Here is a 72,089-nt window from a genome sequence, read left to right on the forward strand (position 1 = left end):
GGAGGTCTCTTGGGGTCCAGTGGGTTAAGGACCCAGCACTGTCACTGAAGCAGCTCGGGTCATTGCAGAGGCTCGGGTTTGACCCCTGGCCTAGATACTTCCACATGCCACAGATGTGGCGAAAAGTAGATAATGAGTATTTCCATAAAACCTAACATTTCCCCATTCTTCTTTGCAGTCCACCTCTTCCCCCTTCAAGCCCGCCAACCACTGATCTGTCTTCTCTCCTTATGGATGCATCTTTTCTAGAATGTTAAATAATTAGTTACATGGCATCTAGCTTTTGCATTGTGACTTCTTTCTTGTAACACAACACATTTCTTCCATGTTGTTGCAGTAGTTTGCTCCTGCAAGAGTAGTCCACTTAATGGATTTATCAGAGCTGTTTTTGTTTTTAACCAGGTTTTTTGTGTTAACATAAATTTTCGTTAATCTTAGATCCCACCTAAGAATGGGATTGCTGGGTCATATGGGAAGGGAACATTTACTTTTACAAAAAGTTACAAAAGTGTTGACCATAATAGCTGTATCAGTTTGTATTCCCACCAGCAATGAACATGAGTTCTAGTTGCTCCACCCCCTCATGAGCACTTGAAATTGTCAGTTTTCCCCTCTTTTTGTATTTCAATTATTTCTATACTTCTGGAGTGATATCTCAACTGTGCTTGTAATTTTCCTTTTCCCTAACGACTAATAATGTTCAGCATCTTATTTGCTTATTTGCTATTTGTGTAGCTTGCTGGCAAACTCTATTTTTGAAATCTTTTGCCCATTTTTTTTTTTTAATCCGGTAGTTTGTTTTCTTATTACTGAGTTGGAAAGCTCTTATGGATTCTGGATTCAAAGATTTTGAGATTTGCAAGTAGTTTCTCCTATCCTTGGCTTATCTTTTCATTCTTTTAGAGTGTCTGTTGAAGAACAGAAGTTTTCAATTTTTATGAGGTCCAGTTTATCAACGTTTTCTTTCCTAGATCATGCTTTTGATGCCAATATTATCTAAGGAAACTTTGTTTAACCCAAGGTCACAGAGATTTTTCTCATGTGTTTTCTCTCGAAGTTTTATACTTTAAAATTATATATTTAAGCCTATGGTCTATTTTCAGTTTCATGTTTCTTTTTAAATTGCTTGTATTTTAAGGCCAGAGAAACCCAGGCAGGAGGAGAGATTTGACCTAAGCCCTGTCAAAAGTTGGTCTTATGATAGTCAGGGCATCACTACATAGGCAACCGCTGTCAAGATGTAGTAGTTAAACCTTAGGCTCTGACATCTGATGCCTGGAGTCTGAGTCCGTTTTTCATGTGCTAAGTTTTAGCATAGGGTGATGACTTATACTTTCTGGTGCTCAGTTGAATGAATTATTAATCAGCAAAGTTAAATTAGAAGTAGGGCTCTAGCATTTGACCTCTGTCACGAAGATTGGTTCTGAGGGAGAAAGACAAGAACTTTTAACTGGGGAACCATTCTAAACAGTCTAAGAAAGGTGCTTTGCCGTTGACTATTAGAAAAACCAATGAGGTTATAAGATCAGGATTCTTACGTGTCTCATGCTGCATGTGGCCGTCTTTTGGCCCAGGCTCTTTGTTCTTCCCTTGGGTCTGAGTTAATCTGGACCCCTGGGCCCCTTGGGTTCTTCTCACTGCTCTAATCTACTCTCTTACTTAAATGTGCCACTGCTTTATCAGATCTCCATCTTCCCAGATAATCTTGCCACTTTTTGTTTTCGAGGAGCAGCTATCTGCTTTTGCCTGGATATTTTCTTCCAACAAAGAAACTCATGTCATTATCTAAGAGGAGAGACTTACAAAGTCAGATGTTGATATGATCCAAAATATTTACCCTTTGTGTTCCCAGGCTCCAGGCAGGCCTAGCCTAAAACTTCTGGAAAGCAGACACCCAAGTATGTAGTTGAGAGGCAAAGGGACTTGGCAGGTGGGGGTGGAAGCACGTAGGTTTTGGACTTGGATTTGGGTTCAAAGCACAATCCTGGCCCTGACTGTGCTCCTCCTGGGGAAAGGACCTCCCTGCCTCACCTCAGGTTCCCAACCTCAGAGTGAAAAATATTTAAAGCTTTCCTTGGTTTTATGAACTTTAAATGGTGTAATAACTACACGAACTACCTGGTACATGGTGGCAATTTTCATGATTATGCTGATGAAGTTAACTCTGCCTTCCTCAACCACCGTTTCCAGAATTCACAACCCTCATTCGGAGGAACTCTCTCCATTCTAATCAAAATGCCCCCTGCTGCTGGCCCAGCTCATTTATGACGGTCATAGCCAGTCAATGGCCCTCGGAATATCAAATAGGAGCAAGAACATCCTAATGGCTTTTGAATTCTTTGAAAAGTACATGTGTATATAAAGTGCCGTCTGCTTGTGAAGAACTCGTAGCACATCAATTACTGTAAATGCCCTAAACAGCCTCCATTGATTGCCATGTGTGATCTGAAGTTCTGATTAACAGAGGCTTTGTTTAAAAAAGAAAGCATTTCTAGGAAGGAGAAGGAGAACGGCTCCATCCACGGTTGCTGAATTATGAGGCTGCAAAATGTCCTCCACCAGCAGCTCCCCACGTCTGGCTAGATGCCTCTCCCGGAGCACGTCTCTGCTTGGGTGAATGTAGCCCATCTGTGTGTTGGGATGCTTGGAGAGAATCAGCTGGGAACATCTTGGTTCAGCTTAAATTTTTCCCCGTTTGCCGAGGCTGGAAGTGTTATTTTGCATTCCTGGGTGAGGGGCTCTCTCATGTATCTGAATCCTGTGGAGCCCTGGTGACTCACCACAGCTCTTGGGGGCTTAGCTTTGAGTTCCCTTGACTTCGAGGTTACATACAGCCATTCTTCTGGGCAGCTTTACCTTCGTTTCTGGAGCACTCATGTGCATATCTAACCCCTGCATGCACATGAGTATTCATTTGCCTGTAAGTCTTAAAAATGCTAATGCAAAGCTGGGTTGGAATTCTACGGCCAGATTCTGACCTCAAATATTAATCATGCCGGGGTAGCCAAGGGGAGCTTTGGCCATCGTAGGGAGAAGGCGTAAGCTCACCCTGAAGCACCGCAAGGCAAACCTATCGAAATGAAACTCCCACTTCAAAACATTTCACTCACCAGCAGGCTGTTCATTTTTCTCAGGTGTACATCTTGTTTCTGATGAGACAGAAGCAGTGATCTGATCAACTTTTCAATTGAACAAGAAGCAAAACAAGACAGAGCCAATTCACATCATGTTTCTTGAATGGTTCTGGATAGAAATTTACTTCTCTGAATTTCGTTCTTGCTTAGCCAGTATGATCTCAAAGATGTATTTCCTGGCTCCCCCTCTTCGCCTTGACCTCGCTTCCTCTGCCAGTTGTTTCTTCCCAGCACATTTTCGTATGTGCTGAAGAATTTTGAAAGATCGAATTGAAAGTTCAACCCTCTAGAGTTGAAGAGCCCTTTGCCAGGGGTCTCAAAGGAGTTTCTCTGGAGGGCACCTCCTCTGCCATGCTATGCCAGGTGGGTGCCCTGAATCCAGCCAACACAGCCAGGCCCTTGGCTAGTCAGAGCATGGTCACTCTGCCAAGGGGGCCTGTGCAGACACAGCCCCCCAGCTCCTTGATGGCCCTCATCTATTCATTAAACCCCTTCATTATGTTGATGCTTGTACTAGGTATTTCCTTTGGTGATGGTGCGTTTGACCTCAGTTGGCCTTTATAGCTATTATGTGACTTTGTAATATTGCCAGCTACATTTTAGGGATAAAGATGACCCAGCTAGAAAGAGGAAGAATCAGAATTTCAATCCAGCTCTTAGGACTCCACGGCTGACCTCTTTTCCTCTGAGACTTACTGCCTTCAAATTACCATCCAATTTCCTTCCAGGAAAATGCATAAGAAACATTTCCCTTTACTAGGGACAGAGATGAGCGTCCGGGCCAAGTGGAGCAAAACCTGAAGTTAACAAATGAAAAAACGGAAGTGCAGAGAGCCTTTGTGACTTCCCTGAGGTCACAGCTATTGAGCGGGCTGAGTTGGAAATTGGCTTTGTGCCTTGCTGATTCTAAGTCTCGCACTTCCATTGCATGCATCATCCTGGGTACCCTGTCCAGCTAAGGGGATGAGAAGATTAAGGCTCAAAGGCAAAGAAAGAAAGCCAGGCCCACACCACTGCCTCCTGGAGGAAACTGCTCCTTCGATACAGGCAGATTGCCAGGTCCTAATACCTTTCATGCCCATACTATGATCCTGTACCATTTCCTAAGCTCTTGATGGTTTATTTTGCCTCTTTATATCCTGATTTGAGACAGTTTTTATCAGCAATATGGAGAAGAAAAAACCGAAAAAGTACCCATGACTGACATGCAAAATACAAACAACTCTGCGCTTTTCTTTAGGTTCTCTTAGATTTCTGTTAAATATGCCTCCTGCCATTTGTGAAAGATCTTTTTCCATTTTATCAAGAGTGACCTGGTCTAGTCATCACAAAATAAAATTGGGGTTATCTCAGAAACACCATATTCCAGACACTAGCTATGATTGCTGTTATTTTAGGGTAAGATGGAGGGAAAGTAGGAGTGAACTATAATGGATGGAGATATTTCCATCTCCTCAACAATATATTTTTTTAGAACAAATTCCCTATTAGCACAATGAATTTTAGACCAGCAAATCAGATAAGATTTTAGTTTGGATCTTTCTAAGTCGTGTCCCCATAACCATCTAATGACTTGTCTTTAAACAGAATCTATCCCCAAGGGCACTTATGCATCAAAAGACCCAAAAGAAAAAGAAGGATTTCTTGACATTAAACTGAATTTTCATTTGAGAGAAATACCTTCAAGAAGGAGAATAAGCAGCATGGAAGTGCTGGTCTAATTCCCCAGACCCACCTCTATGCAATTCTCATCTTAATTTGTAAAAAAAAAAAAAAATGGACCGAATTCATACCACAACTGTATTGATAGAACTCAGTTGGCAAGGATTTTGTAACTCGTAGATCAGCTTCCACCCTAGCTGAGCTATGGAAATCGCCAGTCCGTGCAATATACGTATATATTCATGTATTCATTCAACAAATGCCAAGCACCATTCTTCAAGGTGTTGGGGACAGAACAGTAAACAAAATTGACAAAAAAAGGCCTGCCCCCTTTGTGAGATAAATAAGGAGATAAAATAACAGGTTATAAAAAGCACCATGGTGAAATGAAAGTGATAAAGCAACGTTCACAGTGTAGTCAACAGAGGAAGAAGGCACACAGTCACTGGCATCTGGTCCAATGTCTTTCTGCCGCTTTGTGCTCCTGCTCACTGGTTGTCATCTTCTCCAGCATGCTCTTTGTCTTGGCTGGCTGCATCTCAGTCCAGAAATTTCCATCTCTAAGGGGACTCCCCTGGACTCAGCTGTGTCCCTACTCCTGGATCCAGGTATCCAACTGCTGCCCAGCTTCCTTCCTTCTTTCTGGTGTCCATTTCCTTGCTTTTGCTTCTGCTGTCTCTCACTCTGCTCCAATCCGCCAGCCTCCTACCCCATCCTACACATGAGTCTTTCTGGTTCCCAGCTTTCGTGGCTTTGTCTTCTATTTCCTGCCCCAAGCCTACCCTTTGAGTTTGGTGGTCCCCAAGCTCCCCAGGGAAGGGTTCACTTTACTCTGTTTTTGTCCATGTCGCAGTAGTTTAACTCCCGCAGAAGTCTGGAGTGCCATTCACACCAAGCTTGCTCTAACATCTGTATCCAGGATCTAAATAGAAAGGAACGGATTAGTTACAAATATCTTAAAGAAACGAAATAGCCATTTCCTATTCAAACACCTATAGATGGTCTTTTTATTACGTCATTGTCTGAAGGACCCACCCACCTGCCTGGAACATTTGCCTCCACGGGCTTTGTTGCTCCACGAGTTGAAATTCACTTACCGAAAAATAATCCCATGGAGATAAGGCTGCCTTGTTTCTTCAGCCGTATGCCTAACGTGCTCTGATTTTAAGTCCATTCCTCAAAAATACCTTGCCACAGCCAGGGTGCTTAGATCAATTATCCTTTCTTATGTTTAACATAATTTCCTTTCTCAACCCACTTCAAATATGTACCCTTTAGAATCAGAAGGATCACCTCCTCCATCTGAAGATGTCATATAACTATAGATGCCTAAATGGCTTTTCAGATGCACTCATTACTTAGAGCTATTTGGCCAGGGCTGTCTCCTGCATCGTCTCATCACAGCCACGGCTGTGGTTGCTCACTGATACCACTGCCCCATGACCAAGCCATGCCTGTCCCTTTTGCCTGCGGAACTGCCCTTTTCGGACAACTCCTGTTATCAGAGTTTTGAGCATCAGGTCTGGATTGCTTCCAATGAACCGCAAAAATCTATCCAACTTCTCCAAAACTATCTTGTGACGGTTATTGTTGAAATTTAATAATGTTATGTAAACTTCACATGAGCACATTTTTATTCCCTGTCTTTTAATAAATACATTTACATGAAAGTTAAATTGAAGCACTCCCAGTTATACAGTTAGTTCTGAAGGCACATGCGTTCAGCTACCGTCTTCATTTCAAGCGTAGGCTTATAACGGCCTGGATGTTTGCTCTGGCTTCTGCACAAACCATATCTCCAACCCCTGTGGCACTACGTAGTCTCATGTTTAAATAGTAGATTTGAAGTAAACAAGGATAGCGCAGTGACTGAAAGAGCAGAGAAAGAGAATTTGAGTCATGTCCGTTTTATTATTCTGTGTAACCACTTGAAATATTTGTTTGTGTTTAATATTTAAAACAATGAAACAATGTAAACAGCAAGGTCTAATATTTTTCTTTTTTTTCAGATTTTTTTTTTTTTTTTTGCCATTTCTTGGGCTGCTCCTGCGGCATATGGAGGTTCCCAGGCTAGGGGTCGAATCAGAGCTGTAGCTGCCAGCCTACACCACAGCCACAGCAACGCGGGATCCGAGCAGCATCTGTGACCTACACCACAGCTCACGGCAACGCCGGATCCTTAACCCACTGAGCAAGGTCAGGGATCGAACCCGCAAGCGCATGGTTCCTAGTCGGATTCGTTAACCACTGCGCCACGACGGGAACTCCAGGTCTAATATTTTTCCTTGGTAAGTGTAAATCTTAGTTCATACGTGAAATATCTTACTGAATTTGAACAATAGCTTTAAAATCAAAATTTATTCATTTTAATTCTTAACAATTTTAACACCCAAATGTGAATGAAGATAAAAATTCCATTTTATTAAAATTAATTTATTAGACAGTCATGTACATTAAATATCATTATATCAGACTTTAATCAAAAGACCATAGTTCAAACTATTAGGTGGATATAAAAGTGTAGAATAAATAGTTGTATTCTCTTTTGTCCAGCAGGAACAGTGATGACAATATTTGTTCATAATTACTCTGAATTTGAAAAAAAAAAATTGACGTGGAGAATCAACATAAAATGGCATTGACCTAGTGAAGCTCCACAAAGAACAATTTAAAAAAAGCCCCCAAAGATAGAGCAAATCAGCCTCTACGTCTATGTTGAAACATGCAGTGCCCTCCACTTCACATACGGCTCCATCACGGAAAGGACTTTCGCCGTATACAGTAAAGGAGAGCTAAAATATGCTAAATACGCTGAATACGCTATCGAATCACAGTTGCTCTAATTAATGTGAATCTGAGCATATCTTCACATTTATTGCTCATTCAGTTTTCTTTTACGAAATGTCTGCTAAGTCTTGTGCCTATTTTCCTAGATGGTTAAAATGTCAGTTCATACAAATTCTTTACATGTCCTTAATATTAATTCCATCCTTAAGCGTATAGCTCTATCCCTGATCGTCTAGATCATGTACCACTATATGGAGGGATTCTGTGAGGCTATCTTTCTGTTAATCATTATTAAGTTTATGGCATTGTGGAATTAAATCCTGTGACACCAATTACTTAATATAAATTGTACATTTATTGGTGAATTGCTTTTTTAAAATGTTTAATTATTGAACTTATTGTAAATAATATTTTTCTTTGATTTTATTTTTATTAATAAAGCAAAAATTTTCAAACTACTAAATAGCAGATAGCATAGAATAGTGTTCTCTGGTAGATGGGGAGTAAAACGAAGTGAGAAATTGGTCTAGCTTCCTAATTTCAGAGCTCCTAGGGTGTGGTGTGTGTGTATGAGGGGAAACCTCAGGTAGAGTTTGGCAGACTTTCTGAGTAGAAGAAACAGGTCAGGGGAGAATAAGGTGGCTTGAGTTCACAAGACAAAATACTGAAGAGAAGGGAAATTCACAAAAAGAGAACTCTATCAGTCTTAGAGATTCCTCTTTCTTGAATATTCAGCTAAGCACTTACAAGTACAGGCAGGGGGAAAAAGTACCCGAGCCTAGAAAAAGATCCACCAAAAAAGGATTTGAAAGAGCAATGATCAGAACTCACACTAAGAAGGGAATAATAATCAACCACACTGGAAAACCACACTGGAAAACTTGATAATTCATGGATCTTTGGGTAAAGTACTGTTAAGGATTTTCCTCGCTGGTAGAGAAAAATTAGTGTTTTAGACCAAGCACTGCCCTTGTCCCTCCTAAAAAAAAAAAGTTAACACTCAAAGGACTAAACCATTTCCAGGTCACTTAAGTGTATTTAAGATGAAGTTCGGGACTGCTTCAGGAAAGCAAAGACATTCAGGACCCAAGGTAAAACCTGTAATACCTGGCTTCCAGGTAAAAAGGAATTCTAAGGCATGAGGAGCAGGAAAATATGCATGAAAAGAAATGAACAAGTCAGTGAAAACCCACTGATAACAAGACACAATGTTAGAATTAGCAGTCAGGCATGAAGACAATTATAACTGTATTCCACATGTTCAAAAAAAATAGAGTCATGGAAGATGGAAAAATGATACCTGTGGAACGTCTATAGATTAAAACTAAAGTTTGTGAAATGAAAACTGCATTGTATAAGATTAATGGCAGCTTTGACATTGCAGAAATAATGCGTCAATTTGACAAGACAGTAATAGAAACTATTCAAAACAAGAGGAGAGGATAAGATAAAATAATGAACAGAGCATCAGAAAACTAATATAAGCATTAGCCAACTGGAGTTCCCGTCGTGGCGCAGTGGTTAACGAATCCGACTAGGAACCATGCGCTTGCGGGTTCGATCCCTGACCTTGCTCAGTGGGTTAAGGATCCGGCGTTGCCGTGAGCTGTGGTGTAGGTCGCAGATGCTGCTCGGATCCCGCGTTGCTGTGGCTGTGGTGTAGGCTGGTGGCTACAGCTCTGATTCGACCCCTAGCCTGGGAACCTCCATATGCCGTGGGAGCGGCCTTAGAAAAGGCAAAAAAAAAAAAAAGCATTTGCCGACTAATACACATTACTGGAGTCCCTAAAGGAGAAGCAAGAGATGGGGGGATTTCAAATATTAGCTGGTAGCCCCAAATTTTCCAAATTTGGTGAAAATTATAAAACAATAGATCTAAGAAAATCAACAAACCCTAAGCGCAAAACACATAAAGAAAACTATACTATAGCATATTATAACCAAATTTCTCCAAAACAGTACTAATGACAATGATTTAAAAAGTAGCCAGGGGAGTTCCCGTCGTGGTGCAGTGGTTAACAAATCCGACTAGGAACCATGAGGTTGTGGGTTCGGTCCCTGCCCTTGCTCAGTGGGTTAACGATCCGGCGTTGCGGTGAGCTGTGGTGTAGGTTGCACACGTGGCTCAGATCCCACATTGCTGTGGCTCTGGCATAGGCCTGTGGCTACAGCTCCGATTCAACTCCTAGCCTGGGAACCTCCATATGCCGCGGGAGCTGCCCAAGAAATAGCAACAACAACAACAGACAAAAGACAAAAAAAAAAAAATAAAAAATAAAAAGTAGCCAGGAGTTCCCATCATGGCTCAGTGGTAATGAACCCAAATAGTATCCATGAGGACACAGGTTCAATCCCTGGCCTCACTTAGTGTGTTAAGGAGCTGGTGTTCCTGTGAGCTGTGGTGTAGTTTGCAGACACAGCTTGGATCCCGCATTGCTGTGGCTGTGGTGTAAGCTGGCAGCTGTAGCTCCAATTCAACCCCTAGCCTGGGAACCTCCATATGCTGTGGGTATGGCCCTAAAGAGACCAAAAAAAAAAAAAAAATGAATGAATGAATGAACAAATGTGATAATTCACAGACATGAGCATGTATGTAGAAAATTCAAATGAAATCTACATAAAATCTATTAGAATTAATAAGTGAATCTAAGTTTCAGGGTATATAATCAATATAAAAAAGTAAATTAGGAGCTCCCCTTGTTGCGCAGTGGAAACAAATCCGACTAGGAACCATGAGGTTTGATCCCTGATTTCCCAGCGGGTTGAGAATCTGGCGTTGCTGTGAGCTGTGGTGTAGGTCGCAGACGTGGCTTGGATCCCCAGTTGCTGTGGCTGTGGTATTGCTATCAAAATAGAGTAATCAGTGAAACAGAATAGAGTCCAGAGTCCAGAATAGATCCACACATAAATAAACAACGGGTTTTTGACAAGGATGCAAAAGCAATTCAGTGGTCAGAGAACAGTTTTTCCAAGAACTGGTGTTGGGTATCTGCAGGCAAAATAAAAACAAAAAACCTTTGACTGATGCCTTGCAAAAGTACAAAAATTAGGCATAAATGTAAAATCTAAAACCGTAAAACTTCTAGAAGAAAAGGTAGGGAAAATGAATTAGGTAAATATGCATTAAATATGACACCAAAAGCAAGATCGAGGAAAGAAAACAACGTTTATAAATTTCTTCAACAAATGTTTAAAAAAATCTGCTCTGAAAAAGACACTGAGAGAACAACAACAAAAAGTCACAGAGAGGGAGAAAATATTTGCAGAACACAAAGGACTTGTATCCAAAATGTATAAGAACTCTCAAAACTCAATAATAATAAAACAAACATTTTAAATATAGCAAAACTAAATTTTTAAAATATAACAAACTAATTTTTTAAAATGTAGCAAAATATCTGAACAGATAATTTACCAGAGAAAATCTACAGGTACCAAAAACGCCCATAAAGTGATGCTCAACAGCATTAGTTCTTAAGAAAATGCAAATTAAAACCACAATAGGCTATCACTATCCACATATTAAAATGACAAAAATAAAATCCTTGACCATACAAAGTGTTGCCCAGGGTATGGAGGAACTGGAACTTTCGTATACACCACTTTTGGAATGTAGCAGTGCAAGCCTTTTGGAAAAGTTTTTCAGCTTTGTAAAATGTTACGCATTCGCCTATCCATTTTCCTAGGCAATTACTCAAAAGAATTGAAAATTTAAGACCCAAACAAAAACTTGTATGTAAGGCTTCTTGCAGCTTTATTCGTAACAGCTCAAAACTGGGAACACCCAAAGGTGAAAGACAAATTGTGCTACAGCTTATCCTGAATACTATTTGGCAATAAAAAAATAAAATGGACTATTGATGGCAACAATAGTGGATGAATCTCAAAAATAACTAGGCTTAGTGAAAGAAACCAGAAAAGAAAAAGAGAGCACATATTATTTACTTATATTTTATAGAAAATTTTTGGGGAAAAAAGACTAAACTCCAGGGACAAAAAGTAGATGGATAGTTGCAAGGGTGTGGTGGGGCTGGAAGAAGACCATGCAGTGGGGTACGAGTCAGTTTGGGGAGTTCGCTACTATGGCGATCATTTAATAAGTGTGTACAAATGTCAAAATGTATGAAGTTATACACATGTGTGCTCGATTGTATGGCAGGTACATCTCAGGGAAATTTCAAACCATTGTTACACTTGTTTTGCTCCGGTCAGGTTTTTGCCTAATATTTCTTGTTTTCCCTTTTACTGGCAGTCTTTCTATCTCATGAGTCTTAGGTATGAATTATAAATAGCATATACCTGGATTTATTTTTACTTCTGGAAATCTGTCTTTCATGGGGGCATGTCATCCACTTTTGTTTGTTCTTCTTCTTCTCACTGATGTGGTATATTTCTATTATTATCTTGGGCTCTCGAATTACCACAGGTTTTGATTGGTTCTTTTCTATTCTTTTCCTGTCTTTTACAAAGTGTTCTTTCATCACTTTAATTTATTCTATCCCTACTTTATTCCATCTTTTTTTTTTTTTGATTTATGAACTCTGTTCCTCTTTATATGGTTGCTATACTTATTCGAGAGCGTTTAATAGCCTGGTGCGAAAAAGCCGAGGTAATAGCACATCTTGTTTTCCGGCACGTTATCACCATTTGTCCATACTGAAGAATCTCTAGGCTCCTTAATGCATGTACCTGCATGGTGTGCACACGCGCGCATTCATTATCCCCATCCCCACTCGTTTGTCTGATGGGTATTGTTTTAAGGTAACTGTTGTGCCTGTATGTTCAACTCACATGAGTGATTTGGTGCTAACTTCCTTCTGTAGCCACCTTTTTCCCCGGGACTGTGCTTTTAAGGTCTATACCCATGTGGCTATGAGTGCCTTTGGTCTGTTCTCACATTGCTCCCAACCCTTAGAATTACCCCGTTGTGTAATATTTGCCTATCTGATGTATACAGAGTGATATATTATTATATGAATGTTCACTTGTCTGATTAGTAATGATTATGTCTTCTTTAAATTACCTGTTCATATCTTTTATGCAATGTTTCTTGAGTTTCAGTACTTTTTTGGTGGATTTCTTATATATTTTTAATATTAGTTCCTTGACTTTTCTTCACAATCATCTACTAAATTTACACAGGACAGCCTTCCTTAAACAGAAATTCTAAAAGATTTATGTAATCAAATTCATCAAGTTTTGGCTACATAAGTTTTTTTGTTTTTGTTTTTGTTTTTTGTTTGTTGCAGAAAATGCTTTGTAATTTTATTTCTTGAAGAAAAATATACTACCTGTGATATTCACGTCTTTAGTTTTTGACCTCATATGATCAAGTTTTCCACATAAGGATCCCAGGTCATGACTGAATTTATTATAATCAAGTTAATCAGCAGAAATAGTTGCCAAATGGATGGATTTAATAATCCGTCACGTATGGTTCCATCTTAGATAATACCTCTTTCTAGAAGAGAAGATGCTTATACGTAGCTTCTATGTCTCTGCCACAACAAAGATGGGCTTCTTGAGCATCTTGCTCTATCTGTATGTCGTCTCTGCTCAGTGTCTCTCCAGCATGGTAGCGTGAGGAGCTGGACTCTTACATGACAGCTCAGGGTTACAAACCTTCATGTCCATGTGGCGCAGGAGCCAAGGTTATCTACATCCAGGAAGCAGATGGCATTCCAATTCAACAATGTAAACCCGTGGACTCTGTGAAATTTTGCTGTGAGATCGTCTAAATTAGTACTTCCTTCCCAAAGTTTTCTAATATTCCTTCTTCTGATCCCCTTTGGCTTCTTCCCATTGTTGCTCTTTCTACCCAAGTCCGGTCTAGCTCATAGGCTTGTTTAGAACATGAATATCTTGTCTTCCATTTCCTCATCTTCTCTCTACAGGAGTGAGAGTTCCGAGCCCCACATCAAACCCTCACATGAGGGGATCTGGCCCTGGGAGAAAGAGCCCCTGGAGCAGCTGGCATTGAAGGCCAGTGGGGCCTACGCGCAGGAGATCCACAGGACTGGGGGAACCAGAGACTCCATTCTTAAAAGGTGCACACAGACTTTCACGTGCTCTGGGTCCCAGGGCAGAGCGAGGTCTCCAGAGGAATCTGGGTCAAACCTGACGGCAGTTCCTGGAGGACATCCTGGGAAAACAGGGGTGAATGTGGCCTGCCGTGAGGGAGGGACACTGAAGGCAAAGCTCCCGGGAATACTCAGCAACTGCCCTTCCTGGCTTCACACGTTTTACCAGTAACATTTTAATAGTTTTTAACAGCTCCTAAGTCAGAAAGAAAATTGTAATTACATTAATTGTTTTACCTGTCATGTGTAAATCTTTAATGGAGCCCAAAGTCCTCCTTGTATAGGCTTTTAAGTAGGTATCAGTTTTGTTTTCTCCATATGTAAGGCAGATGTGCCAACAACTTTATCCTCATGGTCTGTCAAATTTCCATGTGAATGTGGATCCCTAAGGCTCTGTTCTGTGTACACTCTGTTCTGCGCTCCACTTTTCCTGCAGTAGCGTCATACTGACTTTATCAGTGTAGCTTCGTTAGATGCTTCCAAGATGTCTTGTAAGGTAAATCTCTTTGCTGGTCTTGAAAATTGGCTTAGCTATTTTTTGAAACCGTAATTCACATAAATTTCCAAATAAATCGTATCCAGTTTCTTTAAAAATGTCATGACATTTTTATTGGAATTTAGTTGAATTTGTAAATTAAGTTAGAATCAGTATCCTTATAATATTGCCATTGCAACATATTCACGAGTCTGGAAGATTTCTGCTTTTTTTGGGTCCTCCTTTATGTTCTTTGATACAGTTCTATTTTCTACAGCAGGATTTGTGAACTCTTTGTTAATTCCTTGATATGTCATTTTTTTTGTCCCTCTTGTGAATGGCATTTTATTTTTAATATTATCTAGACATACTTTTACGAGCTGATCTTTCATCTACTGATCTTGCACAATATTCTCTTTAATGACAAAATTTTATCTGTTACTTTTGTGCATGTTCTGCGTAGACAGTCAACTTATTTGTGAGTAACGGCAATTTACCCAGGCCTTTCTAGTTCTGTAAGTCCTATTTCTTTTCTTTCCATGCAGCATCAGCCAGCACCACTGGTAACAGCAGTCATCTAAGAATCTCACATCTCAAAGGGAATGTGTGGTCTAAAAATTCTCCACTAAATATAATCTTTACTCACGATACCTTTTTTCAAGAGAACTTCTTAGTTCTCTTTTATCCCTAGTTGGCTAGAATTTGTATTATACATGTGGATGATTTTCTGTATCAGATAAGATAATCAGCATTTTAAAAATTTCATTTTATTTTATTTCTTGTTTAGAGCCACACTTGCAGCAAATGGAAGTTCCTAGGCTAGGGGTTGAATCCAAGCTGCAGCTGCCAGCCTACACCACAGCTCACAGAAACACCAGATCCATAACCCACTGAGCAAGACCAGGGATCAAACCCGCATCCTCATGGATACTAGCTGGGTTTGTAACTCACCGAGCCACAACGGGAACTCCCTCGTTGGTTTTAAGAGATTTTTCTTTGTGTTCTGAAATTCCCCTTCAATGTTCCTAGATTTTGGACATTTAATATATTCACTTGGGTTCCTGAATTTCTCTTCAATTTGCAGACTGCCATATTTATCCAGGTCTGGAAATTTCTCTCTGATTATTACATCTCCACCATTCTTTCCTTCTGGAAATTTTCGTTGCACAGATTTTGAACTGTCTCAGGTTTTCCTCCTTCGATCTCTTGTTCATATGTTTCATCTCTTTATCTCTCTATTAATCATGGTTGCCGATTTCTTTAGCTGCGTCTTCAGGCATATTAGTGCAAAACTGTTCTAATGCAAGAAGACTAATTTCCATGGCCAACTCCTATGATCACTGCTGAAAGTTCCTTGAGAGTCCCCACTTTTGGTTTCCTGTGCACAGAAAGAGGAGACTGTGGAAGGTTGACTCATCTGTGCACAGCCACGGGGGACCTGCTAAACCTGGAAAATGCTCCAGGGGAAAGTGAGAATCAATTGAAAGAGCAACACAATGAAATAGAGCTTTAAGTAAAACAAATGCCAAGTTCCCTCTGATTTGTGACAAGTAGGACACAAATGACCCCATTAAAATGTACTTGGCCCTGCGGATTTGTACACTTGCTTGAGAAATCCATCCAAAAATATATGTCTTGGAAAAGTTTTTTGTTGTTGTTGTTTTCCTTTTTAATCTTAACCCAGATGCAACAGGTCACAAGACTTTATAACGTTTAGTCTAGGTCCATCTGACAAAAATCTTGCAAATGGACCGGCACACATGACCCTCGGTTTGTTTCTCTTTATAAAGGTCTGCACATAACACATGGCAAAGTGGACACTTAGTAACATAAACTGGACAGAGAGGAAAATAGAGCACCTGGAGGAAATTATACTCTTCCCCTAAAACGAAGGCAAGATGGAGAGGGGTGAGTTCTTTACCAGCTGCTGACTGGTAACAAAATATTATGTAAATTAAGTTTTGTGCAGATTTGGTAAATATTTATTGAGTGAAGGAACTTTGAAAAATAAGGTCTTTACCAAACTACAATTCAAAAAGATACATGCACTCGTGTGTTCATAGCAGCACTATTCACAATGACCAAAATATGGAAACAACCTAAATGTCCTCTGGCAGATGAATGCATGGAGAAGATGTGGTATATACACACAATGGAATGCTACTCAGCCATAAAAAAGAACAAAGTAAAGCCATTTGTAGCAACATGGATGCAACAAGAGATTCTCATACTAAGTGAAGCGAGTCAGAAAGAGAAAGACAAATACCATATGATATCATTTATATGTGGAATCTAAAATATGGCACAAATGAACCTATCTAAGGCATAGAAACATAGCAACATGCATGCAACAAGAGATTCTCATACTAAGTGAAGCGAGTCAGAAAGAGACAAATACCATATGGTATCATTTATATGTGGAATCTAAAATATGGCACAAATGAACCTAAGGCATAGAAACAGACTCACAGATATGGAGAACAGACTTGTGGTTGCCAAGGGGGAGAGGTAGGGTGTGGGGTGAACTGGGAGTTTGGGGTTGGTAGATGAAAACTATCACATTTAGAAGGGATAAGCAGTGAAGCCCTGCTGTACAGCACAGGGAACTATATCCAATCTCTTTTGATAGACATGATGTAAGATAATATGAGAAAAAAAAAAGTATATATATGTATGACCGGGTCACTTTGCTATGTAGCAGAAATTGACACAATATTGTAAATTAACTGTACTTTAATTAAAAAATAAGAAAATCTGGCTAAAAATCATTTAACAAATTTTGCTAGCATATAATTGACTTACAAAGTTCTGTTAGTTTCAAGTGTATAGCAAAGTAAATCCGTTATACGTAGATACATTCCTGCCCTATTGTTTAGCACAGGGAAATCTACTCAATACTGTGTAATAACCTATATGGGAAAAGAATCTCAAAAAGAGCCTAATAATCCTTCTGATATCAAAAAATAAAATCAGTATAAAAAGCTACTTGAGGATTCAAAATAATTCTACCATTCATAAAATTATGCAAATATGATGCATAGTTATCAAAAACATGAAATTAAGCAGGATATAACTTTTTTGGAAAATCGGTTAAAATTACCTCAAAAACTACTATATGTGGCAGAAATATTTTTATAGAATGAAATCCTTACAGAGTTCTAAAGAGGCTTTTTCAGTGAGTTGAATTTTAGGCAAACTCAACAAATTGATTAACAAGAGAAGTGATTTCAGCCAAATTTGCTTTTAGACAAATTGATCATCGCATCATTTCCATAAGTTACTATCTTCTTAAGCTGTAAATATTGGGCTTTAGTCTTTTGAATGTGCCACGGAGGTCAGTATATGGTGTATATGAGTAATATGTATAGAGATATGCTACTAAACCACTAAGCCAGAAGGAAGGGTCCTTCTGATGAACTTGATAAAGGCATAATTGGGAAGATTTTTTTTTTTTTTGTCTTTTTGCTATTTCTTGGGCCGCTCCCACGGCATATGGAGGTTCCCAGGCTAGGGGTCGAATCGGAGCTGTAGCCGTTGGCCTACGCCAGAGCCACAGCAACGCGGATCCGAGCTGCGTCTGCAACCTACACCACAGCTCACGGCAATGCCGTGTCCTTACCCCACTGAGCAAGGGCAGGGATCGAACCCGCAACCTCATGGTTCCTAGTCGGATTCGTTAACCACTGCGCCACTGCGAAACTCCAGAATTGGGAAGATTTTTAAAAAATATTTCATTGATTGATAGAGGAGAAAAATCCAGTTCAGGATAAAGCATCCAAGAACCTAGGATGCATATCTAATGGGAGAGCAGGAAAGCTAAACGGATCTAAGGTAGAAAATTCCATCTGTAGAGGTGGAGCCTATCCGAATACCCTGGGCCTCAGACAAGAGTCAGAGGTAGGAAAGAAGACCTCATTGATAAGGGATGCAAAAAACAGATACGAGAGAGGAGAGGCAGAGGAAGCCCAGAGGTCTTAGAGATAAAACCATCTACTGTTGGCTATTTGGGTAGCAATGTGCCTGCAAATTCAGGGTGGCTTTACCAAAAGTCAAAAATGGTGGCTCAGAGCCCAAATAGAAAAGGTTCTTTTCCCTCTCTCAGACCGGAGGAGAGATCTTAAGTGGGACCACCTGATGTTTGATGTGATGAAAAGGCCGGTTCAGGGTGTGAGGATCAGATGCCCCAAATGCCTTCCAAGACACCATTTGAGCTAATGAGCAACGGTAAAAGAGAGCAACTGGGGAAAACGGGCATGATCTTTTGAACGTTGACATTATCATTAATAATAAAATTATTGTGATTATTTTGATTTGCTGGAGAAGCAGACTTCCAGGTGGCAAGAGACAGGAGAAGTTTCTACTCAAGAAGCAAGGGGCCACTAGCATGATCTGAGTTGGAAAAACCTCCCCATTTGTACTCTTGGCTGATGGCTGCAGATTCAGGATGCAAGCTCTTAGATGCTATGAGTAGCTGGGGTATAATCTGTGCTCCTCATGGGAACTTTTCCTCTCTCCATCTCTTTTCTCTCCTCTGCTCTGCTCTCCCCAGCCTGGCCTTTAAGAGCCTTCATCTGAGCCCCATAACACCCCGCCCTTCTCTGTATTTTAGCCCCTGTATGTGGAATGTCACTTGGGTTTTTGTTGTTGCTGTTGTTCCTTCATGGCCCTAGGAGCTTCTGGAGGGAGAGACCTCTGTTTTTCACCTTTGAATCCTCAAAACCAGTGCCCAGCATATGGAAGGCAATGGTGAACGAACGAGAAGCTAGCAATAGCTGGTTGGATAAATGAACGGGTAGGGGAGTGGCTCACACATGCACCCACAGACACACAAATACACAAACAGCCAGGCGCACAGACACCTTGTGTTCCTCTGACGCTCATCCTCGGTCCAGCCCTCGCCGTGCTGTCAAACAGCTTCCTCGGAGAGGCTGCCTTCCGCTGTGCACAGTTCCAGCGCACCCTCTCCCGGGTGTTGTATTTAATGCCAGCCCCGTACACTCCGAGTGGGGTCCGAGATGCCAACTCCATCTCTGGGGACGGTCTTCATCCTTCCAGCCTCTTCTCTTTGGTGGGGGTTCAGCATTTCCTCTCCTTGAAGAGAAGGGCAGCCGCGATGTACTTTCCTGCCATGCTTACTTATGTCTTAGCCTCATATCTATTTGTCATTTTTATTGTATGTTTTCCTCTCTCTGTATTCATTTTGGATGAGGCCTTGTCCTTAGCCCTTGCTTTCAGAAAAGAGAACGCGATGCCTCCTGGAGCTAGGAATTTATGTCACTGGTTCCTGCTGCACCCAGCTGCAGGGGAAATAGAACATCCGCACGGCCATCAGAGTCTGCAGGAACTTAAAACTCTACGGTGAGTTTTCATTCTTCAAAGCGTCTTCGAAAGCATTATTTTAGTTGAGTCTTACCAAGGTAATTTAGGTCAGGTATTACCCTCGAAAAGTACATCAGGGTTTTGAGACGAGCACTTGGGTCTGATGTGTGCTTAAGCTCTTCCTGTCTGCTGGTGTGACAATGAGCAAGTCGCATATTTACCCCGAGCCTCTTTTTTCCCACCTCTTACATCGCAATAAGTAATACCTATCACTTTCCTATCGTTTAAGTTAGAACACCTCTCTGTAATAGTATGTGCCTAGCCACTCCACAAGTTTTGATAAGCCTCAAATAAGATAGTGAAGATAAAAGTTATTGAAGCCACGAAGCATTATAAAATCAAAAGGACAGTGACTGTCATTACTGACGTACCACTATTGCATGTAAGATCTCACCAAATTCTAGGAATGGAGACAATTCTGGATGAGCAGAACTCAGCGTCTCCCAGCTCCCATTGCCGGGCTTCTTCCTCCCCAGCAGCTGCCTTTACTAGTCCTAATAGAGGGCCCTGAGGTGCCTCTTCCCGTCAGGGCACGTGCAGTAAAAATGAAATTCTTCACCCCATCCAGCCTTCCTGGTTCCGGGGGAGAGCTGGGCTTCCTTCACCAAGGAGGGCAGCAAACTAAGTTTCTTTCCATCTCGATGACTCCTGGAAGACGAATTGGGCTTGAGCCAGAGAAAAGAAAGCCTCTGACCTCTCCGAACCCCTCTCTGCACACCTGTGGCATCCTCGACCACGGCCAGCCCAGAGATGGGTTAAAGGGGCAGAGAAGAAATGCACATTTGCTGCTTTTGTTTTCCTTTGGCTCCTCTATGGTTCCTCAGTCATGACTCTAAGACCTGGACAATTTTCTGATTCACTGAATGATTCAAGTCTCTTAAAAGCACTTTAACTTACTAACGGATTCCCTTTCTGGCAAGTACTTCAGGGGCTGCCATCTGGGAGCTTTCTCTTATCCTGCATTTGTGATTTTTTTTTCCCCCACTGGGGCTGTTTTTTAAGTGCATTTATGTATTAGGCCACAATTGGCCTGAGATCCACCGTAAGAAGCAAGCTGTGGCCATGTCAATGGATCATAAAAGGAAAATGACCTCAGAGTGTAGCCCTGAGGTTAAAGACACTCCCGAACAAACAAAACGAAATTATATTTTCTCAATTCAAAAATAACTGGATGGAAACATCTTAGTCTCAAATCCAATTGCTTTCACCAGGATAGTGATGAAATTGGCTCTGTTGATAAAAGCCAGCCCATCTCCCTCCCTAATTGCATCGGCTTGACCCTCTTTCTGATTAAATGCTTATAATTTTTCTCCCAGCATGTAATTTTTTAATTATAATATGTTTGAAGAGCATCGAAATTATTTGGCTGTTTGCAGGGTGACTGTTGACAGCAGAGTCAACTCGTTTTTTCTCTGATGTGCTGAGCACCCAGTGGGTGCCTGCGAAATAATAATTGGTGATAGAGGCAGAGCTGTCCCTGCGGATGGGTGATGGGCCCCCAGGCGGTTGTGGGTGGGGAGGAGAAGGCTCTGGACTCCCTGAGGGTGGTGCTCCTGCTTCCCAGTGCCTTTGGGATGGTCGCAAAGAGAGGAAGAGGCATTACTGGTGCCTGGGCTCTTATTACTCTAGAGAAATTTCGCTCAAAGGCCTCCAGTTAGCTCAGGTGGTTTTCCCTGTATGGAGGGATGGGATGCAGCAGTCCTTTCTGTTTTGCTTTATTCCTTTTTTATTAGAGGACAGGCGATGTACACTGAGGTGTCCATTTCTGCTGTGCGGCACAGTGACCCAGTCACACATGTACATACAGCCTTTTTCTCGTACTGCTTTCCACCGTGTTCTACCCCAAGAGAATGAACATAGTTCCCTGTGCCAGCTCAGGAACTTCCATATGCTGTAGGTACGGCCATAAAAAGAAAACGAATTTTTTTTTAATTTGTTTTTCTATTTATGGCCATACCTGTGGCTTGGACGTTCCCAGGCTGGGGGTCCAATCAGAGCTGCAGCTGCCAGCCTATACCACAGCCATAGCAACGCCAGATCCGAGCCACATCTGCCGCAGTTTGCAGGCAATGTGGGATCCTTAACCCAAGGAGCAAGGCCAGGGATCAAACCCGCATCCTCACGGGACACTGTGTTGGGTTCTTAACCCACTGAGCCACCGTAGGAACTCCCAGCAATCCTTTAAAAGAACATTCTGTTTAGGAAATATCTACCTGTCATTGTTAATCCTAAACCAACTAAAATATACTGTAGTCTGGACCCCAGACCAACCGAATGAATAGAAACCACCCAGCTATCTGCAATGATGGGATGAGAAAAGAGAAGATAGATTTAGGAACAAAGATCTCTACAAGGTTACAAAAGCAGATCAGGCTTCCGTCTCACATTTCACTGGAAAGTAGATAAATGGTTGGCCTTAAAAACGTTATTCTCAAACTCTGCTTCACCCTCACCAGCTGGGCCAGCTTGAGTTATGAGCGCATTCTCTCTAACCCTGCTTTCCTGTCTGGGTCGGTATTCGCACCACGCACGGTGATGCCTCCGTAAAGCAGGGTCTCCACAGTTCAAGAGCTTGGGAAGGGTTGATTATAGCTATTACATCAATAAGGTTCTGCATCAGCATCAAAGGACAGCCCCCTTCCTATGAAAACACAGTTTAAGTCACGGCAGCCTGGGCCTCTCTGAGTCTGTCCTTTCTGGAAGCAGGTGGCAGGACGAGACGGCCTCTGAGGACTTCACCGAAGGAGCTCCCTGTCTGCACCTCTGAAGGCACAGCCCTCTGGCTCCATTACCTAATGGTCTGATCTGTGTGCTTTTTTGTTTGTGTTTTTTGTTTTTCCTGGAGTCAGCGGCGTGACCCTCGGACCTGAAAAGGATACTGAATTGCCAATTCAATTTACCTAAAACTGGTGGAGCCTGAAAGCCTGGCCTGCATTGACATACAGCTAATCTAATACAAATTGATTTTGGTTTTAAATCCGAGCAAGTCAAGAAATTGCTGTGGATTTTTCCCAAACACAAAGGCTTCTGCTCTGCTGTAACTGCAAAGCCTCCGACTTTGGCTTCCTGGGTCCTGGTGTTTAAACCCCACAGCTGAGGTTGCTCTCACCATTCCTTCAAACCCCACCCCCACCCCACAACCCTGCAGATGCCGACCTTAGAGATGAAAGGAGCCAGAGACCCTCAGGCTGCAGCTGCCCATTCGCTGCGCTTGGTGCCAGTTTGGCTCTATTCTTGAACCTGAAGTCTGTTCGCTTGGACATACTTCTGAAGCTCCATGTACAGCCGTTCTGGAAGCTCTGCTCCTGGGTGTGAGCTCTTATCCAGAGGAATCTGTGACTAAGTTCCTCTAAACCTGAGCATCTACCCTGCTTGGAGCCTCTCTTTTCATCAAGGACTGACTCAAAGTCCTACAGCCCTGGACCCTTCCCCGTCGCCTGCTGATCTGCGTGTTTGGGTTACTTCCACATCCTGACATGGGATCCTCATTGTCCATGACTCATTTCAGATTTCGCAGATGCCAGCCTCTTGCCCAGACCAGCACTGGTTATCGATCTACAAATACAAAAAAAACCAAAAAACAAAAAAAAACCTTCAAAAACATTTTTATTGAGTTAGCCACAAATCAATTTCAAGCTGAATGTCTGGATAGGAAGGAATGGGTGGAATTGAGATGTGACCACATAGGGGAATTTGGCAAGAAAGAAATGACTGTGTCACATCTTTGGAGTAAGTTCGAAATCATGCCAGTTCTTCTGAGGATACATCCAAGTGCCTTGAAATAATCATATCTACTTAGTGGGGTTGGGATGATGACATACGATAAAGACACATAATAATCACTTAACACATTTGAGTGTAGGATTGTGTTTTTTCCAAGTCCTTATTCAGCAGGATTGGAAATGGGCCAACGAAACAAAAGTCAGAAGCTAGAAGAACCAGCTAACCATGGTGTTGGCCCCAGGGGGAGGGCACATTCAGTTTCAGGTCTCAGGAGAAAGTCCAGCCCAGTACCTGGAAACCATGGCAACAGGCAGCGAGCACTAGGCTGCGTATGGAGATCTAGATAGGCAGACAGGTAGACTGGAAGCCCACAAAAGGATGACTGAAAGGTTTGGGGTTTGAGATAGAGATAAGGATTGCAGTCCCTAAGTATATGGAATGGTTGTTCTTAAAGTGTCACGTGTATAAGAATAATGTGATATGCCAATTAAAAATGGAGATTCCCCGTCATTATCCGTTTTTGAATCGTGAAGTCTGGGACAGGGTATTTCTCACAAGTTCTTTAGATACTTCTAATGTGACGGCTTGAGGACCACTCTGGAGGAAATTTGAATGGAGAGAGACAGACAATAGCAAAGCAGTCCCAAGGACTAGAGACACCGAGTCACCCAGAAAATGAATTTGAGGAAGATTCAGGGTCAAGTGTTCAGTCAACACAACTGTAGAGCCAGGAGTCAGAGCTTTGGGAAGCAAGGCAAATCTCCCCATCTTTTTGATCATTAGGGAACACGAGCCATTCAGGAGGAGGTAAGGAATGTTTTAGGAAAAAGATGAGGTAAATTTAAAATGTTTTTCTAGGAGTTCCCACAGTGGCTCAGTGGGTTAAGAACCCGACTAGCATCCATGAGGATGAGGGTTCCATTCCTGGCCTTGCTCAGTGGGTTAAGGATCCAGTGTTGCCATGAGCTGTGGTGTAGGTCACAGATGCAGCTGGGATCCTGAGTTGCTCTGGCTATGATGTAGGCTGGCAGCTGCAGCTCCAGTTCAACCCCTACCCTCATAACTTCCATATGCCTTACTGTGGCCTTAAAAAAAATGTTTTTCTAAGCTCAAGAAAAACAGTGATTATTTTGATCGGATGCTCCTTGCCTCTTGTTCTCTTCACTGATTTCTTCGTTTATGTACTGAGTGCATCATGATTCCTGCTTCTCTTTCCCCAGCTATGCTCTTGCTCCTGAATCTAAGAACAACACCTGAAGATCCTCTTAAGAACTTGATACACACAAAGTTGAATTCATCATCTTTTTGTCTCCAAATTTACTCTCTCCACTAAATTCCTGTTATTCAAAGGATCAAGAAAGAAAACGAGAATTCCTTTTTAAAGCTGTACACCATGGGCTAGAAAACCAAGATGTTTCATCTCTATTTGCTGCAATGATGGTAGAGGGGCAAGGATTTTCTGGCCATTTCACACACCTGGAAACAGAGGTGTGCAGAGGATGGATGAAGAGGTGAAGGTATGAGGCCTGCAGGCCCGATTCCCCATTTGGGGTTCTTTCCATTTGGTCGCCCACTGGGGAACGGAGTGTGGTTTGGAAATGGAAGCGGAGAATTATCTGGGCCAATCTGTCTAGCAGATAATTTGATTCAAGGAACACATAGGGAAAGGCTCCATCACTCACAATCACCTGCAGCAATAGCTTGATGTATGACCTCACTTTCTACCATTAGCCATTCGTCCTTCAGAAAACCTATTTTTAAATGTAAATAAATGCCATGGCCAAAGTCAATAATTACAGCAAAGTTGTTCAACCTGGGTTCCCAGGACACCTCAAAGTTCCCCAGCACATTTCCCAGGACCCACCAGAGGGGCCAAGACTCACCAAACCCTCCAGCCTACCAGTCCCACCAGCTTTACTCAGAGGAATTATTATTATTATTATTATTATTATTATTATTATTAACCTGAGGGGTTTAGGAGCTTCCATGAAAGAGCATTTACAGAAAAATGTTCATCAGCTTCAGAATGGTAAAAATCAGGAGTTCCCGTCGTGGCGCAGTGGTTAACGAATCCGACTAGGGACCCTGAGGTTGCGGGTTCGGTCCCTGCCCTTGCTCAGTGGGTTAACGATCCGGCATTGCCGTGAGCTGTGGTGTAGGTTGCAGACGCGGCTCGGATCCCGCGTTGCTGTGGCTCTGGCGTAGGCCGGTGGCTGCAGCTCTGATTAGACCCCTAGCCTGGGAACCTCCATATGCCGCGGGAGCAGCCCAAAAAAATAGCAAAAAGACCAAAAAAAAAAAAATCACTTGTAGGAGAGGAAGACAAAAATACCTGGAAACAGCCTAAACAGCCATCCTCCCAAATGATCCTCCTCACAGCAATGAAAGGTAGGCAGTTAAAAGGACGAGATCCCCCTCTAGGTTCTGATACGGCAACACTTGGACACATCATTAAAAGAGAAAGTCAAGTAGCAAGAGCGCGTACCTGTGGGTTAGTCTGAAATGTGTTTAAACTGTACAGGTAGGTGCTCGCACAGACACAAACTCGTTTAGGGAACGTTCCCAATTTTCCACCTGAACGTTTGGGCTGAGGGTTTGGGGTTTCCATCGGAGAGTTCACTCTGCTCTCTTCTGAACTGTTTAGGTCTTTGAATAAAAGCGAGCTTAACGGGTTTTGAATGTCAGTGCAATATTTTAATAATTATTGTTAATTATTTGCATCTTGGCAGGTCCTGGGTATTATCGCTTTCTTCCCACAGGGACGATTAGCTCCAAGGAAAGGGACCCTGAACAGTTAAGTGCTCGCATGAACGTTTTCCAAGAAGGACGGAGCTCACCCGTGGGGTGTTTTCTGGCAAGGAAGTGGGATGCGGTGGTGTTTCTACCTGCTTGGAGCCCCGCAGTTTGACTGGGAAATTCCTCCTAGAGAGCAGAAACTAAGCACGAGTGACCGAGAGAAAGGACTCCTTTTCCACATTCTTGCTTTGTCCTCTGATTACAAATATCATCTGCATAACTCCCAGCAGAAAAACTTGGTTCCGAGGGCAGGGCAGTGAGAGTCAGCTGTGAAAGGGAAATGATTTTCTTTGAGGGATCGGAAGGCTGTTACTGGGGTGGGACAATGATTTTGAAAAACATCAACTCGCCAATTCCTGCATCTGGGGAAGAGGCAGAATCCCTGTAGTCTCAGGGCACTGGCGTCAGAAATCCTGGGTTTGTGTGCTCGAGCCTTCCGTTAATCACTTGTGACCTTTGCGAAATGAAGGCATTAGCCTAGATTTTTGCTAAGCTCCCTTCCAACTCCGGGCTCTGTTATAATGCAGACACAGGCATAAAAACTTCCAAGGGCTCCCCAGTCTCTCCTCTATTTCCGATCCTCTCTCCCAAACAGGCTCCAAGAAGAAAACACCGGCCCTCCTCCGATGGTTCGTGTGGGCATCCAGTCTGTTCACAGGTGTCTGCCTGTGGGCTTGAGCCCCTGTCCCGGCGCTTCCCCGTGAAAGATGAAAGCTCAGCTCCTTCGCCAGAGTCCTGTGGAGCTGTGCTGTCCAGGCGGTCAGCCTTGCTCCCTCAGATGGACAGCAATTTGAAGATGACAGTGAGAGGAAGTCCATTCTCCAGCAGTAGCCTCTGCAGGTCCACTTGGGAGTGCAGTTTGGGTGGCTCTGGTCAGGCCAGCGTTGCTGTACGAAATCACTCTCGCTCTTGTGGGTGAGGGTCGTCACCCCCACCCCCCGCCTGGTCTGGGAGGAAAGGTCGGTGGGGACTCGGAGATGACATCAGCGTGCAGCTGGGCCACAGGGCAAATGGAAGCGGCACCTTAGATCAAGCCCGGGGCACGGCTGGACTATAAACAGGCTGCCGCCTGGGGCTTCTGCATCCTGTTAACCTGGACTCCCTCCTCGCCTCCTCGGCTCTCCCGTGGGTGGTCTTGCTAAACCCCGCGGTTTGGAGAGTGTCAAGAGCTCTTATGTGTAAACACGACATTCCAGCCAGCAGAGGCCGTGCACACAGGGAGAGGGGCAGGGGTTCCTGGCTCCCGTTTCCCCTGCTTCCTCAGGCAAAGCTCTCTCCTGGAACCAGACAGTTTGTCCTCTGCATCTCAAATCACGGGAGCCCCAACTTTTGAAGAGCTGTGTCCTTGACTTCTTCTCTCTTTTACCGGCTATCCAATCAGTCATGGGGTTTTATTAACTCAGTTTCCTAAGGCGTGCTCAAATCTGCCCACTCCTCTCCAGGCCCTCTACTTCTCAGCCCTTGTTGCCCCTTTCTGAAGAACTGGCACAGCCTCTCAACTGGCCTTCTTATGCCAGTCTTGCTCTTGAAAAGCCATTCTTGGCTTTGCTGCCCAAGAATCCAAATAAGCAAATGTAATCATGAAACTCCCTAAGTGCAATTGTGAAACCCATGGAAAAACATTCAATGACCCTTAACTTTTCTCCAAGAAAAAGGTGGAGAGGGGCTTGAAAGGGCCAGTCTCCATATGGCCTCCAGGGCCTCTGGCAGCCTGGCTCCAAGTCTGTCCCATAAAAACAGCAATAGGAGTAGCTGCTGGGTGTTCAACAACTAGCATGTCCAAGATATGTCCACGTGCAAAATATTTTAACGTCGGATGCACCTTACCTCTTGCTGTCCTCAAACACATCCTGCTCCCCTGAATCTTACCCTCTGCCATTCAAGACCCAGCTGGTGGCATCCTCCCTCCCCCGAGCATGTGTGTGCCTGGCCCATCGCTCCATCCTGAGTCCCTGTGAAGCCCCATAGCATCATGGTGTTAGGACGTCACCTGCAACTACGTACACACCTCTTTTCCTCCTTCTGTTGGAGGCAGGGGCTATATTTTTCATCCACCCCCAGGTTGGGTCTTCCTCTGGGCCTGGGGCTTACTGGACCGGGTTTTCTGGTAAAAGAGGAACGGAGGAGCACTGGTGGTTGGAAGGCGGGAGTGCAAGTAGCCAAACGCCAGCCTGAGAGGGCAGGTGAGGACCCTCCACGGGGATCTTAGGTTAACGCAGAAGAAGAGGCCTGTCCTTCTGTCCCTGCACCCCCGCCCCGGTCCCTCCCCGTCCTCCTCCCGGTGAGGTGTGGCTGAGTTGGGAGCAGAAGTCAAAGGCCCCTGAGGATGGGGGACAGTGCTGAAAATAGACCTCACTCCTAAAGGGCCCAGGACGTTGCCGTTTTAGGCCACCCTGTGCAGTTTCAAGTCTGTCCTCTTCTCTCGGCGCCTGGCAGGCTCGACCTGGCAGGATGCAAAAAACTGTTTCCTTACAACAGTGATGAAACCAGGGCGCTTCTTTTGCACAAGCAGGGACGTTCAGGACCCACAGCCTTGAGAGGACCCCAGCTCATGTCCTGGACTTTGCACTCACCTCCAGTTGCATCGCATGGCCTTGCCTTGGCCTCTGCCATCCCAGGCGTGCATCGCAGCAGGACATTCGACCTCTGACCAGGCTTGGCGGATGAGGCCCTCATTACAATTCCAAATAGAACTAGTGTCCACAGGGCACTGAATCCCGGTTAAAGGGTTCTTTAATGTCCTCTGCTCTTCTATCCACCACTGCAGCCCCCATTTCCACTCAGGGAATCTTAGCTGTAGGCACGGGGGGGAGAACTAACCACTGCACGGACCCTCACCGCCTTGTCTGCACAATGGGAAAAATAGCTGTATTCCCTAACCCGGAGAGTTACCGTGAAAATTGCAATGGTTCGTCAAACCCTTAATGTGGATAAATATTAAATAATAATAGTAACCAGAAACCCCTTCCTTGGTGCAGAGATGCCTTTTTTTTTTTCCTTTTTTTTCTTTTTTTATGGCTGCACCTGCCTGAGGCATATGGAGGTTCCCAGGATAGGGGTCGGATTAGAGCTGCAGCTACCAGCCTAAGCCACAGCCACACCAATGCCAGACCAGAGCCCCGTTCGTGAACTACACCACAGCTTGTGGCCATGCCAGATCCTTAACCCACTGAGTGAACCCGTGCAGACTCTACGTCAGGTTTGTAACCTGTTGAGCCACAACCGGAACTCTGTTAGACTTTGAATTTTAATTAAATTCCTCTCTCTTTCCAGTCCCTACAACCAGATTCCCAAAGTTGCTCTTTTCAGGAGCAACTACTTTCTTCTAGTCACCTTCCTAAGTGCGTTCACCTGCAAGAAATTATTCTGTTTCTCCACCCACTTCCTTTTCCTCTTTGCACCTGACTCACTTCCTGGAAGAGGCTTGGAGAAGCCCCTCCTTTCCGGGTCTCTGTTCTCTCTGGGCACATCCCAGGTACATAGATGAGTCCAGGACATCCAACTGGGAAAACGGAAGGTAAGAATTCTGGCGTTCCCGTCGTGGCGCAGTGCTTAACAAATCTGACTAGGAATCTTGAGGTGGCAGGTTTGATCCCTGGCCTTGCTCAGTGGGTTAAGGATTCAGCATTGCCATGAGCTGCAGTGTAGGTCACAGACAAAACTTGAATCCCGAGTTGCTGTGGCTCTGGCCTAGGCTGGTGGCTACAGCTCCCATTAGACCCCTAGCCTGGGAACCTCCATATGCCACAGGTGTGGCCCTAAAAAGACAACACACACACACACACACACACACACACACACACACACACACAAAAAGAATTCTACAGGAACTGAAATGGGAATATTTACCTCAGAGGCCCATCTGATTTTTTTCTCTCAGTGAAACTGAGACAAAATCTCCCCAGGCACCACTGAATTGGCCAAATCTCCCACAGCAAAGACTGAAGGAGAAAAACCAAACTCCACGTGACCAAATTTCTCTCCTGGAGGATGGCCCTGTCTGCTCGAGGAAGGGGGTGGAACCATCTGGGCGCCCCCCACCTTGTGCCCACACTCAGCGCCTGATTTAGAGATTAATCCATCACCAGAGAGGCTTGGGGAGAAGCCGAGCCAGAGGAATCCAGGGAGTCTTTGCACCATCATCTTCACACCTGCCATCCTGGGTCACTGCAGGAGCCCTTTGCTGATGGCCCTGCCAGGCTCTGTCCCCGCCGGGGTCCACCCTGTCCCTCCTCCGAGGATGCCGTCCTCTCTAGCAACCCTCGGACGCCCCCATTGCCAATAGAGCCCCAGTCTTCCAAGTGCGGCCCTCGGACTCCTTTGGAAGGTTCTCCCGTGATCCTCAGCACCAGTGCAGCTGCTCAGCCTTTCTCCTCAGCCACTGACACCGAGCCACAGTTTCTAGGGGAGGCCTTAAAATTCTCTATTTCTAGAAAACACTACAGGTGATTCAAAGTGTGAGGTGTTTTGTTATAGAAGCATCCGCATCCCTGACCTGTTCAAAACCCTTCATGAAAAATCTGTCCTCTACCCCTCGTCTCTAATGCTATCTCCCTTTACTCTGTAATTAAGACCTCCGGCCACCGCAATATGTGGGCTCAGGACTCCCCTCTTCTAGCAGTAAGTTTCTGTCTCAACGTCCTGCTCATGCTGTCTTCTGTCCCTGGAACCCTATCTCTGCAAAAGTCCTCCTCTTCCTTCCCACCTCTCTTCTGTCAGAGTTTCATGCATATTAATTCTCAGGATTCATCGCATGGAATACCTTCCGAGGCAAGGCTCTGTGCCCTCAGGATGCTGCAAGGAACACGTGGTCCCTGCTCTCTCCGAGCTCTGAGGTTGAATAGGGAGATAAGACAGTGGATGTCAGCTACCCTCACAAGAGGAAAATGTAAAAGCATCACCAGGGCTAGGGGCCGGAATGGGGATGGGCGTTTTTTCTGCAAGACCTTGCAGCGTGGCTGGAGCTGAAGATGAGCTCTGGGGAGGTGAAGGCGGGGCGTAAGGAGGAGTGTGGGCAGATGACACAGAGGTGGGCAGGGAAGATAATGCGCAGCAGGAGAGGCAGCACGTTGTGGCTAGCTCACCAAGAAATGTGAGACATTCAGCCGAAACACAGAGAAGTGTGTCCTGAGCTCTCCCCCTCCTCTGAACTCCTTTTATTTTTGTGATCTGAGCCACAACTCAACTGGAACACTTGGCACGCATGCCTATTCATTTCTTTGAATGGCTATCGATATGCTTCTGAAAGCAAAGATTATTCTCATTATAAAGCCTTTTCATTGGAGGCAACGTGGAATTCAGAAAGTCAGTAAAATTTAAGTTACCTCTAAATCTACCTTGTGGGAAAAACCCACACTTAGTATTTTGGTGGCTCCTAAAAACTTTTTCCCTGTGAACATCTGTCTATGTATCTATGCATGTTTTCCCCTATAAAATGGAGATAAGACTGCTTGTGATTTGTGTGTCATTTCTGCCACTGATCAGGGGTATGCTGAGCACAAACCCACATCATTAAATATCCCTTGAAAACATCGTTGTTAACAGCTGCGTAATATTCCAGTATATGAATATGCAAGTCCATTTTGAATTTCCCAGAATGTCCTCAGTGTAATTCTACTTAGATTTAGTAACAGCATCAATCAATTTAAAATGTTTTTTCTTCTGAATTCTATGAGTCTCTGAAGAGTCACCATGTGGATTTTGATTCTTTAAGAAGGACGTTTAGCAAATAGTCATTTCCAAATGTGTTAACAATGGACTCTTTTTGAAAAACAAGCACCTCATGGGATTCATTTTCTATGCAAGTTTGGAAAATACTGGTTTAACCCTTCACCGTTCCCCCATTGTAGGACATTTAGTTTGTCCCCAGTTTTTCACTGTTATAAGTAATGCTTAGATAATGATCTTTCTACATAAAATCCACATTCTCAGCATTTCGTTAGGAAAGATTCCTGGAAGAAGAACTGAAGGGTCACAGTGTGTGGCTTTTGATTTTTTCAGGTCATTATTATAGCCCATCGCCCCCACCTCGCCAGTGCCAGCCTCTGACACCTGCGATGTGGTCTCTGCATCTTCCTATTGCAGAGCCTTGTGCCCTTTAGAAAGTCCTTAGTAAGTGTTTGATGACGGTGACCGTGACATTGAGGAAGAATAGTTATCAGTCAAGGGAGAGGGTAGGTTCAGAGCATGGGCGACGTGCATCTTTCAATAGAAAGCTTCGGTATAAACCAGTCCTTAAATGCAGGTCGCTTTACGTCGGCCAGCCTGGGTTTCAGTTGTTCCACTCATTCTCTGTGTGACCTTGGGCAAATCACAGCGCTATTATATACCTAACTCCTAGGTGTGTAGCGAGAACTAAACGAGAAACTATGTGCAAGGCTTAGCGTGCAGGCCTGGCCATATATAGGCATTAAATAAATATGACTCTTGTTCTCATTATTATCATCATCGTCATCATCAATATTTGCAGATGTCTGGAGCCCAAAGGAAAGGTGACCATTTCTTTAAGAGGCTGAAAGTGTATGAGTTATGCAAGATCAGAGTCAATAGCAGCTGATGGGAGCAAGCTTGCAGGGGAGAGACAGCCAGGTGCAATGGCCAGAGAATGGAGGGGTCTGCCAGGGGTGGCTACAGTGGCAGCAAAGGCAGCCAAGAGGAGAAGATGGTAGTCAGCCAAGGCAACCAGGGGCTGCATTGCAGATTTAAAAAAAATCAAACCTCTCTTGGCATCCTGAAGCCTGACACTTTCATTCTGAACTCCTCTCCCCAGGGGAAAATCCCCTTGGGATCCCGTTTTCTCTCCCAGAGATAACCAAGCATCTCCCCCTGGACACAGGGTGGTGGCCACCCGCCTGGCTCTTACTCGTCGACTCCCTGTCACTACCTCACAGTGGGCGCTCCAAGCTGGCAGCCCCAGAGGAGACACTAACAAGAGCAGCTCTGGTGCCTGGCAGCTCCCCGGACCCTCTTGTTTTTGAGATCATTATTACATTTTCCTGGATTCTCAGTGCCTCCAACCCAGAAAGAAAAGCTTGACCATTGGGCTGCATTTCTGAAATCTGAAAAGAATTGCAACTCAAAAGTCTGAAATGAGTCCAGAGCAGGGACGCTGATGGTCCTGGGGCTGGGATCCACGCCCCTTCAGAGCCTCCTTGACCCCTCCCGACTCTTCCTCAGGACTCTCAGAGCAACGGAGGGTTAACAAGTGTCAAAAGCCCTTAGATCTATTTAGAGGGAAGGCCAATTTACTGTGATTAAATGCAAGGTAACGTTCAATTAGCGGAAGATAAACATAACGTATCAACCCACTCCTGTAATTTTTAAATCAAAAGTTAGAGCACACAGAGGCTGCCGCAATAATAATTTACTAATTTAATGACGATGGAGCTTTTTAAGATCTTGCCATTCTCTAAGAGTGTGTACGGAGGACACCCCTAATTTGAATTAGCGCTTGCTTCGTTAACAACTTAACCAAAAGGCCACACTTCGTGAAATTATTTGGAAGCCTACGAGGAACGAGAGTTGATTGAAGGAAATTACCATGAGGCTCTTTCCCATCAGTTAATGAAGAATACGATGGAGAAATCATTAGCCGGGGCCATCTGGTGACCGCCGGTGAAGGAAAGGAGAGTTTGGAATTTCTGGCTGGGAGCAGGCAGATGGCTGGGAAGAATGTGTGAAGGCACGCACCTCTTCATCTGCGCGCCCCCTGTGCCACACAGACCGCAGGGTGGTTTTGCTTGGCAGACAGCTGTTGCTTACACCTCTGGGCTCTGCCTGACAGAGTTGGGGGGGCCTCCGGCCGAGTGCTAAAGCTTTGACAGACAGTAAGTGCTTGCGAACTGATGAGGAATTCATCAGCCCACAGCCAGTCCATCAGCCCCGGGGGAGGGTAGATTCAGCACAGTCCTTTCTGCCCTTGGTGGGCAGCTCCTTTGGAGATGTGTGCCCTGGTCCGCCACTGTCCAAACCAAACTGGGATTCTAGAGGTCAGGGCCCCCTGACCGCCTGAGACAGCAGTTTCCAAAGGTTGTTCCATATTGGAATCAGCGGAGGGGATCTTTTAAAAACAGTAAGTTCTGGCTCCCTCCGCAGGCCTTTAGTCCAGATGGTGTATGTACTGTAGGCTGAATGTTGGCATCCTCCTCAAACTCCATGCATTGAAACCCGAATTTTCCAAGTGATGGTATTTGGAGATGGAACTTTGAGAGATAATTAGGTCATGAGAGTGGAGCCTTCATGGTGGGATTACCGTTCTTATATTAAGAGACGAAGTGGAGTCCCTGCTGTTGTACGCCTCGGGTTAAGGACCTGGCACTGTCCAGTTCCATCCCTGGCCCTTGAACTTCCATATGCTACAGGTGCAACCAAAAAGAAAAAGAGAGGGAGGGAGAGGATAGAGCTTGCTTGCTCTCTCTGCTTTTCGTCCTGTGAGCATACCAGGAAAAGATATCTGGGAACCGGGAAGAGGAGTCTCACCAGATACCAAATCTGCCAGCCCCTTGATCTTGGAATTCCCAGCCTCCGGAACTGTGAGAAATAAATTTCTCTTGCTGAAACCACTCCATCTATGGCATTTTGTTAGAGCAGCCTGAAGGAACTAAGATAGAGTATGATCTGAACCTGGAGACTTTTCAAAGCTCCACCTGCCCGGGTGATTCTAACATGCAGCAAAATCTGGGATCACTGGTCTAGGACCCAAGCCCAAGGTCTAAGGTAGATGAAAGGCTTTGAGCTTTGCAGCAAATCCTGGAATCTGGGAAGAGCCGGTTTCTGGCAAAGCTACCATTGTGGGGCGGAGTGAGGAGCAAGGTCTTTAGACTCAACGGACCAGGGTTTGAATCCCAGCTTTGCTGTGGGTACTTATCCTCTATGATTTTATGCTCTCCTCAGAATCTGTGTGAGCATTAAATGAAACTATATATATTAAATGAAATATGTGTGTGAGCAGTAAATGAAGCTATATATATATTAAATGAAATATATCTGTGTGAGCAGTAAATGAAGCTATATATATATATGTGTGTATATATATATATATATATATATACATAAAGAATAGATAGCCTGGAATATCGAAAGTGGAAGATTGGTTTATCTAACCAATGAGAATGAACTAACAAAAAAATAAAGGAAAAAAAAAAAAGACCGTGGCCAATCACTATCTAGTACTTCTTGGAAGTTGCGAAAGCAATGGCATGTGCGCAAGTGCTCGAAGTAAACCCAGGATGCTGTGGTAATAGCTGTATTTTCTCATGTGTCAACTGAGAACCAGGCACTGTTGTAGGCACGTCATAAATACGTCTTAGGTTTTTTGACAGGTAAGTATGTCAGGATGTTCAGACAAGAGGCAAGCAGGGAGGAGCCGTTCATAAGCTATTGCGCTGGTCTAGAGGTGGTGCGTGTAGGTCATGGATATTGAGAGAATGCCCGTTAATTTCGCCAGGGGAGGAGATGTGATCTGGTGGAAAGAGGGCTGGGCTCAGTCAAGACCTGGTGACGAGTGTCGGTCTGCCACTCCCAAGGTGACCAACGGCATGTGACCCACCAGTCCCTCCCTTCAGCCTTCTGACCCTCCGAAGTCAGAGGCGGAGAAAGCTGCCTCGCCTGCCCAGTGGAAAGGAGGAAATGAGATAATTCAGGGAAGAGGGCAGATCACGGTGCCGGGTTCACAGCAAGAACTCAATCAACAGGTCGCTGAATTACACCTTCTAAATGGCAGGGGAGGAAATGGGGGGCCAGATGTGGACGGAGGGAGCCTGGGAGCCGGACTCTGGGATTCAGCAAGGACACAAGCCCTTCCGTGCAATGCACCTCCTCCATCTCCCAGCAAACACTGGGTCTAATGAGCTTTTGAAACCATCCCCTTCTTGCTCCCAGACATGTTCAGACACCTGCGGGCACTTTGTTCCAGGCAAGCCCCTCAGTGGGAGCTGAGAAAACCAGAGGGCTCTGTGCAGCCCGGGCCAGCCCGCAGGCAGCACTCCCGGCACCGCGACGAGACTGCCGTCTATGAAAAGCCAGGTCCCGCCCCCCACTCGGGGCCAATCCTTTCTGCAGAACCAACCAACCCCCCTAACTAGGGAAATCAGCGGACTCTTCTCCCCACCGATATCTACATAGCTATTCGAATGTGTGCTATAACAGGAGGAGCTGTTGAACAAAAGGTCAGGGCTGATTTGAAGTTGGTCTTTATATCAGCAATTGCTTTTAAAGACGTCATTCTCCCAACTCCGTGAGCTCCTGAAGATAAAAAAAATTTATATAAATGTACAAATGACTTTATGACTTTGATTATACAGCTTCTGAGAAAATATCCATACGGACTGTTAAAGAAGACTAAAGATATTGTGATAAAGAAGGCTCTTTGAAATTCTGCTTTTAAAAAAATCTATGTCATGAGATATGAATGTAGCCAAAGCCTTGATAAAAGTCGTGTCATCCTTTTGCCATGGAAGCTGCTGAGGCATGAAAGGGACCACAGGCCTGGAGATCTTTGCTGCTTTAAAGTCTGGCTTATTAACATGCATTAGAGTCTCTTCCTGAAGATGGATCTAGCCAAAGGTTATCAACAAAAACTTAATTTAATGAGCCCAGAACATGGGGAGAGGAGCCCTGCCATGCCAGCATGGAGAGGAATTGGGAGCAAGGCCAAGGGAGGAATAAAGATAAACTCATTAAAGCAGAAGGTACTGCCTTGGTTTTTATCCTCAGTGCACCATTGTCTGGGGGCGCGCCTCTCCCTCTCATCCGGGGACTAACACCTCACCCCACCCAAAATAGAAGCTGATGACAACAACAGCTTTGAGGGCAGAGAAGAGCCATAGGGAAGGCTGTTCTCTAGACCAGCAGCGGTGCTGAGATGTGACAGCCATTCGGTACAGGAGGCCAACAGACTCCTCAGGGGCTGAGGCTGCGCTTTCCTAAATCTGGTTACCAGTAGATCTGGGCCGTTGCTTCCACCGTGGCTGTGCGAATGCACGTAAGAATTCTGGAAATTCTGAGGACAGAGGAAGCTACTCAAAGGAGTGTTGCAAACACTCTGTAGCCATGAGAATGAATAATTCCAAGGCTAGAATGGTGTGGACGTCTTGCGGGGTCCCAGAATGACGTGGCTGTGGGAGACAGGCAAAGCAGCCTAAGCTCGTGAACCAGGGCAGTGGTGAAATAAGAAGACATGTTGGGGTGAAAGCCTGGGCTTTTGTTAAGGACAAAGCAGAGCCTCAGCTCTGTAGACACCTGCTCCAACTGCAAGGGTGGCTATTGCCAGATCTGATTGTTCAATTAGCTGGAAGCTAGACTTTTTAAGTAAAATCTCCTGATTTTAAAGTCTTGATAACTAGTTGATAATTTTTTAAAATTTTTGTTGGCAAAGTGAAACGTTTCTGTGGAATGAATATAACCAGAAGCCTGTCAGTTGGGGCCATCTGACTAGAGCATCATAGGACAGTGGATAGCATAGGCTAGTACTAAAAGTCAGAGGGAAAAGTAGTACCTGATAGGAGGCTGAATGAGTTACAGTATTTGCATTTATTTGTAAAAGAAAATATCATCCAATGAAGATCATCATGAATGGCCATGCATATAGTATATTACTTTATAAATGGCACCCCCTGAAGTTGCAGAGTGTGCAACCTGCACAACCATACCCAGCAGCCCTGGTTGTGACATACCCTAGTCCTTCATCTCAATAGGTTACTGAGGAACAGAGGGCACACCTATTCAAGTCCCAATCCATTGATTCATATAGGCCAGCACCCTGATTTTTGACCCTCCAAAGAAGTTTTGTCAAAATCAATTATAAATTAGCTCTTTGGCATCCTAAACAATACTCAGAAATAATTTTTTTCTCTCATCTTGTTGACCATGAAGCAAGATGCTCCCCAAACTTTCATCAGCATAGACATAGTCCATTGTACTCTATACTCTAGCAGTGACTCAGCCTAACTATACTCAAGTATGGTATTTTTTTTATTATAGTTGATTTACTATGTTTCTTCAATTTTTGTTGTACAGCAAAGTAACCCAGTCATACGCAGTTCCCTGTGATGTACAGTAGGAATTTTTAATTTTTAAAAATTTTCATTATTTATTTTATTTTATTTTACTTTAATTTTTTAGGGATGCACCCAGGGCAAATGGAAGTTCCCAGGCTAGGGGGTGAAACAGAGCTGCAATTGTCCACAAACACCACAGCCACAGCTACGTGGAATCCCAGTGGAATACAATGCAGAGATCTCAGTGGGATTGCCCTTGCTTGGAGAGTTTAAGCAACTCTAAAATTCTAAATTGATGCTTTGTCTCACCCTAGGAGCTGCAACCTACACCACAGCTCACGGCAATGCCGGATCCTTAACCACTGAGAGAGGCCAGGGATTGAACTCGCATCCTCATGGACCCTAGTCAGGTTTGTTAACACTGAGCCACGATGGGAAGTGCCAGGAATTTTTTTTTTTTTTTTTAGTGGAAAAATGTAAGTTATGTATGTTTGTGGCTTTGTTCTTGGTAGATTTATAACAACTGCCATTTAAGATTAATTGTTGGGCTGTATATTGTAACTAGATTAATATCATAATGAGACACAGTTATGCCCTCACCAGGCATAAATGTTATCTCCAGTGCCCCAGAGGCTTCAAAGAAAATGACAACACTGGTTAACTCTGGGGCAGTGAGTCACCTGCACATCTGACCTTCCAGGAAAGGATAGAAAGGGAGTTCCAGAAACTGCCAGGAGGAAGCTCTCCGAGCATCTGGAACCAAGAAATAGTTATTTTCCTGGGCAGCTCAACAGGCACATAAATCGGTGGCTGCAGTGAGTATCTTCAAGGAAGAGAAATATGGGGCTATGTTGGTGAATGTGATGAGCTGTATTTCACTGGCTTAGAAAATATGTAACCAGTAATTCCCATAAATATTTAATAATAAGCCAGAGAGATAAAGACAGAGGGGGATACAAATACATTTGTTACACAGTATTAAAAATGAATCATAAACATTTGTTGACTAAAATGAGGTTTCAATGTACATAATCCCCCAAAGACAGAGTTTTATATCTGACGCTAAAGAGTGGCATCACTTACAGGAGGGATGAAAAGAAGGATGATTTCTCAGCTGACCCTGCTGCCACTGGCCACTGGCCTTGGTGCCAGTGATGGAGAATGACCCATCTCTGGTCCACTGGGTCACTAATGAAGACCTTAATACTCACTCATCTGCAGAGGCGCCATCCCAAGATGTTACTTTCCAGAACATACCAAAAAAAAAAAAAAATCAATAAGATACCAGTCTCCTCTGTTAAGATTGGGTCAGTCGGAAGTAAAACAAAATGAGTGTTCAAAGTAAGAATGGCTCTCTTGGAGTTGTTTGATGCTTTACATGGGGACAAATAAAAATTGAACTGTGACAAACATTAGACAGGAACAATGCAGGAGCTTAATAAACATCTTCATGAAATGTTAAAACGGCTGTCTCATTTGTCTGCAGCACAAGTCCGACACCACTGCAAGTGCTTCTTCCTTTCTGAATCAGGGGCAATTTGCTGGCTTCAGAAAGAAAGAGAGAGAGGAAGGAAGCGAGGAAGGAAAGAAGGGAGAGAGGGAGGAAGAAGGGAGAGAAGAGAGAGGGGACTGTGCTTAATGGTTTATTCATGGAGCCAAGAAAATTCTTTCCCTGGAAAATGATATTTTTCCTGGGTTCTAACCCTTCGATCTTCCACCAGCCTGGTAGTATATGTTTCTCTCCTTCATGTATTTTTCAGTGGTTTCCATTATTACATGACACACCGTTCACCTCCCTCTGCAGTGCAGAGATCTCAGTGGGATTGCCCTTGCTTGGAGAATTTAAGCAACTCTAAAACTCTGAAGTGATGCTTTGTCTCACCCTAGGAGCTGAGCGAGGCCTCCCCCCTCCGCCCCTCCGGGAGAGGCTGTGAGCAGAGCTATGGGGGTGACATGTATGCAGTGACATCGGCAGTGCTAGTGTCTGCAGATGACTTTTGAAAAGCAAGCAGAGAGATGGGTTGATGGTCAAGGGCCCAAGAGACAGCCCGTTTCTATCTAGAAACAACATCTTGGCCCACGGCCTTGTAGGGCTTCACCTTGCTTCAGACTTTCAGAGGTATTATCCAAAGGCTCATGCAGATTTGGGGAATGAGGATGGATAAGAGACTCCAAGCTCTGGTCCCTGGGTGTGGGTTAACTTGCATGCTGGAGAACTCGATGTGAGCGAAGTGTTGATGCCTTAGTAGAAAAACAGGCAGCAAGGTGTGAATGAGTTTTTAGCACTATATAAATAGCATAATGAGATGCATCCCAGCCCCATGTCCAGAGTCTGGAGGAAAACATCAGTTGGGAGCCAAAGACATCCACTTGCTTCTCTGGTGATTCTGGGGGAGAAACAAACTTAAGGGAACGCTGTTCATTTGCAAAATCATTCCTTTAGGTAGATGCTGCCCTCCAAACTGCTTAGAAAAGAAGGGATATATACCAGATTTCAACTCAGGTGTCACCTCCTCGAAGAAGTCTTTCCTCTCTGCTCTGTGCCCTGGACACACTCACGAAGGGGAATTTTGTCCTCTTGCTTTGCAGCTCTTGGTTGAGTGGATATTTCTCCCAGGAGAATGTGAGGTCTTACAGGCAAGGTGAAGGCTTAATCAGGTCCACACCCTCAGCACCTGGTGCAGTGCCTGACACATACCATGTGCTTGTATAGACGCATTCCGATTGTTAAAAGGAATTTCATTTTGATTTCCCTTTTTACTCCCTGCCCACCCCGGTGGTTTGGGCATTTCTTTGTCTCGCTGTGTATTGTTTCTGGTCCTCTGCCATTCCCCCTTTTCTGCACTTTTCTCTATTTCTTCTTTCCTTTTTAGAATTTGTCATTAATCCCCACCCCCCCCCCCCCCGCCTTTTCCAGCCTTTGGTTTTGAGTCTGCCAGTGACTCCCATGGGTGTTTCCTAACAAGGAGCCCTGAGACATTTCTTGAAGAAAGGCTGTCTATCAATTATTTGACAGAATCGCCAGAGAGAGGAGAGCTATGGAGCAGTAAAATCTCTCGATGGCACAGGAGGCAGGAGAAAGACAATAACATTTATGCTCCCAATGGGATAGGGAGCTGGATACAGAGTGAGGGGCACTTTGGTGACAAACCAGCTTAGACATTCAGCAGGAAATAGCCCAGCATCCATGAAGAGATCGGTGTCCCCTAGTTAGGGAGTCCCTCACTCAGCAAACAGGTAGATAGAGTTTGCCAGCTCTACCTTAGGGAGTTGGTCTTGTTTTTTCCCACCTACATTTTTCTTTCTTAGAAAGGAATACTCTCACTGAGTCTAGAAGTCAGAAAATGAATAGAATCATCCAATGGCAGACTCCATTAGCAACATCTCACTGCTCTCTAAACACCGTCCTCCCAGAGATGCCAGATTCAGCAATTCTGAGATGTGCCCATGGAGCCTGTGATATTAATCAAACTTGTGAGCGGAGGCCGAGGCCAGAATGCTTAAGGCCAGAGCATCCTAACACGCCCTTCCTCCATTAAGGGGAGAAAGCAAGCCTCAGTGTAACGTGACATCGTCAATCTAAGTAAGCAAGTGGAATAGATTTCCCGATTACCAGGTTAAGCGATGCATCAAACAGGAGCGAGCCTGGTCATTACTAATCATTTAAATTTAGGAAGACTGAGCTCAGTGACATTATCAGGCTCACATTAAAGAGTGACTTCTCTCTGCTATCAGGAAGGTATTGGTGCCCCCTCCAGGATTTATTACTCTAGGAAGCTGCAGGATGGGCTGAAGCAGCAACTATCTATGGCCCCAGCACCCCATGCATCATCCCCACAACCCCAATTCTGACTGGCCCTCGGGGGCTGCGGTCTCTGATTGCTTCTCTCTGCCGGGCTCCTTCAGTGGTCAAGTCTACGGGCAGACTAAAGAACAAGCATCTAGAAATGAGTTCAGCTGGAACACTCTTTGTTATACCATCATTCAATCTCCATGCAGCTTATTTCCCTCTGGTTTTCATTTTGGGAGAACACAGTGTTTTCTCATACTTTAGATGACAGCAGCCACCTGAAGCCAAAGACAATTTTTGCCCAGGATGCTTCAAACACATTGTCAGGCTTCTGTTGCACTTTCTCTACAGTGGTAACCAGGTATCTCAGTTTAGAGTACAACCTTCCAGTGATTCTGGGTCACACATCACTAATAATCACTGGCGTACAAGGTTCCCTCTGAGGAAAACCAGGTCGTGGAGCAGATATCTGGGGACTACCTACCAACAAGATCACAAAACAAAACCATAAGCTGGACTTGAGAACCAGAGTAAAGACATGGGTGGGGATCAAGGCCTTGGGTTACGCCGTGCTTCTTAAACTTGAGTGCACCTGTGATGCCTCTGGGACACTTGTGACGTGCAGATTCTCATTCAGTAGGTCCAGCCAGCGTCGAGCCTGAGAGTCTGCATGTCTTATAAACTTCCAAGCGGTGCTGGTTCTGCTGGTCCATGAACCTCACATTGAGTAGCAAGGATCCTTAGGAATGGTTCTCAACCTTGACCTCATATTAGAATCATCTGGGATGCTTTTAAAACTCCCAATGTCAGGCTCCTCCCAGACCAGTCAAATTAGAATCTCTAGGGGTGGGTCCAGGCATCAGTCTTTGGAAAGTCTCCCTGGGTGATTTCTTTGTATGACCGAGGCTGAGAACCATTGATCTATACTGAAGAACAGCTCTGCTCCTTGGCAAATTCAGTAATTACTGAGTCTTTTATGTTGATAGTTTCGATGGATATTTGGTATAGGAATCAGCCCAAACACACAGAATCCAGGGAAGCTAATCCAGCTTCCAGATCAAAGTACGGGTCTGAGTTGTCCACAGTTTACTCGAGCCCCCACTGCCTTGTGATTATTACAGAATAAACATGTCACCTAATAGGAATCAATGAGATACTGGGGAATATCCCCATCTATGGTCTTACAGATACATGTGCGCCTCTACATTTCTTATTGCTTGAGTCAGTTTTACCTGGATGAAGGTATTTTAACTCATATTGCCACTCACCTTATGTAGAACAAAGGACTGGATTAGGCAGTGAGATCCTACTCATTCTCCCAACACAGGAACAAGTCTACCAAATTAACTGAAACCATCCCATGCCCCTTAATTTTCTCTCACTCCATTCCTCCTGCTACCCTCCTCTCTCTGTGGAGAACGCAGGGTAAAAGTGAAGGAAATGCCTTAGGATTGTAATTCTGTTTCCAACCTCTCATAAGAAGAATGACCTTGGAAAAGTCCCCAGCTTTATCTAAGCCAGTTTGCTGATATTTAGCAAGATAAGAATAGTATCTGTGTCACAAAGCTTTTGTGAGCATCAAATGAGATAATGGATGTATAAGCATCCTGCAAAAGGTAAATGGCTATAAAAATATTATCTGTGGGTTTTCTTTTTTGTGTGTGGTATGGTTGCTTACTGTAAGGAAAAATAAGCAGTGATTTCAAAGGTGGAAGATTATTCATAGTGCTAGCTATTGTGCATCCATATGCTGTCTCCTGAAGAATCCAGGCAAAGCTGGGTGTACTGTTGGTCCTGGCAGAGTTCCCATTTGAGAAGATGTACCTGAGTTATCTAGAGCAGTCACAGTGGAGGAAGACATAAATCGCACTGTTCCTTGCACGGGGCGGGGGGCGGGGGCAAGTCAAGCAGAGGGAGAGAGAGGGAGGTTGCAACCTAAGTGATTTTTAATTATTTTCTGATTCACTGCAGCATTAGGGAGACAGGGAGAACTCTTCAGGCTTAAGACACAATGATCTAATGTCATTGATTTTCACATATATTTTTGAGTTATGAAATATGATGAAGCTGGAAGAGAAGAGCTTTCCACATATGATAAGACTAGAGCATCTCCAAGCTCATTTATAAAAAAAGAAGCCACAATCTGGGCTGAGGCTGAGTTTGACAAAGTCAGGCTTCAAGATGCCCCCATGTGGGTTGGGTCTGAAAGCACCCTGGCTCCCCGAAACTCTTCTGAAGGTGTGTTGACTGCTCCCTTCTCAATAAATGTAATAGATATTTAGTTTGTTTCTACCAAAATATAAGGTTCTTTATATCATTTGCCATCATGTTCTCAGCCTCTGCATAGGGCATCGTGCATAATGGTATATCATGAATGAATGAAACACAAGTGTCTAGCACTGCACAGGGTCCTTCGAGGATAAGGGAGTATGACTCTCTTGCTGTCTTCATTGAGGTCATAATTATTTGGAGGCCTACATGCAAAAATAATTTAATAAGAAACAAATAGACAGTGGTACAAATTATGCAATTAAGTCCCAAAGGGCTACAATAAACCCTGAGGTATTAGCATTAACCAAGCAATGAAAAAAAAGTAAGTATGGGCTAGTGTTACATGGAATGACATTCCAGATGAAATAGAATGTCTCCTTAATCCTCCAGTGCCTAGCATGCTGCCTCGAGCAATTATAAAGTCTTTAAATATTCAATCAAGTGGCTTTATTTCCCATCGGTTAATCTCTTCGTTTTTATCCAAAGGAGAAAGTAAGCAAACTCCAATCAACCGCTCTGAAGTATAAATGATCAGCAATGTTAAAATATATTCAACGAGCTTCACTAGACAAGAATGTAGGCTGTACTCCAGCTTTGGACTTAGAGTCAACTGGGCATGGCTGGGAAGGTAGGAGAAGAAGAGAGACATATCCCCATGAGAACAATGCCTGCTTCTGCCAGAGGGCTCCCGCCCAGGCATGAACTGGTTGCAAACAAGAGACCCAAAGGGAAAGGTGGAAGGAAGGAGAAACTCCAGCCACCACGGCATTCGTGTTCCCGCCCTTCTTACCCGCACCAGTCCTACCAACACCTGCGAAGAAAAATCTATAAAATAATAATGGCAGTTACAACAACACTGTCATTTATGTAAACACTTTCTACCCTAAATAATCAATGAATGATTTACTTTTGTTTTTTTCTGACAACATATGCCAACAGCATATTTTTATTATATTCTGACAGCAGCTCTAAAATATTCATATCATACCCTTATTTTATTGATAGAGAATCTAAGAAATACAAAGCTTAAGTCATCTTCCCAGGGTCATACAGTCAGTGAATAGTAGAACCAGGATTAGAACCCACATCCGGAGTTCCCGCCGTGGCGCAGTGGTTAACGAATCCGACTAGGAACCATGAGGTTGCGGGTTCGGTCCCTGCCCTTGCTCAGTGGGTGAACGATCCGGCCTTGCCGTGAGCTGTGGTGTAGGTTGCAGACGCGGCTCGGATCCCGCGTTGCTGTGGCTCTGGTGTAGGCCGGTGGCTACAGCTCCGATTCAACCCCTAGCCTGGGAACCTCCATATGCCGCGGGAGCCGCCCAAGAAATAGCAACAACAACAACAACAACAAAAAAGACAAAAAGACAAAAAAAATTAAAAAAAAAAAAAGAACCCACATCCGACTGCAGAGACAGTGCTCTAAACAGGATGCTACCACTTCTCTCTTCCAGTGTGTTATTAAGTCAGAGTTTTTGGAAGAAAAGAATAAGGCACTACTGGTTTAAGGCCTGCTTCCAACAGAGTCCAGCCCAGGGAGAGACTAGAAACTTAGAAGTGATTTCTTCTTCTTCTTTAGGGTCAAGGAATTCCCCACCCCCCAATGACCTAGGAGCCTGGGAGCCACATGGCAACCATAGGTGAACTAGTTTTCAAAAGATAACTAGAATTTGTTTGAGTTCCAGTTAAGCTTGGAGTGGCAGAGTTCTTGATATGGTGATGCAAGGGCAAAAATGATTATCATTTAAAAGCATGATTTAACAAAGCCAAGAGAATGATCAGTTGCCTCAAATGAAAGTAAAAGAATTCAGAGTTCACCACATCTGCCTGGGAGGTCAGGGGGAGCACTGGAGCATCATAGATTCTCTCCCTTTCATAAGATTAGGAAATTCTCACACACACACCAGAAAAACCTCTTCTGTGACTAAAAGGCAGACTGTGTGCATTACTTCCAGGCAATAGAGGTTCGAAGAGGTCAATAAATGTTTTTGAAAAGAGCAATGATCAATCGGAAAGACTATTTTAGGAAAATGAATCTGTTAGTGATGTCCTGGATACACTGGGGAGGAAGACACGGGAGTCAATGCTTCAGGGATTCAGCAAACTTTTGCTAAAGTGACAATCCACTGAAAGTTTATTATAACGCAAGAAATGTTGAAAAGGATGATTGATTAAAAACTTTAGAGTGGATATAAAGTAGGATCAAAAAGTTTACTCTCAGGTATATGTATATAGCCTCAATTACTTAGAGAAGACTGGTATCATCAATTAAAAACAAACAAACAAACAAATAAATAAAATAAAGGAAAAATAAAGGCAGATATGTCCTTAGGAGAAAAGTTAAAAAAGTAATGGCTACTCTTTATTGAAATATCACTACGTGCCAATTTCGATCATACTGTCAGACACTCTACGGACCCTGTCTCCACAAACGTCTTGTGATTTGGCATCATTATTCTCTTTTACAAACAAGGAAACGGAAGCTTAGGTTAAATCATTTGCCCTGAGTCACATAGACGGTAGGTGATAATGTTGAAATAATGAGGTCGGTTTTAAGCATGATGAGATGGTGACACAGCATCACACAAAAAAGTGTTGAAATGCAGTTTGGAACCTTGGGTAGAAAGAAAATCAACTGGAGCTATCACTGCCATGACTTTGTTATCTGAAGGTACCACCAAGTACCGTTGGCTCCATAACAGGGTGCTGAAGTGAGGGGAGAGGGCTGGAGAGGAGAATTTAGAATCTTTCATGGATCTTCCCAAGAAAAGATGATTTCTCTAAGAAACACCACCACCACCACCAGCCAAAAAAGGTGGGGGGGGGGAAGGCCATGGGATTTTTGTGAATTTCCTTAAATCAAAATGTAGTTGGCCATTCAAATGGCATATTATCAACAAAAGAGAAAGTCTCGGGTGTTGGTGAGGATGTGGAGAGAGTGGAGCCCTTGCACATTACTGGCGGGAATGTAAATCAGCACAGCCTCAGGGGAAAACAGTATAGCAGTGCCTCAAAAATTAAGCACACAATTACCACAGCTAGGAATTCTACTTCCGCTATATACCCAGAAGAACTGACCGCAGGGACTCAAAGATATTGGTACACCAGTGTTTATAGTAGCATTTTCATAATAACCCAAAGGTGGAAACAACGCAAATGTTCATTAACAGATGAATAAATAATCAAAATGCTGTGTATACATACAATGGAATATTATTCAGCCTTAGAAGAAAATGAAGTTCTATCACATGCCAAAACTTGAGGACTTTCTGAAAGAAGCCAGACACAAAAGACAAATAATTTAAGAGTCTGTTTACATGAAGCACCTAAGAGTAGTCGAATTCAGAGAGACGGAAGTGGAATGGTGGCTTCCGGGTACAGAGGGGGAGGGAAGAGGAAGTTATCACTGAATGGTGCAGAGTTTGAGTTCAGCAAAATGAAAATGTTCCGGAGGCGAATGGTGGTGAAAGTTGCACAACCGGGTGAAAGTCCTTGGTGCTACCGAACCACACACTTAAAAGTGGTTAAAATGGTAACAGGAAACAACTACTGAGTTTCAACCTGATAAATATAACCGAAAAACGTTTCAGTGGTTAAAATGGCCAATTTTGGGGTTCCTGTTGTGGCTCCGTGGCTTAAGAACCCAACACAACATCTGGGAAGATGTGGGTTCGATCCCTGGCCTCGCTCAGTGGGTCAAGGATCCGGCACTGCTGCAAGCTGCGGCACTGGTTACACATACTGCTCGGATCTGGTATTTCTGTGGCTGTGGCATGGGCTGGCAGCTGCAGCTCCAATTTGATCCCTAGCCCAGGAACTTCCATATGACACAGGTTTGTCCTTAAAAAGAAAAAAAAAAAAAGGTAAATTTTGTGTTATCTATATTTTCTCACAATTTAATAAAAAAGTAGTTGGCCAAGCGTAAAGTTGGAAGTTGAATGTAGGTTCTACTCTGTGCTGTGTGTGTGGCGAGAAGGCAGGAAAGACACGGCTGCATTCACTCACTCAAAGGACAGTCCAACTAATCAACTTAAAGAGGAGTTAATGGAAAAGGAGTTAATGGTTTTCCTAATGAGAGTGTGTTGCTGATTGTTATACCATGACCCATCTTATTAAAACAAAGAGACTGGGATTAACGAAAAATGATTTCAGAATGTGGGAGCGACTTCATTAATTTATCCCTCCAAGAGATGTTACTTTAAGTACAATCTATAACCAGCTCTGGTCCTAATCTGGCATCATTGGAAAAGGCACCCATATGGTTGGGATTAAAGAGTTAAACGGAAAGGCTAAAAATAAGAGCAAATGTCTTCCTAGTTAGAGTTCTTCATCCTGGCACCTCAGGAAGTGCTCAGTCTTGTTTTCTGGAAGTATTTGAGCACAGGGCAGGATCAAATCTTGGCTGAGGTCAAAGCAGGGAAGGGGCGCCATCACTCTGCAGCCTCCTCCCTTCGTTATGATCTTGTAGGCAAGTTTCTTAGCTACACGTAGCTTTCTGTTAAGTATCTCCCACACCCTTGGAGCTTCGTCATGCCTCCTTCTCTTGAGCAAAAAGACAAGCACTCAGCACTCCAACACTGTGCAAACACTTAGATGGGACTGAGAGAAGGGGGTTGGCATTTCGTGGAGACAATTCTTACAAACATTTCTCATCTCAGAGACGTTACAACTCCTGATGGCTTCAATCTTTCATTTTCGAGATTTCTATTGATTAGGTAAGAATCACACACATTTTGTCCACAGCACAGAGACATCAAAGAAAACTTTTCCCCTAGTGCCATTTCCCCAGGGGATGGGAATGATTGATTTTTATTGGTTTAGCTTCTAGGATACTCACACCTCAATCCAGCCAATTTTCTTTGGGGAGAGCCCACTCCAGTACACTTAATTGTATTTTCTAACCGAAGAGTTGAGGGAGATTTGTCATCTTTACAGTCCAGGAGAGATGAATCTCCAAACTCCTTTCCCAATTGTGTGAGCTCGTTTCTGAAGTTGGTAATCGAAGAAGGGAGCCAGGCTTAGGGGGGAAAAAAATCACATGAGAATATAAAGCTGAAAATACAGTGATTGAAAAGCAGGCAAACAAACAAACTAATCTGGGCATCAAGGACTTGAAAAGTCGGAGAAGAAATACTTTGCTCCAGGCTTTCAACTCTTATTGGACAACCATGACTATATAAAGTCTTTCGTTGGGATCTGAATAAAGAAGAACCATAATGTGTGTCGGCAAAGAAAGTCACCCCTCCATCCTCTGACTGCGTCTTCCTTTCTGTTTGCCTTTTCTCGTGGTTCACTTGTACTCCCATGAACTGCTCACCACCCAAACCCATGCTGATTTTAACCATCATTTCACTCCTACCAAATGTCCCAGGTCTCACCTGCTTCAGCAAGAGCTTGCTCTGGGGTGTGGAAACAGAGGTTCAGAGAAAATTAAGAACGCTGACCTTGACGGAGACTTGGGGAAGTGAATGCCCCCGGTCGGAGGAAAGGCCTTCTCCATCCTCTTGGCAAATAGACTCTGTGCTCACCTCGGGGTGGGAGCCTCTTGCACACGGCCACGTTCCAGCCCTCAAGTGTGCACGTTTCCCTGTTAAATGTGCACCCAGCCCTGATTTTCTTCTTCACAATGAACCTGTCTTACCCATATATTCCAAGTCATGTTACATACTTGTATTCCGTGCATGAGTTTCCTTCCACCTCCCTATTGCACTGCAGCATTCCTGTGGACCCAGGCCACTCTTTCCTTGCTCCTTCCACAGCAAAATCACAAGGCTGGGCAAGACTTTGAAAATGGTACAAGACTGCGCTAAAGCACTATCATTCATGTTCTTTATTTTTCTTGACGATATCATTTATGTTCTTTATTTCAGAAAACCACACTGGAAATTGTACAAGTAGTACTAGACTTCACAGAAATCACGGAAACGTTGCTCATTTTTTTCCTCAATGCCACCCTTTTCTCCCTCCCTCCCTCCCTTCCTTCCTCCTTTCCTTTTTTTTTTTTTTGTAATCTTCACAACTAGTTTGCAAACCTCAGAATGTTAAATTGTCTTAGTTTATGGCCAACCATAATCTTTTTTGGTTTATTAATAAAAACCATATTTTTATTGGTTTATTTTTGACCTACATTTTCACACTGCTCAACTTGATCTACCCCTTTGTTTCCCCCACAGGATCAAAACTATTGTTATTATTCGTATTATCATTGTCATTGTTATTATGTACTTTTTAGGGCCGCACCCACCACATATGGGAGTTCCCAGGCTAGGGGTCGAGTCGGAGCTATGGCTGCCGGGCTACACCACAGCCACAGCAATGTGGGATCCGAGCCGTGTCTGCAACCTACACCACAGGTCACAGCAGTGCCGGATCCTTAACCCACTGAGCGAGGCTAGGGATCGAACCCACATCCTCATGGGTCCTAGTCAGTATCATTAACCACTGAGCCACAAAGGAAACTCCAAAAATTATTATTTTGATGACTTCAAAAACTCCTACAGAGGATTCCCTCCAAGTAAAAGAATTTACCTCTACCAAAGTAAAAACAACGTAGCAGGTCATCCCCAAACTGGAACACGATAGATTCTGTATTGATAAGTTTTAGAGGACGTATATGGCTGCTGAAGATGGCTTCTTTGAAGATATTGGAAAAACAACTCTCCATGAATATTTTCACTTTTCTGCATGGTCTGTGCTTTCTGAGTAGAAGTACTATAACCTGGGTTTAAAAGGGATTGAATAAAAAACATTCAATTAAATATAGTATGCTGCTCCAGAGGGATTTAGGGGTTCATCTTCTGCAGTGCTAAGGGTTCTGCAATCAATTCCACCAAGTGGGGGAGGGCAGGTCACCATAGCAACCATTTTTCTGTGAAACCACATGGGTGTCCTACAATTCAACTCAGTTCTGGTACTACTACTATCTGGAGATGGCATCAGATTCCACAGGTGAAGGGATCAGTCCTACAAGACCCCTAACTTAAACACCAACCACGAGCCCACACTGCCACCTGGGCTTCAGACCAACTGGCTATAGATCGGAAGTTCCAACAACCCCAATCCTTGGGTATAATTAATTTGCTAGAGCAGCTCACAGGCACTTTACTTCCTGGATTATTGGTCTATTATGCAAGGGCACAACTTGGGAAGGTCCCGATGAGAGAGAGGCGCAGGGCAAAGTACAAGGAAAGGTGGGGAGCTCTCTGCAAGGGCATCATTTCTGCAAAACTTCCATGTGTTCACCAACCAGGACACTCTCCAAACCCCATCCTTTTGGATTTGTATGGTGGCTTCATTGCATAAGCGTAGTATGTTAAATCATTGGCCATTGGCAATTTCTTCAACCTCCGCTCCCTCCTCCCCTCCCTGGAGGCCAAGGAAGTGGGACCGAAAGTTCCAGCCCTCTAATCACATGGTTAATATCACAGGGACAAACTCCCTGCGTGTTCCAGTAACATCAGGTTCTTGTCACATTGTCCGTGGTTGATTGAGACACAGGGAGCCGGAGCTAAGACTCTCTGTGAGTAATAAACCATGTGTTCTCTAGTACATCTGGCTCTTCTGTTAGTGCGTGAGAATAATACACTGTTAGTGTGTATGTGTGTTTATAACTTGTTAATTTGCAAGAAGGTATCATCTCAGGTCTGTCATTGTTTGGGACTTAATAGAACATAATATCCTTGGGTATTAATCAAACTATAAAACAAGAGCTTAGGGAGGTCCCGTCGTGGCTCAGTGGTAATGAAGCCAACCAGCATCCATGAGGAATTGGGTTCGACCCCTGGCCTCTCTCAGTGAGTTAAGGATCCAGCGTTGCGTGATCTGTGATGTAGGTCACAGATATGGCTCAGATCTTGTGGTGCCATGGCTGTGACATAGGCCAGGGGCTGCAGCTCCAATTCGACCCCTAGCCTGGGAACCTCCACATGCTATGGGTGTGGCCCTAAAAAGAACAAACCAAACCAAACAAACAAACAAAAAAACCAAAGCAAGAGCTTGATAATGAAGAAATTAGTTGGGGGCCTTCTTTGGGGGATATGCAGCCCTCTGCCCTGTTCCTACATCCTTGCCCTTGACTTCTACCTGCAAAGCGGGATTGTTGTCTTGGGGCTACAGCAGTGCCTGCAGCACATTCTCCGTCCTGAAGGCGTTTTCTACCTCCAGGAGAGGAGGAGGTATTTACACAAATATCTTTAAAAGAAAAGAGAAGGTGTTTCAGTGAGAGAAATATATACGAACCAAGAGAGACGAAGGAGGAGGTGGTTATTATTTTCACTCGTGTATGTTGTGAGCGGGGGAGAGCCTCACAGGAGTTCCCACGAAGGGAAACTTCCGTTATCTGTATCCATCATTTAGGTTAAGCCACGGAGGACAAGCTTCTTGAATTGGTGGGTAGCAGAGCAGCGTGTGATGGTCAGTAAACTGATTGGCAGCATCAAGATTCTGCAATGTTTCTACAAACCTGGTTAACAAGATGAAACCACACTGTTATAAATGTGGAGAGGTAAGTGGGTTATAACAGCAGCACTTACCCAGGAGAAACAACAAGAATTGCAGCCGATCACATAAAGGCAGCAGCAGTAAAATGAAATCCAAACCTTCCCTTGGTGCTCTTTCAAATCCCTCCATGTACCTGCTCATATTCGAGGCTCACCCAAACTCTGTGAGGCTCCATCGGGCAGGTCTTACTATTTCCACTCATCAGAACGCAGGCTGTAGTCTCAGAAGCCTAAGTGACGTGACCGAGGTTGTGCAGCCATAAAGTACAGCGAGCACCATTTTTGACCACACTGGTTGAAGAAGGACTTCGCAATTGAGGAATTTCAGCAATAGTCAGAATTCTGTGGTCCGTTTCAGACACAACACTTCACGAAGGATGTTGACAATAGGGGGTCCTCCTTCCAGTGCAGGTCGTCGGGATGGTGAAGGGTCTGAACATCACAGCAGAGACGGGATGTTTGGAGAAACTTCTCCAGGAACAGAAACGGCATAGAACCACTGTCTGCAAATATCCGGGGAGCCAGGACATGGGAGGACTTTAGACGCCTCTGGGAAGCTTCATGGGGCAGACCCCACACCCCTGTGTGACAGCGACAGCAGGAAGATTTCAGATTATTATAAAGGAGAGCAGTCTGTCACTCAGAAACAGGAAAGATGAGCTCCCAAGAAGGCGAAGCCGCCGCCCCAGGACTGATTATAGCCAAGGCAGAGACCAGCCACAGATCAGTTGTTGAAAGAATTCCTTTGTAAAAGTAAAAAGTTCATGGCTTCTCAGATCTCTTCCAACTCTAAGATTCTATTACTTAAATAAAAAATCTACAGTACCAGGAAATTCACACCCCAACAATAGATCTTCAAAATATGCTTAGACATTAAAGACCATGCTGACACCATGAGTTAGCACCATCTTCATCTGGATCATAAAGACATCATAAACACTCATAAGGCCACTCGCATATCATGCTTTTTGCTTTTTGCTCGTCCTCCTGTCCTTCCATGAACGAGCAAAGGGCTTGAATTATGACCCCAGAGAAGGTAAGGGATGACTGAAGGTGATACGGCACGTAAAAACAGGGAAATCAGAGCCCGAAGCCCAGGCTCCTCTTAGATGCACTGAGATCTCAGCAACGATATTAGTTTTTTAAAAGAGGCCACCATATGGAATATGCACCACTTTAAGCGCTTTACATCTGTGATGCCATCTAAGCCTCATAAAAACCCTATCAGGTGAGAACTATTACATCCCCACTTGACAAGTGAGGAGACTCAGAGGCACAGAGGTTAAGTCAGTGGCCTAAGCTAACAGGTATGATGTAGCAGGGCTGGATTTCAGACCAGGACAGTATGAGGACGAAACCTGTGCGCTCAACCGCTGGGCTTTGTTTTCCTTCTAAACCCCTTTTATTTGTGACCAAGAAGGAGGCAGTTTCTATATTTGTATGTTACAGCTTCTGTGGAAGATGTTAACAAAAGCTGGAGTTTCCGCTGTGGCTCAGCAAGTTAAGAACCCAACATAGTGTCTGTGAGGACGCAGGTTCGATCCCTGGCCCCACTCAGTGGGTTAAGGATCCGGGGTAGCTGTGAGCTGTGGGGTAGGTCTCAGCTGCAGCTCAGATCCTGTGTTGCTGTGGCTGTGGTGTGGGCTGCAGCTGTCACTCCAATGGGACCCCTAGGCTGGGAACCTCCATATGCCACAGGTATGGCCATCAAAAGAAAATAGCAAGAACAAAACAAAGAAACCAAAAAATCAAATTTGGAAGCCATGAGAGCTGCGAAGACTCTACCTTAGGAGGTGTCTTCCTGCCTGGTTCAGCCCATCCCTGCAGATATGAAGTATGGCTGCAAAAGCTTCTTCTCACAGATGGGATGATGGAAGTTCACTGAGCAAGCTGCAAACTTGAGACTCAGCGGTTCTGATGATCAGACTGTACTGAAACTGCACTGCCAAGTTTCAGGCAAACACCACGGAGGAGGGGCGGCCCATCTAAGCATGGATGGCAGAATCCACATTTGACCTTTCACTGGAGTGGGAGAAAGACAGACCCGAAATAATGGGTACCACAGATAACTGTTTATTCCTTTCCAGCACAACAAGCAAATAAACTGCCACTGGTGCCTCAAAACTTCATACAGGGTAATATTCCTTTAATGGAATGCTTTTAGAGAAGAGTCATAAAAATAAATTGAAAAGTGCTTTCTGCTGGCTACAGCTGGCATAAGCAGCATCTGAGCAAACAGGATAACACAAGGCTTAAGTTAGCATCGCCATTTTTATTCCTCACCCGCGACAGGTCTTATAATAGTATAAATTCACTTAAAAACAGACTTTCCCCCCATCACTACCCCTCCTTCTCTCCGCCGCCGTGCACCATAGCCTTCCGTGTTCGTTCGCAACAGCATAATTACAGGTCTTTTCATGATTTAGGTTTGAAACCAATTAGCTGATACTGCAAGCCTTTCAAATGCCAGCTTCCCTCTCTTGGCACTCCCTGTTCTGCTGGGATTTACCTGAGTGCTTGTAAAAGGCAAATGTTTTGTGAGGCGCAGAAAAATCGGGTCTGTTTGTGGCTGGGCTCCCCCTCCCTCTCTTCCCTTGTTCTCCTCTGCCCCTGCATCTTTGGGGCACCTGGTCTCTAAAATTGCCACAGTATGAAATACACACTGAATATTCATGCCGGGTGCCCACGCTGCTTCTGAGAACAGGTAGTTGTGTCATAAAGCTGCCAGTTGCTTCCTCCTGGCATTGCCTTTCCTACGGGTGGAGCTGTGACCCGGGGTGCTCTGCTGCCATTTTGGAGCCTGGTAGCCACTGGCAGGAGGGGCAAGGGTTCAAGAACTCAGACAGCCTGGCCTCCTCCGCAACCACTGCCCCTAACACCTTCCACCCCACAGTCATTGTCTGGTAAGGCTACAGTGTTGGCCTTGACGTCAGGTATTCCGCGAAGATCTATGGAATCGTCCAACAAGCATGAATTGTATAAAGCCCCATGTACCGCTGGAGGATTCACGGGTAAATAAAATCAGGTTCCTGCCCTCAATGTGCTTTTAACTGGATGTAGGAAGACTCGACTTACTCGCATAAAAGGAGAACTTAGAATACAAAGCAGGGTGTGTTAAGTGCCATATGGAGCAGGCAAAAGTTCAAAGAAAGATTTTTCACGGGGTCCTGAGCAATCAGAGTCTCTAGGCATCTACTTGGTAGCAAGCACTCTGCGAGTTTTGTTCAATCCTTATATGATACTTCAAGATACATGTATAATTGTATATGTTAAATATAAAAATGTTTTCCTTGGCTCACAAAATTAAATAACTTGTCCAAGTCAAAGGATCTCAAAATTAGGAAGTTAACAAAAATTAAAATTGTGATTTCTGGCCTGACTCCAAAGCCTTTACCACTATCTCATGTTTCCTCCCTACAGGTCAGCAGAGAAGAAGTTTAGCTGGCCTTCCTCTGGCAGTTGTGGGGTGGTTGCACAGGAAAGTCTAAGAATATTTGAGTTGAGTTCCCTGGTGGCTGAGTGGGTTAAGGATCTAGCATTGTCCCTGCTGTGGCTCTGGTTGCTGCTGTGGTATGGATTTGACCCCTGGCCCCACAACTTCTGCATGCTGCAGACAAGGCCAAAAAAAAAAGAATATTTGACTATTTGAGAAAAGGTAAGTGGACTAATTTGGATAGAAGAGGGATTAAGAAGATCAGAACATACTGAAATATTAAGCCAGAAAGGGATTTACAGAGTCAGCCCCAGATATACTATTAAATTAACAGTCCAACAATATATTGGGATATTACACAGCCATTAAAATAATTTTTGGAAACCAAGTAGAATTAGGAAAAATGCTAACATGATGATGTTATAAGTAAATAGAAGAAGAAGCAGATAAAACAGAATACAAAGTACTTTCTGGTGGCAACTATGGGAAAACAAGTATCGATGGTGTTTTCACATAAAAAAATTTTAGTCAAAATTGTTTAAGAGGGAAGAAATAAGTCCATCCCCTGGGCATAAGCATGACTATATTTACACTTTTCCAGACAGATGGTTTTCTTTCCTCTTCTAACAGATTTTCATGGAGAGAAATCTGATGCCCTCCCTCTGTTATTTTAGTGCCTTGTAACCCCATTTCCCCGGGGTCTAGCCTCTTCCCCCTACTCATGCAATTTCACCCCACAGTTGGTTTCTGTCTCTGTGAGCTAATCACTAGCTTAAAATGTTGAACATACTTTGGGGTCCAGAGATAGGGAAAGTCTGTCCCCCCCCCATCTTCTTTTTGCATCCTGCTTACCAGTTCTGATGATATCTTGATATAATTGAGGAAGCAGAAGGAGGAAAAGTGCTGATTAACACAACAAAAACAAAAAACAGAAAACTAAGCATCATGATTCACCAAGCCTATTATTTTCCTTTCTTCTGCTTCTCTTTCACGTTATTCATCATGATTCCACTTACTCTGCCAATATCATTCATATCTCGTCATTTGAAAAGCTCCCATATTCTAGAATCTCCACCTCTCTTTTGCTATTTGCCAGTAGTAGTGTCACAGACCTTACCTTTCAGATGTGGTTTGTCTCATCACCTTACCTCCTCCCACCCGTCCTCAACCTAGAAGAGCATGACCCTTGATGCAGTTAAATAAGTCCCATCCCATTTCCTTTTGTGTGTTAATATGAATAAGTTCTATTAAGAGAGTTCTTTGCCTGCTCTATCTTATTTTCTGCTCCCTGGAAGATACCCAGAGCCATCATGCCTGGTCACTGCTTAGGTGGGCAAATGAAAACATAGCCTTGATTGAAAAAGGTTATATGAGAGGACATGAAAAGACTAGCAGAGATGGGTGGATAGATAGATAGATAGATAGATAAGAGAGAGAGAGAGAGATAGAGAGAGAGAGAGAGAGAGAGATGAGAGAGAGAGATACAAGCCAGAGTCAGGTAAGCAGAAACAGCAATGCTATGAAACAAAGTCAACAATCAAACCCATTGGTAAGTACCCAGACCTGTGACAGCCAAGTGGGAAGGGCAAAGCCAGAGGCAAGCTCAAGAATCAGCTCTTAGATTCTCAAAGAAGAGAACATCGAAACCTATGTAAGGAGTGGCTGGATTATTTGGGCGTGCCACATTTTGCTGGGGCCCCCTTGCAAGGTCCATGATCGCCCCCTGCCCTTATCTTACCAGGAGACACCCAGAACCTGGTACCCGACCTTCACCCAGGGGAAGCTCTGATACTGGCAGCCGCCATCTACCTTTCCAGGATGCCGCTTTATTCCCTCTTCTCCTGCCCCCACCTTCTGCCTGCCTACAGGACACTTGAAAGCTCCCTGTGTCTGGAGTGCAAGGCTCTACCTTCTCTATCCGACAGTCACTCACGAGGCTCATTCTTTGTCACTCTGTCCCCAGTAACCCTTGGCAATTTGTAACTCCGTCGTCAAGGCTCCCATAGCGTTTTGTAGAGACTTCTGTCAGAGAGTTTATCAGCATGTTATAATTGCTTGTCTAAATGTCTCTCTCCCCTTCTGTACATGGAGTTCCTTAAAGACTGACTGCTTCCCTTTTCTTGCTCATCTCTGGATCCTCATGCCTAGCACTTTGCTTGGCATACCACAGGTAGTCTGTATGTTTCCTAGATGAGTGAATCAAATATAACTTATTCCATATTTGCTTATCACTTCATTCTCCTCTAGGATCTTACAAATCAAGAGAGGCAATCTCCTAAAACAAACAATATGACACCTAATGGATGTAACTATCACAGTTAATGGCCAGCCAATGGCCTCAGCCGGGAAAAATAATTAGCATGCTCAGAAACTGTGTTTCTGTTTGGGTCTTTATTCCCAGCGCTGCCCATCAGGGTAAGAACTCTGTTTCCGGGAGCACATGCAAATATATTTTCAGAGACTAGTTCTGGAGAGTACAGGGCAAGATCGTGAAATTCATACGCACCTGGGAAATTCAGATGTGATCTCAACAACAAGAGCTGTAATCAAGGGAGAAACCCTTGCTTAAGCAAATAATGTGCCTTGGGAGTAAAAGGCCGAACATGAGGCTCTTCACCCACGGGGACTTCAGTTGGCATTTTGCCTTCATTCTGCATAGACCATGCCGAACGGATCAAAGAACAGCGTGTTTACATTATGCCCACTACCCGTAGAAGTGGTCTTCCAATCAGAGGCACAACTGGCGGGGTGGGAATAAGGGAGAGAGAGACAGAGCAGCTAAAATTAAGAGGCAGTGTCATCCGAGGGCACAGCCGTCCGACCCAAACTCTCCCCAGGTGAGGGTGACATGGATGGTGGTGAATTCGGTCTTATCTCTGCAGTTCTGAGGATGATCGGACATCAGATTTTGTGCTGTTAGAGACACAATCCCCAACCTGGGAGCGATGGGGAGAAGTTGATGCAGAATAATATACTTGTGCTAGATAAACAATAGCCAGCCAACTGTACAGCACAGCAACATAGAATGTCAGGGGTGGAATCAGATAAATTGCAAATAACAATGGAGAAACAACTGAACCTTGAGGACTCTCAGCAGATAAAACAGATGAAGTAGATAAAGACTCGTCGATGGAGAGGAGGGGGAAGCCCTCCTGGCAGAAAAGTGGACCTATCAGAGGGGTGATGGAGCCTGAGCCTCTCGATAAAAGGCTGCAGTCTACTTTCCAAAAGTCTGAGAACATAATAGCAAGACATAACAAAGTAGCACGGTGGCAGTGTCACTTGTGATAAACAGATAATGTGTTACTCTGTACAGCCCGGGGGCCCCTTTCCAGAGGAGGGCAGACGTCCACGTTCTGCACTTATCAACCTGTGCAATCGAGAAGAGGAGATGGAGGGAGTTCTCATCATGGCTCAGTGGTTAACGAACCCGACTAAGAACCATGAGGTGCGGGTTTGATCCCTGGCCTCGCTCAGTGGGTTAAGGATCCAGTGCTGCCATGAGCTGTGGTATAGGTTGCAGATACGGCTCAGATCCTGTGTTGCTGTGAGCTGTGGTGTAGACTGGCAGCTACAGCTCCGATTGGACCCCTAGCCTGGGAACCGCCATATGCCTCGGGTGCAGCCCTTAAAAAAAAAAAAAAAAAAGAAGAGGAGATGGAGTGCAAAGAGCAGAGTGTCTGCACTGAGAGGGGCCTTAGCAATTCCTTAGACCCGCCTCCCTTTGCACGCCACCACACTTCTTTGGTTTTCTTCCCACTTCCCTGGGCATTTCTTCTCAACTCCTTTTCTGGTCTCTGTTTCTCTGTCCCTCTTCTCAGTGTGGGAATGACAGCCCCCGGTCCCTTTCTCTATCCACACTAAGTGATCCCCTCTAGGTCCCCAGGTTGAGATATCTGCATGCTGATGGCTTCCACATCTGAATTGCCAGTCTTGCCTTTTCTTCCAGCTGCGCTCCCAGCTTGTACACGAAACTGCATGCTCGGCATCACCAATTGAATGGCTTCCAGGCATAGTCCAAATGGAGTTCTTGATTCTGCTTTTTCTACCCAAATCTGTCCCTTCTTGGTTGCCTCCATCTAAATAAATGTTACCTCAATCTACCCATCTGCTCAAGCCAAAAACCTAGGCACCATCTTCCGTTCCTTTTTTTTTTCTCTCCCTCTCTTTTTCTCTCTTTCACCAACTATATCCTATCTATTGACAAGCCATGCCAATCAATTTGTTAGAGACCAATGGACGTATCCATTCTACTTCTACTACTACTCCCCCAATTCAAATCACCATCCAGGTTCGATGAGAGGAGCTTCCCAGCTGGCCCTGGCTTCTAGTCTTTTCCTCAAAGTTCATTTTCACATAGCAGCCAAAGTGATCTTTTAAATATATTTTTTAGGAATTCTCTTGGGGCACGGCAGGTTAAAGATCCAACATTGCCACTGCAGGGGCTCAAGTCCCCGTTGTGGTACAGATTCGAATCCTGCCCCTGGGACTTTGACATGCTTCCAAAAAAAAAAAAAAAGACTTTTTCAAATGATAGAAATTGAATAAATATTTGTTAAATGATGAATGGTATAGAAAAATTGGGTGGGCAGAGCTTCAGGGGAGTGATAATCCTGTGTGAAGGTAGCTTTGACCCAGCAAACTCTTTCCATTGCCTCATGGCCCGCTGAGCAGGCAGTATTTCTGTGCTGCAATATCTCCATCCCTTCTTAGGGGCTACTTGGACTGTACATCTGGCTGCCAATTAAAAAAAACAAATAGGGAGTTCCCGTCGTGGCGCAGTGGTTAACGAATCCGACTAGGAACCATGAGGTTGCGGGTTCGGGCCCTGCCCTTGCTCAGTGGGTTAACGATCCGGCGTTGCCGTGAGCTGTGGTGTAGGTTGCAGACGCGGCTCGGATCCTGCATTGCTGTGGCTCTGGCGTAGGCTGGTGGCCACAGCTCTGATTGGACCCCTAGCCTGGGAACCTCCGTATGCCGTGGGAGCGGCCCAAAGAAATAGCAAAAAAACCAAAAAAATAAAATAAAATAAAACAAAAAAATTTTTAAACAAATAGCAAAAACATTCTTTCCCGTCCTCTCTCCTCCGACACTTTTGGAACATTATATCCAAATTGTCTTATGAAGGTTGCCCCAAATCTGGACTCTAGAAATCACATGGGTGGGCAACACAGTTCTCACACTTCTTTTGGATCTTGAAGGTTATGCAGTTGGAGCTGCAGGAGTTGTGAGTCTCTTAGCTTCAGAGAAAGCAGAGGCAATTCTGCATCTGGGGGATGGTCTCATTGCCATGAACCACCCCCTCAAATCTGAGCATATAGGTCAGTGTTTATGTCCACAGTTGCATTAAACCCATTAAGCTAGGGCTGGGGGGAGGGAGGGAAGGCTGTGGGTTGGCTCGTGAGTGCTAGAACGAGGGCCCCAACGTGCCCCGAGTCTCTGGATTCTGGATAATGGAATGATGTGCCCTGCCCAAAGCGCCAGCACATGCATTATGTCATTATTCTGCCCAATAATGCTAGAGAGGGAGGCATTAACATGTCCATTTTGCAAAAAGAGCAAACTGAGGCTTACGGGGCAAAGTACGCCGCACATTACAGAACGTGTTTTATGACAGATCCTGGGTGTGTGGTGCAGAGATACGTCACATCAGCCCCCTGGATGAGGCTAAGGAAAAGCATTTTAGCGAGGTTTCCTGCTACTTCTTAGAAACCAAGGGAAGCTCCTCCCTGTCTCGGAAGCCCCTTGCCAGGCCCTCTCGCCCCTAGCCTCAGGGAGTGCCAGCGGGGTTCCTCCATCCTGAGGGTGTCTGTCTTCTGACTTTCCTAGTGGGTCTGCTGAGTGGCTCGATGCCTCTTGTCCTCCCTGGGGCTGTCCCTCTGGGTCTGTGGATCAGGCGTCCTGGCTGTAGGGACAGCCCCACAGTCACACCCCCCAGACCCGCCCCGGGGGGAGCACTGCTGATTAGACTGTGGGCTCTTCTCACCCACAATCCAATCTCAGGCCGGAGGCACTGTCAGCCAGCCCCTCCGTCATCCTCGGCTCTCTCCGCTGTGTGTTAGCGTGCAGACAGAAGAAAATGACAGTTTTCATCATTTCCTGCTAAATGATTCAGTGCTGATTCAGCCCGTTTCAACTCCACAGCAATGCGAGGAGGAACAGGGGGAGGGGAGCCAGAATAGAAGAGCAAATGCTTATCAACCATTTTGAGGTATTGTTGCCGGTGGGCCCTTTCTTTCCCCTCGCTCAGAAAAGTCCTTGTTACCCTTCCAAGGACATACAGCTGCTCGGGAAGCAGCCTCCCCAGGTCCGTCCCTTTATGTTTCTGACTTACTTCCCCTTCAAGGGCTTCTTCCTTTTTGGAAAGATGCCCCTACTTCTGATGCCCCAGCAGCCGTGGGAACTGCCTGTTGGGGTGAAAATCAATCTGCAGAGCAGAAATGCGGTAACTCTGCCCCAGAACTGAGCCATGACCTTGGGTAGATCAGTCCCCATCTCGGAACCTCACATCCTCTCTACAGAACAGAGATAAACCCTCTTCAAAGGTACGGGAAATGCGTTACAAACTATAGCATCTTGGGGAAAGCAAACTACGTTTTGGGTTTTCTCTCCTCAAATTCTCAATTTACTTGCACTGCAGGGTCTCTCTCGATGAGAGTGGGAGGGCAGGGTGGTCCGGCAGGGGTTGTGGGGCCTGAAAGACACCCAGGAGAGAGTCATGCTCCGGGGAGGACTTGGGGGAGGAAAGATCCTTTGGGCATCTTCTTTCAGGCCGAGGGCAGAGAGAAGGGCCCCTCACCCAGTGTTTAGTGCTTTGTCCCGTCTGAATACCCTTCACCACCCAATACAGCACAGGCTTCCCTCCAGCCCCGCCCCAAGCTCCCTCTACTGCTTTATTCAATCCAATTCTGCCTTTAAGAGATAATCCCCATTTAGTTAATGCCTTCCAGATCACCTAATTCACTCCAAAATGGATGTATTCCTTCTCTGTGCTACCCACTTCAACTTTTGATTTAATATGAATAATGAGGCTGTACAAATAAATACATCAGTTTCCTTCTGAGGAGCAGGAGTTGCTTTGTCCCAACATCAAAGCAGAAGAGTGATTCCATGGCATATCCATTGTGGCACAGCAGAAACAAACCTGACCAGGATCCATGAGGATATGGGTTCGACCCCTGGCCTCACTCACTGGGTGGCGGATCCGGCGATGTCGTGAGCTGTGGTGTAGGTCACAGATGAGGCTTGCATCCCATTTTGCTGGGGCTGTGGTGTAGACTTGCAGCTACACCTGATTTGACCCCTAGCCTGGGAACTTTTTTCGGTGCAGCCCTAAAAAAGGCCAAAAAAAAGAGTGATTCCATGGTGGGACTTGCCCTTCTTCCCTCAGTGCTTCCATGGAAGCTGTTCTTCTTGCCTGGGGTTTTGCATTTGTCTTTCTCCCCCAACCTCTCCTCTTTCCCATCTCTGAGAAACTCCCACTGACCTTCTAAGTCAGTCTTGCAGTCACCTCCTCCACACAGTCTGTGCTCATGCTGTCACACCAGCCGCCTGTGTCACAGTCCGCAGCACCTGCCCTTCGCCATGACCAGTGGCACACCTGTAACCGCTGTCCACTCCCCATTTGCCCCACTAGGGGCAAGTCCACGGGAGCAGAGTTCCCACCCATGTGTTGACTCTCATGTCCCCAGGGCCTGGCCCTTTGCCTAGCACACCGTAGGGGGCTAATAAAGAAATGCTGAATGAGGGAGTTCCCGTCGTGGCGCAGTGGTTGGTGAATCCGACTGGGAACCATGAGGTTGCGGGTTCGGTCCCTGCCCTTGCTCAGTGGGTGAACGATCCGGCCTTGCCGTGAGCTGTGGTGTAGGTTGCAGACGCGGCTCGGATCCCGCGTTGCTGTGGCTCTGGTGTAGGCCGGTGGCTACAGCTCTGATTCAACCCCTGGCCTGGGAACCTCCACATGCCGCAGGAGCGGCCCAAGAAATAGCAACAACAACAACAACAACAATAACAACAACAACAACAACAAAAAGACAAAAAAAAAAAAAGAAATGCTGAATGAATAAATGATGGTGGCCAGGGAGGTATATTTCGGCACTAATTCAAAATGGACAGGACCTCAGACAGGTGCCGCGACCGAAGCCTGGAGTCCCTGTGCAGTTTCCTCACAAAGAGAGATGGCTGGCTTCCCCACGGACAGAAGCAGATGCTGAGACACCTGTTCCTCCCAAGGCCATCGATTCTCCCCTTAGGTAACTCTTCTGGCCAGTTGTTTCTCATCCCAAGCTGAGCCCGCAAGAACTGCTCCCTCCTACCTGCAGGTGAGGTTACAGTTGCATCCAGCACTGATGGGAACTGAACTGTCCCACTTGGGATTTCTTGATTTCTTTCCGAAGTCACTGGTGTGGTCCTGCTGCCTCCTGTTTCCATCCCACTGCCTGGTGTCAGATTTTCCATTGATCAGATGGAGATTTTTCCTTAGGACTGCCTGACCTTGACCCCCAGATGCTCTCCCTGGACACCACCATGCACCCCTCCCTGGGCCCTCCCCACCGCTCCACACCCAGACACAAGTGCCCGAACATGGCGCCCTGGATGCTCTCTTCTCTGGAAGGTGAGCTGGGACATTAGACAGAATGAGAGGAATTTTCTCTGGTGAAAGGTACACACAGGTCCCGGTGTGCCTTCTGGAGCCATAGGTCCCACCACGAGGGAGGGGGCGTCTCCTCCAGTGACCTTCTTTCCCCACGCTCCCCAGCCTGAGACTCTCCGTCTTCTCCAAGATCAGCTGCCTCAGTCCTTCTGTCGCTTCTCATGTGGCATGGTTTCCAAAGCTTCCACAGCCCCAGCCATCCTAGACAGGATGCGCCTTAACTAGAACCCCTGCCCCCAAATCTGCCCCTCGCCAGATCCGCCTGAGTCCCTGGAGTCGCAGATAGGTCTCAGGGTTTCATTTATACCCACGGAACTCTAAGAAGGGTCCCCGTCACTCTCAGATCATTATTCTTTCTCACAGCGGAATACGTTCTGTTCAGCAAGGCAGAAATTGCCCTGGGGAAGGACTGGGTTATATACAATATGCTCTTATATTTAAAAAATGAGAAAGAAAATGAAAAACAAAAACAAAAACAACCCACAACTTCTCCCTTTCTGCGCTGCTAAGATAAACATCCTTTCCCCCAGTTACGCAGCTCGAGCTGAGGGTGAATTCTTCTCTCCTACAGAAATCCCTTCTGAAAAAGAGGCATTTAACATTTTCAAGCTGTCTCTGAAGCCGAGATTAAATTACATTCTGTTTTGAAGGAATCGAAAACACACTTGTTAATATAATAAATGCCTTCCGTTAGTTCTAGAATTTGTCTTTGTTAGGCACATAATTCAAGAATTATCTATCATGGTAAAAAAAAAAAATTGAGCCATCTGGGTCGGTGCTAATATCTGTGAGCAATAAGTCTTCGATTTCTTTCATACTTCATTACTGGCGATGCACAGAGAGCAATCATTCCAAAATCAGAGCTTGTTTTCCATTGTCAGACTATTGTTCATCAGGATTTATGAAGCAACAAAAAGGCCTTTCCTTGATTTTCATAAGTTAAGCTAACAGTCCGGTGATGACAACCCCATTAAAACTCAGCAAGTTGGATGTTTAAGCTATGGAGTTTTAGACTCTGTATCTATCATTTTTACAAAGCGACTTTCCTCCAACTTTCCATAGAATCGTTTTTCAATACAAAGGACAGGGGAAAAAAATGCTTATTTACCATATATTTGTTAAGCCACATACATTTGCAATGCATCTTACCTGACAGTGTAGAAGGGATATAAAGCATCATCAAACTGACCAATTTTGATGATATAGAGAGAAGGGTTGGTAGGCAAATAGCGTTCTCTTCTGAATGGACTCTGCCACACTGCTTTTTCATGCACTCTCCCTGGAGACGGAGAGCAGGGAGCCACAGTTCACTGATAGCTGGGGCCAGAAGCACACTTTCCTCTGGAAAATAGCAGGCCTGCCCATCTATGGGTTATTGGGGCTCCAGCCTGCAAATGTGCAGCCTGCATACTGTGTGTTGTGTGTTTTCTTGTGACTTGGGCTGCTGGAAACTTTTAGTGCCAGCTGGGACTCTGGGAATCAGTGTGGGAAAGGAATCTCTGTCAAGAAGAAGAGATTTCTTGGGTTTCAACTCTTGCATTTAAGAGGTTCATTTGTGAGAAGTCGTTTCTTCCTCAGGGCTGCCTTTTGGATGTACAGCAAAAGAGTTATCCAGGGCAGAAAGAATTTTTTTTTTTTTTTTTTTTTTAGAAAGGGATCTCCTGTCATTTAAGAGTCAAATAGAAACCTCCCAGGTCAGTTTCATCTTAAATCAGCTTACAGCTTGCTGGTGGCCATGACCTTCGCAGCAGGGACCCGAGAGACATATACAGAGGACACTGAAAACAGAGAGGGAGCTTGAAGAAATTTTATTTTGAGAAGTGAACTTCTCAGCGACTTCACTGTAAACCTGCCAAATTGGAGAGGTGGCTTGAGTTCCCGAGAGCCCCACACGGGCTTGTGTCTGGGCACCTTCCATCATCTTGCTCTTCTGGAAAAGGGGGAGGAAGACAGAGGCTAACTTTTGCATGTGTGTGTGTATTGTATCCTACACACTGTACTAGGCATGTTTATACACGTGATCTGTGATTTTCAAAGGTACCCGGTCTGCTGTTTTCCCAAAAAGAGCTCTCATGCATCCAGAGCTACAAATTCCAGCTGTGATGGGGAGACCTGGAAAAAATGTGTGCCCAATTGTGTTTCATGATCTGCCCCCCAGGAGCGACGGATGCGAAGCCGGCAAAAGCACAATCACTTTGATCGATGACTGGCTCCTCCAGGCTCTGTTTCTAAGAAACTCAAAGTCTTCCTGTGGGATTGCCTAAGATTCCAGAAAGCCTGGGCTTTGTTTTTCTCCACCATCATTGTGGCGGAGGTCAGATGCCATCTTCTGTGTGACTAACTCCCTTTCCTGAAATGAAAACCAGTAGAAACAGCCTCCAAATACAATTGGCATGAACCAGTTGGTCGTTGAATTCCCCTGCCCACCAATCTGTGCTTCTTGCACTCTCAGCCTGGTGGGTTAGGCTGCAACGTTAATTCCCAGTTGTTCTATCATTACCCTTTATCAGGCTTCCTTTGGGGTGCCCAGTGGAATAATGGAACACAGACTCCTTTTTTTTTTATGAAACTGCTCTGTAATAAAATAATTTTTAAAATGATAGATTAGATCTTAAAATATATGAACAGCTTATGTTATCGCTTACTTGGGAGACTTCACCCCTCCTGTATGGTTCTGACTCTGTTTCTGATTAAATAAAAAAAAAATGCTGTTGTGAGCGTTTGGCTTCTGATTTTTCCATGATTCTTATTTGTAAGCACTTTTGTGCTGGTACCTCCTTATAATTTACTAAGTGCTTTGCTCTTAAAGAGCACTTAGCAGAAAGAGGTGCAGGAAAATTACATCTGGCAATTACGCCAGTAAATTTGACTCCAGGATTCTGGCTGTATAGGTCATTCTTTGCTTCAGGTTTCCTGTCCCTGTCACTTGCAACAGGTTGCCTGTGGGCTGCTCCTGATCAAGTTGAGGGAGGCATGGGGTGACTGCCTGCTGTTAGGCTGTCATTTAGGGCTCTGATGGCCCTGGGAATACATTAGTGAGACTCATTCAAGAGCCAGAACAAAGATAGCACAGCTAAGGCAAAACCCAAGAAGCCTACATTCCAAGGAGTCTTGTGGTCTTAGTTTCTTGTGGCGCCAGCTAACTCAGCCCTCAAAAAAAGAATGTGGCCAGTTCTTGTTTTTTTCCTCTGCTTGAGAGGAGGTGCCAGTAATCTTGCCGATGACCTGCTGCTCCTCGCCCTTGCCCAACCATTTCCCATGCCATTTGCCTGGAACAACCACATATTGTATCACCAAACTCTGGTACTTTTGAGAGTGAAAGGGGGAGCTCTTAAGAACCCACAAGGCAAATCTGAGGTTACCAAATATTCCTGGGAAAACTGGGGATGCATGGACACTGTCTCCTAACAAGAAATGAGATATAAAGTAAGGCTGAAGAAAGAGTGGTTTGAGTCATCAGCTCCGGGTCCATTCCTCCATGCTGCCTTTTCCAAAGCGTTGGTGGTTTCATCCTTCTTGATGTTGGGGAGACAGAAGACATTCGATAGCATGCGTTCTTCGTCTTCCGAGGAGTTAGCATGGAAAAGCATCAAAGTGCATGGGTGCTGAAGCCAGACAGTCTGTATTTAAATCTTAGCTTCCACTTACTAGCTGGGTGACCTTGGGAAAATTACTTGCTTTTTTGTGCTTCAGTTACTGAGTAAGTGAAGAAGAGAGAACCCAGGAGGATTATAGAAATGGAAACACATCTACCTGGAAATGAGTGGCAAGAGGAAAGGAGGTGCCCTCCTAACAAGGGTTAGCATTTATTAAACACCTGCCAACACCAGACTCTACATGATACCTTTCACCTTAACAACAACTAACTCTGCAAGGTGCTCTGCTCACCTTGGTTATGTCCAGCTGGCAGATGTGAAAACAAAAGCTTGGCGATATTAAATATATTGCCGGAAGTCATACAACTAGCAAGAATTAGAATCCCAAGCAACCTATCTCAGACTCTAAAGTCTGCATTTCTTCCAGAAGGCAACCTCTCTCAACAGGAGTATGCAGCTAGAAGTATGGGTATTCTGCTTCAGCGAGACCCCTAGTCAAACTTGACTAATCGGCTGTGCTCACTCCCTAGAGAAGTTGACCCCAACCTGGAAGCTCCTCTGGCCAAAGATTTTTTGCTTCCTTAAGACTTCGGTGTCATCACAGCGTAACCAGGAGATGAGTTACTTAACCCCTCCTCTCTTTGGTTTTACTAACTATAAAATGAGGCTACTACTCACGCCCACCCCATGGGGCTTTCGTGAACATTCATTAAGCGATTACACGCGGAGTCCTTAGCACGGTGCCCGGCACATCGGAAGAGCACCGCTATCCGTTGTCCGTATCGTGCTCCCAGCCAGAGGCGGGCAGCAGAGGGCTGGAGAGACAGGAGTCTCCTCACTGAGTTGGGAGGAACTTGGGAAACATCGGGATTCTTCTGCCAAACGAGAACGCGGTGGGCAGGGCAAACAGAAAGATGCTCCTTTCCTGCCCTCAAAAAGAACTTTCTGGCTCACGGGTCATTTTCCCTTTCACGTACATGGTAGCCAGCAATTCGTCCACATCCCGCATCACTGAAACCCAGGCCTGTGGTTTCCACCCTTGCCTGCCGACCGCTCCTACTCTCCTGTCCCCGTAGCAGCAAGGGCGGCAAGCATGAGAACCCTGCCGCCCCCCGGGCTGCTCTGTGACGACCTGGAAAGAGCAAACCAGAGCAGAGCGGTCAAACTGCCAGGCGCACACCCGGAGGACAGGTTTCTCCTCTGGGAAATGAGGAGCTCGGACCCACGCCGTGATCTCCAAGGCCTCTCCAGCTCCGACATTCGACGGGTCTGTGATTGGGAGGCACCCCTGGATTACCGGGGCTCAGCCGCTTGCATAGCTCATGCAGAATGGACTAGAGGGAAGCAATTGGTGGGAATTAACGTCTCGAATCCTGAGCACTGCAGTGTGACCTTGCTGCTTATCGGGAAGCCGTAGGTCATGCTTTGCCAGAGTCTTAAACATCAATCTCATCCATAGACCTCATTCAGCGGCCTGGAGAGTAGACGCCTCTCATTCCAGAAGAGCACACAGAGGGGAGTGGAGGGAGGACAATGGAATATCTTAATACCCGCAAACAGCTGTTGGAGTCAAATTGCCTTGTTCAGCTTTCCTTTGCAGCCGTGCTGTTGGATCTCCCTGCCGTTGGGTTGGGAACTGTGAAAATATTTAAACTTGCAAAACTACACAGTGGATGTGGTTTTTCCATCCCCCGGCTTTGAGGAGGCACTAAACCTACTGGAAAACTATGATAACCGGGGACCGTGGACTGAGTCTTCAAGGTCCTAGAAACAAATGAAGGTCCTAGGCTTCGCCGGTTCAGCCTGTGGAGTGCAAACATGAGAACAAGTGGGGGGGGGGGGGAGCGGGGGAGGGTTGTGCAGATCCCCCACTGCTCTAGTGAAGGCTTCCTGGACATCGCCTTCCGCATGGAACTGGGCCGTAAGAGAGAGAGGGAGTTCTGGTCCCCAGAGATCTAATTCTATTCCTCCCGCTGTAGGGATTCCACTTCCCCTCAAGCAAGTTGTGTTTCTGGCGCATGACAACGGCATATTCAACAATCCAATCAGACCTCTGCCTTGGGGTCCTCCTGCCGGGGAACCCCTTGATTCTATTACCGTTGTCTCTCTGATTCACATTCTGTAACCTGGCTCTCCTGAAATCCCTTTGCTCAAGGTTTCCTTGAGCTCTCAGGAGATCAGTGCTCCAGACACACATTTAAGAGGCGGTGTCAGGGGTGGAAAAGCACTGAAACCCACAGCCAGACAATCTGGGTTCAAACACCGATTCTGTCCCACCTTCACAAGTTCCTTAATGTTTTTGACTCAGTCTCCCCATGTGTAAGATGGGGAAGAAATATAACTTACCTCCACAGGTTGTGGGAAGGATCACAGTACATGAATTTTATATATGTATCATCTGGGTTTTTTTTCCTTCATTCTCATCAAGTGCAGGCTGCGTATAGCGTGTCAGAGACGGCTGGGGAAATTCTTAAAGCTCTTAAAATCCTCCTTCCGCCCCCAGGGGATTTATCCCTCCAGTGTCTGAAGTCAATTCCCATTTTTGCTCCTGCAGAAGGGAAAAGTTACTTATCCAGCGATTATCAGCGATTATCTTACTCTCCTGGGGAGATCAAACTCCGTCCTGGTTTGAAAGGAAGAGGGTAGAAAATCAGAAGGTATTATAAGTGCTGTGAAGTCGGAGGTGAGGCGGCTGGGAGTCACGAGGAGGAGAAGGGACCAAAACAGAATCGCCTAGAGGTCCACGAAAGGTGTGCTGATGGTGGAGGTGGGCTTCTCCAGCCCCACTTGTGCATCCCCTTCCCTCTGTCACCAGAAACTCTCACATCTACCCCTGCCTTTCTCTCTCCTCCCTCAACCTGCTCCACACTGCCTGGTCCCCTCGGAGGCCCTTCAGAGCTCAGGGGAAGAAGGAGGTGGGATGAGATGAGATGTCATGTGATGGGCAGCCACCCTCTCTAGCTGCAAGCCCCACTGTGATGACCGGATACCCAGAAATACACCTGGGGACACACGTTGAAATAGTGCTCAGGGGAGTTCCCGGGTGGAACTGTGGGTTAAGGATCCAGAGTTGTCACTACTGCAGCACAGGAACTGCTGCAAAAACGTTTTTAAAAAATCAAAGAGTGCTGAGACTGACACCAAAGCTGCATCCCCACAGCTTGGTGCAGAGTGGTGGGAAGGACAGACCATCTTGGCCAGAAGCTTCTAAGGAAGGGGGCTCCAACTTCCAGGGGAAAAGGTGCTGACATTGGATTCCTGCTTCTTTGCAAATCCAAGGCATTAAGTGTATGGTCAAGGGCACATTTTATTGACTAAGAACTATAGCACTTTCTCTAAACAGGTGCAGAGGGCTGGGTGGGCCTGGAGCCTCCACATCGCGTCCCTTGGCTCAGGCTCCTCCTCCTCCTTCAGCTCTTGTTTCTTTTCTCCACCTCCAGAAAAAGGTCCCAAGTTGTGCAAGGGACTTGAATTTGGGGAGGCGGAAATATCTCTACAAAAGTAAGACATGTTTATTAGGGGGAAAATAAATTAGAAAAAAAAAAGCAAATCACCCCCATAGTGGCCTGATCCAACAAGTCCCTCCCCTTCACAGGACTGGTCTTGTTGACAGCCTAGGGACTATCTTTCCAGAAACTTTGTATATACACATAAGGCCATGAGAATAAATACAGCAACATTGTTTTGATACATTTGCATGATGCTTATGGGTCTGCAACTCCATATGCTGCTCTGTTAAGAGCTCTTGGTATATTTCTTCCTGGGGTTGTTATGATAAGTACTAAAAACTGGATGGCGATATACCTTACACTTATAGAG

Source organism: Phacochoerus africanus, chromosome 11 (genome assembly GCF_016906955.1).
Source record: "Phacochoerus africanus isolate WHEZ1 chromosome 11, ROS_Pafr_v1, whole genome shotgun sequence".
In the NCBI taxonomy this organism is placed as follows: domain Eukaryota; kingdom Metazoa; phylum Chordata; class Mammalia; order Artiodactyla; family Suidae; genus Phacochoerus; species Phacochoerus africanus.